The sequence below is a fragment of the Dendrobates tinctorius genome, unplaced genomic scaffold (genome assembly GCF_039654945.1).
Source record: "Dendrobates tinctorius isolate UK_male_01 unplaced genomic scaffold, ASM3965494v1 ptg000043l, whole genome shotgun sequence".
Taxonomy (NCBI): domain Eukaryota; kingdom Metazoa; phylum Chordata; class Amphibia; order Anura; family Dendrobatidae; genus Dendrobates; species Dendrobates tinctorius.
The window spans coordinates 8,586,324-8,658,412 of record NW_027361711.1 but is presented as its reverse complement, the minus strand read 5'-3'; the positions used below and the strand labels follow the sequence as shown (position 1 = coordinate 8,658,412).

Below are 72,089 nucleotides of genomic sequence, written 5' to 3'. Positions count from 1 at the left end.
TGCTACTCTTGGGAAAATAAAAAAATTGGGGACTAATTGATCATGTTTGTGGAAAAAAAATACAATTTTTTTATTTTCATGCCCGGGCATTATAAACTTCTGTGAAGCACTGGGGGGTTCAAAGTGCTCACCACACATCTAGATAAGTTCCTTGGGGAGTCTAGTTTACAAAATGGTGTCATTTGTGGGGGGTTTCCACTGTTTTGGTACATCAGGGGTTTTCCAATCGCGACATGGTGTCCGATCTCAATTCCAGCCAAAAGCGTCAAATGGCGCTGCTTCCCTTCCAAGCTCTGCCATGTGCCCAAATAGTAGTTTACCCCCACATGTGGGGCATCAGCATACTCAGGACAAATTGCACAATAACTTTTAGGGTCCTGTTACCCTTGGGAAAATAAAAATTGGGGTGAAAAGATCATTTTTGTGGAAAAAATATGATTTTTTAATTGTACCGCTGTACGTTATAAACTTCTGTGAAGCCCTTGTGGGTTCAAAGTTCTCACCACATATCTAGATAAGTTCCTGGGGGGGTCTAGTTTCCAAAATGGGGTCACTTGTAGGGGGTTTCCACTGTTTAGGCACATCAGGGACTCTCCAAACTTGACATGGCGTCCGATCTGAATTCCAGCCAATTTTGCATTGAAAAAGTCAAACGGCGCTCCTTCCATTCTGAGCTCTGCCATGCGCCCAAACAGTGGTTCCCCCTCACATACCAGGTATCAGCGTACTCAGGACAAACTGCACAATAACTTTTGCAGTTGAATTTCTCCTGTTACCCTTGGTAAAATAAAAAAAATGAACCTGAAGTATTTTTTTTGTGAAAAAAGTTAGATGTTCATTTTTTTTTTTTAAATATTCAAAAAAATTCCTGTGACGCACCTAAAGGGTTAATAAACTTCTTGAATGTGGTTTTGAGCACCTTGAGGGGTGCAGTTTCTAGAATGGTGTCACTTTTGGATATTTTCTATCATATAGACCCCTCAAAGTGGCTTCAAATGTGATGTGGTCCCTAAAAATAAAATGGTGTTGCAAAAATGAGAAATCGCTGGTCAGTTTTTAACCCTTATAGCTTCCTAACAAAAAAAAATTTTGGTTCCAAAATTGTGCTGATGTAAAGTAAACATGTGGGAAATGTTAGTTATCAAGTTTTTTGTGTGCCGTATCTCTGTGATTTAAGGGCATAAAAATTCAAAGTTGGAAAATTGCAAAATTTTCAAAATTTTAGCCAAATTTCCATTTTTTTCACAAATAAACACAAGTTATTTGAGTTAAATTTTACCGCTATCATGAAGTACAATATGTCACGAGAAAACAATGTCAGAATCACCGGGATCCATGGAAGCGTTCCAGAGTTATGACCTCATAAAGGGACAGTGGTCAGAATTGTAAAAATTGGCCCGGTCATGAACGTGCAAACCACCCTTGGGGGTGAAGGGGTTAATATAAGATGGTAAGTCACATACCAGAGTTTGTAATTCTGAATCAATATATTTATTTATATTCTCCAAATAGTTATTACACCCAGATATTATAGGCCTCCTTGGTGGAGTTACTTGATTCTTATGTATTTTTGGTAAAAAGTACAAAGTTGGAATCGTCGGTTCATCTATTAGCAAGGCAGAAGAAAGTTCCTTGGAAATAACTCCATTATCCTGAGCTGTTTGTAAGATAGTTCAGAGTTCAAGCCTAAATTTACTGAGGGGGATGAAGGTCAATTTTTTGTAACTTTTGTCATCCTTCAAGTGACGGAAGGCTTCAGCTTCATACATCACTTTTGGCCATACTACTATAGTTCCACATTTATCAGATCGTTTAAATACCACGTACTGCAGGCTTTTTATATGTGCAAGAGCCACTCTTTCCTCCTTACTGATATTACTATGACATGGATATTTGGGAATTTTATTAAAATCTTCATCACCATTTTCACAAAGATGTCCACAGCTGGACATCCAGATAAAGGAGGAAATTTCCGTGATTTTGGACTAATACATGTCGGTATTTGGTCTCCTTGAGCATTATGTTCTCTTGCTAAGTCTTCCAAGACGGTTAGTGCCTCCCGCTCCGTCTTTGTAGGAAATAATTTAAGAGCATTTTCATCATGAAAAAACATTTGAAAAGGAGCTTTCTCACAAAAAGATGAAGATCATTAATTGCGTTGAATTTGTCAAAATTAGCTGTTGGACAAAATGTTAAACCTTTAATAAGTATAATTAAGTTCAACCGATGAAAAGGAATGTTTACTGAGGTTAATTACCTTCAAGGAATTTTTATTCTTGTCAGGTGAGTACATAAAATTTCACTTGTTAGGTTGAAATCGTAAGTTACATTTTTTCTTAGGAGTAGAGTTCACCATGCTAAAGACGGAGGAGGCGGCACCAGACACATCACTGGCCGGAGGGTTCGAGGTAATACAGGGAGTCCTATCCCTGGTAGATGTTATATTAGTATTCCTTTTCCATCTATAAATGTTACCAGATGTAAAATCCCTTTGATCTCTACTTAATTTATTAGATTGATTTTCTTGAATGTCTTTAACCCAAGAATCCATCTTCCGATTTAATTGAGACTCTATTTCTTTAATCTGTTCATTTGATAGATATTTTTTGGCATTGTTATATGCTTCTTCTATCTTATCAATTTCTTGCATAGATTTCAAATTAAGTTCCATTAGTTTTTTTGATGCATCATTACATACACTCTCCCAATTAGCAATGAATTTTTCATCTTCTACCACAAAGGATGGTGTGACCTTCACTCTCAAACCCCTTGGAATCAATTGTTTTTGTATATAATTCTCAAGAAACGCTTTGCTTCACCACATTCTTGTTCTCTTATTGAAAAAGCATTTTAATGTTTTTAATAGTTGTGTCAAATTGTAAACTAGTCACTGCTGGTGTTACAGAGGTATACTACCAAAGACTTCATTCACACCATCCCTGCCAGGAAATCTCCCTGGCTTTGAGATCCATCCCCAGATTACACAAAGGCCTGTGCAGGACACAGTAAATTATTAGTGAGACACAGCAGATAATAAGAATAATAGGTAAAATAACAAATATTATAAAGTTATAAAAAATATTAATACTCCTTATCAAAATTATATATCCGCATAAAATTTGAATGGCAGACCATTCAGTAGTAGCGCAAAACAGTGTAAAGAATCCGTAATGATGGAAAATCTCTTTAAATTTCATATATAAAATACATATAAAATTGGGACTTAGACATAGTTTAAATAAAAACCTTTATTATAGATAGGTAGTACATAGCACCGTCCAAGTTAAAACCACCATCGTATTAAATAAAAAAGACATAATTGAATAGAAAAATCAAAATTAGGCCCAGAAACAAGTGATTTGTTCTCTGCACTTAATTATGGCACAATAGTGTGAATAGCTTGGGTGTGTTTTTTAAACCTAAGATTGAATCACAATAGTGGACATTGTACCCTTGTGAAGCAGCTGCTGCCTATTTACAGCACTGTTTTTTTGCACTTTTGAACTTAGTCACTTTATTGTAGTGAGCAAGTTGTCTCTTGTTCATTATTCTAGTGCACATTTGCACTTTTTGCAATTTTGACACGTATGTTTATTAGTTTTTCACATTGTGATTTTTTTTATGATTATTTTTGGGCATAATTTTATTTTTTATTTTTGTATTTAGGCTGCTCCTTGGTATACAATACAAAACGCTATTTATTTTATATATATTTTTTATATATTATTTTTATGAGCTTTTTCACCTCATAAACTATTGAGATATACATTTCTTGTGAATAATTTGTACCCATTGGGACATATTTATGTGATATGACTTGTTTCTGGGTCTAATTTTGACTTTTATATTCAATTATGTATTTTTTATTTAATGCGATGGTGGTTTTAACTTGTACGGTGCTATGTGCTACCTATCTATTATAAAGGTTTTTATTTAAACTGTGTCTAAGTCCCAATTTTATATGTATTTTATATATAAAGTTTAAAGAGATTTTCCATCATTACGGATTCTTTACACTGTTTTGTGGCCTGTGGGTTGGTAGCTGCATATTTATGCTTGCGTTTTAAGGACTGGGTTAAAGACAAATGAACATTTCACTGGACAAGGACGTGTACATTGTTGCTGATGGTGGTTGCAAGTGTGCAACGACAGGTGCTTGGTGGGAGGCATCTTCACCTATATCACGGACAGGGGACTGGCGTACATGTAGAACAGCGAAAGAGGCAATGGTACCATCTGCAGACACTGTTTCTGGAACCTGGCATTTAACCCAAATAGTCAGGTGCTTTGCTGTCATATTCCTGAGCATGCTGGTGGTTGTCAGGCTGGTGGCTGTACTGCCTCTGCTATTGCTGGCATGGCAGATGTTGCAAATTGCCTTTTTTGGGTTAACTGGACTGTCTATATAAAGCGTCAGATTCAGAAACACCTAACCCTTGACTTGGCAGCTTCACCGTGTTCGTGCTTTGGGAAACAGTTGCCCGCCTTGTGTCTCTGGCAACCCCTCTGGCTCTTCTTGCTTGTTGTGGTGCTGCAAATCCCTCCCCATGTGAGCTGCTGTCCTCGTTCTGCATATCATCTTCCCAAGTTGGATCAGTGACATCATTGTCCACCACCTCGTCTTCCACTTCCACTCTCTTGTCCTCTTCCTCACTTGATGATGTAGCAACACCTTTTGTTAGCAATTGTGTCTCATCATCCTTCAACTCGTGACAGTACTTAAATTTCCCATCATCGTCTTCTTGTGAGCATGGCTTATGAAATATTTGGGCATCGCTACATGCAATATTCTTGTGGCGCCCCTGAGGCTCAGTTGCCACAGAGGTACTGCACCTCCTCCTGAGGTGTGGTACCCCACCATCCAGGTAAGGTGGAGACTCCTGACCACACTCCAACACCCGCACCCCACACCACAAAGTAGTGTAGCAAAGCACCTTCGGCGGCTCCCTGCTTGGAGTGTAGCAAAGCACCCATTGGTGGCTCACTGCTTGGAACACAGAACGTGCTGGGAGGTGGGTGGAGTTAGATTACATTACAAGGAGCGGGAAGAGTTTAGGATTAGAGGTCAGTTGGTTTGGGAGTTGGAAAGAAGAGGATCCCTGGAGAGAGGGATAGATGGATGGAAGTGCTGCAGCAGATCCCAGTGACCTGGGTCTGCTGGCACGGGAAAGGAAGAGAGAGAGAGCAACATAGACTAAAAGCCTGATTCTTCATAGAAAGAAAGATTAGTACGGAACGTGAGGAGTAAAAGGGAACAGAGGACGTGGGTTAGAAGAGAACCCTTCCTAGAAGTCCCAAGCGCAAGGCCGGGGCCCGGTCCCCGAGGTTGTATGGATACTAATGGTCCTGCAGCAGACACCGGAGGAAAAGAAGTAGTGACCGCTTTATTCCCACACAAGACTTGGGGGCACAACAGCAACTGGATAGTGAGCCGGGACTTAGTAGCAAGAAGTCTCCGAAGCAGGCTACAGCTGTCTGCCGTACAAGTAGAGTTCATAAGAACATCGGACAGGAGGAACGCCAGTGTAACTCAGTACTAGGAGTACTCCATTCAAAGGTGCTATATAAGAGGAGACGTTCAGAAAGGCACATGTTGGCGGAGTGTTGGAAAGGAGTATTCCATCTGGCCTTGAGCTTGACTGCGTCCCTGACCAGAGGTCACAGTTCGGATGTGGGCACCTGTTTGTACAGCAGACTGTGAGTAAAGCTTTGGAACTACATGTCCTGGTGTCCTCCACTTATTCCCTGTGCCATCCCGCCTAGCACAGCCACCACCTCTGCGCCTGACACTACACCATCTACGTGTCACTTCTCCTACACTGTCCTTGGACTACAGCCCTGCCTGTGAAGGGCTATAAGATCACTGCTGCACCACACCATCTGTCCCAGAGGATCTGTCTGCAGCATCGGCTTACATCTTCATTGCCGAACACCACAGGTGATGTCACAAATCACTTATTAACTTTCATCACCATAAGCACACTGAAACAACCCCCATGTAATGGAGCCCCAGGGCCACGGACCGGGTCACTGCAGCCGTGACGACCCCCATTGAGAAGATCAACTGGCCCGGTACTGAGTACCCCACGGCCCTGGTGAGTGAGGGCGCTCCATTCTTATGTCCTGCTTGAAACAAAAACTGTGAACAGCTCTATGGAGTGTCCAAGTGTGAGATCACTTGCCTCTGGGCACTCAGCATGGTAGGAGGAAGATCAGGGTGAGAATTATGTGGTCCAGAATCATGGTTCCTGAGACTGAACCATGTAGAAGACAGGGTGGTGCTGGCAAAGTGACTGGAAGCATTATCTGCTCTCCATCCAACAACCTTTCCACACTCGTCTGGTTTCAAGAGTGGTGTTCTGTGCCCCCCTTCAAAGTGGGATACAAAGCTAGATTGACATGATGTGTGTTTGTTGTGATCCCATATTTCCCCTTGCCCACGGCCTTGACCTCTGTACACACCATCAGCTCCACTTCTTCATCAACATCACATCCTTACCACTCACCTTACAGATTTTAAATTATGTAGTATTTATCCCTGTTGAGAAAACATTGCAGTATTACAAAGGCAGGAAAATTGGCCGACTCAGATGGACTTACTAGACTGCAGTATCAATGTATTAATAGAGCAGGGGTCCCTAACCTGTAGCTCGGGAGACACATGTGTCCCAAGAATTGTAGCTCACGACTGTCTGCCAGCTTGGTGCATTAGCTCCAGGTCTAGCAAACAGGTATGAGGAGTGTATCTCAAATTGGTGAATTTTGTGAGTAGCCCAGCACAGAAGTGCAGATCTGGATGCACATATACAGGTCTTAGGAATTTAGAGAGGTCTTAGGTATGGTACCCTGGAGGATGGTACTACCTGTTCTTGAAGCTGGATGTGACAGTGTGCTGGGTGTCCTTGATGGGAGAATACTGAATGGGGGGACTTGTGGGAACCCCTGGATCTCAGTGTACTGCTTTGGAGTGATTTCTGTGGAAAAGCTTTGGTTATCATTATACCCGTAATGGGGGCTTTGGTTGACACTACTTTGAAGGATGTGGCTCGCGACCCTCTCTCAGTGCTGAATGTGGCTCGCGACCCTCTCTCTAAGCTGAATGTGGCTCTCAAGGTCAGAAATGTTGGGGACCACTGCAATAGAGCGATGCTATTTCTAACCAAGCAAGTTTTTTTTTGTGTTCTGAGATACAACTGTTAGTCGCCGGGATTCTCCTGCGGCACGTGGTAGATCCCAAGCCTTGTATGCTTCTGTTGTCTCCCATTTTGCTTCGGCCACAGTGGGTGTTGCTGAGCAAAGATGTCAGTCCCAGTGTCTTGCTCAGGCTTGTGCTGTTTGCTTGGTAACTGTTAACATTCCAGCGAAGTCTATGGTAACCAGCAATATGCAGGGCAAATAGACGCTCTGGAGGCTAAGTCCAGAAATCACCCTACTGAGCATGCTCGTGATGCGGTGACAACTCATTGGTGGTCAGTCATCAGCTGCTCTGGTGATGTGGCAGCTTTGAATTGGTCCACAAGCAAGGTCCTGTCCAACTGGACATGACCTGAACATATAAAAGGTTATTTGAGGCTCACGCTGGCATGCTAGTGTAATTTGTGGTCGTGTGTGTCGGTGGAGACTCTGCCGCTCTGTCAGCGTGTATGAATGTCTAGCTTTCCTTAGAAAGGCAGGTTTTTCTTTTGGCTTGGCCTAGCGCCTGTCTTGGCACAGCCTTTTGTTTTCAACTGGGTATAGCACACACCTCATTTGGTACCGCTCGGCGGTTAGCTGAGCTTGGTACTCTTATTTTTGCACCACTCAGTGGAGCTAAATTAGTTAAATTTTCTTTGCCACTCGGCGTTAGCTGAGCTGGTATTCCTCGGCCAGTTGTTCAGTTCACACTGTGTCGAGTTGGCACAGCGTGCTTCTTAGTGAATGCTCGCTGCCAGGCTCCACCATTGTTTCCTAGCAGCAGGATAATATCTCTGAATGGTGGACCCCGGGTTGCAATTGCACTAAATAAAATTAATAAGGTGCGATCCACCAAAGCTAACAACTGTAGCATGAAAAATGCTGTATAAAATTTCAGTGCTGATAAAAATTGCAGTATTTTAATGGCATGAAAATTGAACTATTTCAGATGGACTTATTAGACTGCAGTATCAATAGAGCAATGCTATTTCTAACCAAACAAGTTTTTTTTGTGTTATGAGGTACAACTGCAGCATGAAAAATGCTATAAAGTTACATTGCGAAAATAAATTGCAGTATTACAATGGCATGAAAAATTGGTCTACTTCAGATGGACTTATTAGACTTTAGTATCAATACAGCAATGCTATTTATAACCAAACAAATTTTTTTCTTGTGTTTTGAGGCACAACTGCCACATGATAAATGCCCAATAAAATTAGATTGCTGAAAAAGATGGCAGCATTACTATTGAAGGAAAATTTTTACACCTCAGATGAACTGGTTACACACAAGGAGCAATATAGAGATACTATGGAGATTCAACCAAGTCTGGGTGTATGCTTTTGATGCCCAACTGTTGCAGTAAAAATAGTGTATAATATTTCCCTGCTCAGAACAATTTGCAGGATTAAGAGAAAAAATACTTATAATTATTAGCCCTAAGAAGAGGTTGTTATGTTACTGGAGGAACTGCCACTGTTTTTACGCACCCAATAAATTGTGGATTTTATCTTTCACATACCTGCTACTTCACTGTAATTCCTTTCTCTCTGTGAAGGGGTTTTGATATGAGTTGCAGGCTGCAGCATAAAGGATGTGCAAATCACCCTAACCTGTCCTACAACATCCCTTCAGCACAGTCTGTCCCTAAGTGCTGCTAACAGCAGTATGAATATTCATTAGAATTAGCCCTGATAAGGCCTGTTGTTGTATTTGGAATAAATGTACCGTATATACACCTTGTATTAGTGCAGATGCATTTAGACCTGTCTGGTTTGTATCTGAATTTTTTGGAGGATTTTTTCCTCTTTATGAGGTTTTCATGTTAGAGTAGGACTGGCAAGTGTAAGGAACTTTGACGCAGTTTGCCAGCTTCCGTATTAAGGCCTTAATATCAACCAATACCTTACATATATTGATATGCTTTTTGTGCACTTTTTATATTTCTTTCAGGGTGCAGTTGGGCCCAAATGGTTCTGCAAACTTGTGGCCTCTGTTCACACGGGATGCATTCTAGTTGGCACTGGGCAGCCCCCCTATATGGTGTTACTAAGAGGTTGTGAACCGGAAGCCCTGCATTCCCTGTTTGAACACTGCCACATGCGGATTATTGCCTCTGCACTGGTGTACCACACGGCTAATCCCTGATTGTAGGCTGGCTGTTTCATTTGGTATTTATGCACCTGTGCAGCTGCCATTTTACTTTGGTCCGCTGCACCTTGTATTAGTGCAGATGCATTTAGGCCTGTCTGGTTTATTCTCGAGTATAAGTAGACCCGAGTATAAGCCGACCTCCTTAATTTTGCCACAAAAAGCTGGGGAAACTTATTGACTCGAGTATAAGTCTAGGGTGGAAAATGCAGCAGCTACTAGTAAATTTAAAAAATAAAAATAGATACCAATAAAAGTAAAATTAATTGAGACATCAGTAGGATAAATGTTTTTGAATAGCCATATTGAATCAGGAGCCCCATATAAAGCTCCATACAGTTCAGGATGGCCTCATAAGATGCTACATACAAAATATGCTCCATATAATGCTGCACAAAGGTTAATAATGGCCCCATAGGATGATCCCTAGAATAATATGCCCCATATGCTGCTCCATAAAGGCTATTGCCCCATAAGATGCTCCATAGATTATACCCCATATGCTGGTCCCATATGCTGCTCCATGGATTATGCCCCATATGCTGCTCCATATACTATGCCCCCATATGCTTCCCCCATAAGATGCTCCATACATTATACCCCCATATGCTACTCCATTGATTATGCCCCCATATGCTGCTCCATATATTATGCCCCCATATGCTGCCCCATAAGATGCTCCATATATCATGCCCCCATATGCTGCTCGATATATCATGCCCCCATATGCTGCTCCATATATTATGTCCCCATATGCTGCCCCCATATGCTGTCCCCATATGCTGCTCCATATATCATTCCCCCATATGCTGCCCCATATGCTGCTCCATATATTATGCCCCCATATGCTGCTCCATATATTATGCCCCCATATGCTGCTCCATATATTATGCCCCCATATGCTGTCCCCATATATCATGCCCCCATAAGATGCTCCATATATCATGCCCCGATATGCTGCCCCCATATGCTGCTCCATATATTATACCCCATATGCTGCTCCATATATTATGCCCCCATATGCTGCTCCATATATTATGCCCCCATATGCTGCCCCCATATGCTGCTCCATATACTATGCTCCCATATGCTGCCTCCATAAGATGCTCCATACCTTATGCCCCATATGCTGCCGCTGCTGCAAATAAAAATAAAAAATGACATACTCACCTCTCCGTTGCTGGGTGCTAGGTGCCGGTGTCGCTGCAGGCTCAGGACCCGGCACCTGAGGCATTCATACCTGTCCTGCGTCCATCGCTGCTCACCGCTATCTGCCACGTCATCGGTCAGTGGCATTCAGGCAGCAGAGTGCACGGCGTGCACTAAGCACATCATCGAGCCCTCTGCTGTCTGAATGTCACTGACAGAGGACACAGCAGACAGCGGCGATGGACCGGGGACAGGTGAACATAGCCTATACTTACCCCATCCTGGTGCGATCTCTGCAGCCCCATTCTCCCACAGTCTCCCTTCCTGCCTTCAGCGGTCACGTGGTACCGCTCATTAAACTCATAAATACGCGCATATTCATGAGTTTAGTGAGCGGTACCATGTGACCGCTGAGGAAAGGGAGACCGTGGCAAAGCAGGGGGCTGCAGAGACCGAGCCAGGAGGGGGTGACTATGATCTGACACCCCTGCCCCCCTCCCCCACCAACCCCCTGGCATATATGACTCGAATATAAGCCGAGAGGGGGACTTTCAGCCCCAAAAAATGGGCTGAAAATCTCTGCTTATATTCGAGTATATACGGTAAGTGTGGTTGAATCCCTGGCTAATATGCAGCTAGAATACAGTCCCTCTTTCATGAGCACCTCTCCCTGCTCTGCTTGTTTCCAGGGTACAGTGAGACCATCATTGCGTCACGTGTCTTATATAGACTTGATGACGCTATGAGGCCAGCCAATCACAGTAATGCCACAAGCAAGATCGCTACGGCACTACTATGACTGTAAGGTAATCCCCACATGTTTATTGGCTTTCTAAAAAGCACCAAACATGTTGAGTGGTTACTCAAGATACCACTCGAGCATTCAAAAAGCTCGCTCATCACTAGTCCTGTGGGAATATAATATCCAGTTCACAGGCAGGGAGGCCACAGCCACACCTTTACCTGCACTAAATTCAGAAACCTAAAATTAATCCAAAGAAATGAACTGGAGTACAAGTCGGTATGCATGCAAAATAGGAGCATGTTCACATTTTCTATTAAACAGACAAAACCCAAGACAGAAACAAAATGAACAAATACCCTGCTGTAATTAAGTAAAAGCGATAGGGTACTTAGTAAGCACCATTTTTAATTAAAAAAAAGCGTAAAAGCCATCCTACCAACGTCAAGGTGTACCCAAATTCGGGATGGTCCTAACATCTAGAATTAAAACCTTACCATGCATCATAACGACGTCCTGTGTGAATAAGGGATGAGCACGACTGAGTCCGCTTTTTCTTTCTATCATAAACAGTATTTACCAAGTAGCCAATGTTATTCATATGCATTATTGCTTTTACTTATTTACTTAGAGCAGGGTATTGGGTTTCTGTCTTGGGTTTTATATGCTCCGGAGGAATGTTGCCTGGAGCTCCTTTTTGTCTTTTCTGTAGCTGAGTATAGGTAGGGATCACCCTATGAGCCCACCGCATACACCTACTTCTGACCTGCACCATACATTTACGGCAGATATTGTGAAGAGGTTAAATCCTTCATAAAAACCTTTGAGGTTAAAAATTGGATTAACCGATAATTCCTGTTTTGATGGTTTTGTATAATATAAATTTAATAATAATATATTTAATAACATACAAATAAATGTTGCAGAATTTACTGGCCAATCTGATGCAGTGTGATGACGCAGTACGCATACAAGCTTTATGGCAATTACAGAGGGATAGTAGTTACGCTGTGTATAAATACAACAAAACATATGAAACTCAGTATCATGCCACCTGTAATCAAACAATAAAAATTTATTGGCATAGGTAATACCTTGTAGAAAAACACACGTGAAAGTTCACCTTTTGTTTTTACTTTTTATTTGACAGGTTGTTTTGGAAAATTACAGAGAACGCTATATATGTTTTCACTAAAGTATTAATTTCCCATCCAGGATATATATATATATATATATATATATACACTCACTGGCCACTTTATTAGGTACACCTGTCCAACTGTGTGTTAAGACTTAATTTCTAATCAGCCAATCACATGGCGGCAACTCAGTGCATTTAGGCATGTAGACATGGTCAAGACAATCTCCTGCAGTTCAAACCGAGCATCAGTATGGGGAAGAAAGGTGATTTGAATGCCTTTGAACGTGGCATGATTGTTGGTGCCAGAAGGGCTGGTCTGAGAATTTCAGAAACTGCTGATCTACTGGGATTTTCACGCACAACCATCTCTAGGGTTTACAGAGAATGGTCCGAAAAAGAAAAAAAATCCAGTGAGCGGCAGTTCTGTGGCCGGAAATGCCATGTTGATGCCAGAGGTCAGAGGAGAATGGGCAGACTGGTTCGAGCTGATAGAAAGGCAACAGTGACTCAAATTGCCACCCGTTACAACCAAGGTAGGCAGAAGAGCATCTCTGAATGCACAGTGCGTCGAACTTTGAGGCAGATGGGCTACAGCAGCAGAAGACCACACTGGGTACCACTCCTCTCAGCTAAGAACAGGAAACTGAGGCTACAATTTGCACAAGCTCATCGAAATTGGACAGTAGAAGATTGGAAAAACGTTGCCTGGTCTGATGAGTCTCGATTTCTGCTGCGACATTCGGATGGTAGGGTCAGAATTTGGCGTAAACAACATGAAAGCATGGATCCATCCTGCCTTGTATCAACGGTTCAGGCTGGTGGTGGTGGTGTCATGGTGTGGGGAATTTTTTCTGGGCACTCTTTGGGCCCCTTGGTACCAATTGAGCATCGTTGCAACGCCACAGCCTACCTGAGTATTGTTGCTGACCATGTCCATCCCTTTATGACCACAATGTACCCAACATCTGATGGCTACTTTCAGCAGGATAATGCGCCATGTCATAAAGCTCGAATCATCTCAGATTGGTTTCTTGAACATGACAATGAGTTTACTGTACTCAAATGGCCTCCTCAGTCACCAGATCTCAATCCAATAGAGCATCTTTGGGATGTGGTGGAACGGGAGATTCGCATCAGGGATGTGCAGCCGACAAATCTGCGCCAACTGTGTGATGCCATCATGTCAATATGGTCCAAAATCTCTGAGGAATGCTTCCAGCACCTTGTTGAATCTCTGCCACGAAGAATTGAGGCAGTTCTGAAGGCAAAAGGGGGTCCAACCCCTTACTAGCATGGTGTACCTAATAAAGTGGCCAGTGAGTGTATATATATATATATATATATCTCTGTAAAGTTATATCAATGAGACTGATGACTGTGTAAGGAGATCAGCCTGGAACAGCCAAATTTCAGCAAGTTGACCAACGATGGCTCAGGTTTGACATTTTGTTGGCACGTAATTAGACTTTTCTGAAAAATAATGTTTTTCTTTCTGTTGATATTTTTATAATACTACAAGCACACCATTTGTATTAATAGTTTTATGTTGAGATTTATTTATGACCTCAAATGCAAAAACATTTCATTTTATTTCATTTCATTGAGAACATGGTTTGGTGGCATATCTGATTATATAGCTTATGAGAAATAACACATCAATTAATTAATTTACCTATCTCAAATGTCTGTTCTGCATACACCAACAGTGGCATGCTTGTTCTAGGTAATGAATATTATCCATTTTTTAATAATAGTACAATTTATGGACATGAAAATATTGTTTATGATTAGCTTAAGAAGCAGTACTCAATGTCAAGCAGCAACTGCAAAAGCAGCAACAATTTTGTGGGTATAAATGAGAGATAAAAATGACTCAGGATACAAATTTAATAATACTCAACTACTTATCACTTGAAAGACCACATTGAAAATATGAGATTTACTTTTAGACTTTACGTGGAAAAAGGATATAGAAGAGTTAAAGATGGTTTTATCAGTTAAGGATCAAGTCAATTTTAGCCTTCATAACCAGCTTCCATTTCTCAATTCTGAACTGTGTCACTTTATGTGGTAATGTTAAAATGCATCAACATTACTAAGTAATTTGGATGTTTTTTGTGACAAGTTGTACCTTATCTTAGTGCTAAATTTAGGTCAATATCACTTGTGTTCATTTTTACGAAAACAGCTGAAAATTTAAAAATAACTAGAAAAAAATATCAACTCACAAACTTTGAATGCTTGTGATTTGAATCCATATGGTATACCATTAAAAAAAAATCTAATAAACTACATTTATATTTCTTTACGCCAACATCATATTTCAAATATCATTTAATTTAGTTAAGATAGTAGAAGGGGAACATATTTGGTAGCAATTTAACATTTTTTCAAGAAAATTTACAAAATCCATATTTTTTACAGACCTATTCAGAATTGAAGTGACTTTGAGGGGTTTAGTTATGGTGAAAACCATAAAAGTGATACCTTTATAAAAACTGGAGACCTTAAATTATTGAAAACGGCTGTCAACAAGTTGGTGAACCTTTCAAGCGCTTCACATCAATTGATGCAAAGTCTAATGAAAAAATAAAAAAATTGAAAAATGTTATATCATTAGGCTTAGGAAAATAAAAAGTTAAATTAACATCACTAGAATGTTATATCATCTGAAAATGTTAGAATTTAAAAAAAGGGTAATAGGTGAAAATGGACCCAGCAAATTCTTGCACAATTTATTACACAAGGATACCCAATATGTGATCAGAAACTACTCTTTGATCACACAAGGAGGTATAGAAGAAAGGAATGCCACTTGACTTTTAGAATGCAGGTTTTGCTGTAATAGTTTATTTGCATAGCCCCAGTGTGGTAGAACATTAGAAAAAACTCAACTAGAACCCATTTTGCAAATTAGACAACTTTGTGAATTTAACTACAAGTACAGTGACTATTTTGCTCTCACGCGTGTTTTCCAGAGAAAAACATGGAGTATATACAGTAATGCAGTGTGAAAATTGAAAAGATGCCAGTTTAGTGCCCAATACATTGTGTCCAGCTTATGCTTTTGGAGAAATGCACCTCGTAAAATTCTTATCTGGGTTCCTACTACACCTTTGCCATACACATAGGCGCTAACTAAAGTTTGTTATGACACATTATTTCCGAATGATGGGATTCGATTGGATTTAGGAATACAGATTTTGCTGGATTAGTTTTTGGGGTAAGCCATGTCACTTTTTCAAAGCCTTTGAGCTACCAGAACCCCCTTATATTGATATTTACCAGCTCTTGCTTTTAGTGGGATGAGTTGAAGTTTGTATTGGTACCATTTTGCGGTACATAACACTTAGGGTGTGTGCACACGCTGCGGATTCTCCTGCAGATCAATCTGCTGCGGTGTACAGTACCATTATAATCAATGAAAAATGAAAACAGCAGTGCAGACAGTGCGGATTTTTCCGCGCAGATTTGCTGCGGTTTCAAAACTGCAGCATGTCAATTCTTTGAGCGGATTCCGCTGCGGTTTGGCACCTGCTCCATGGCAGGTGTCAAGCCGCAGGGGTAAACCACACGGAAAAATCTGCAGGACAATCCGCAGCGTGTGCACACACCCTTATTGGTCGCTTTTTATTCAGATTTTCCAGATGATGACTAAACAAAAGCCAGCAAATCAGGAATTGCTTTTATTTTTCACACAGTCCACCATGCAGTACAAGTGATAAGATAGCTTAGTTGTTTGGGTCAATATGAATGACATGATATATATATATATATATTTCAATAAAGTCAATGCAAGAAAGCGGACGGCACCGCTGTTACCGTGCTAAGGTCCGTGGCTGGCAGCAGGCGGAGAGCTCACGTCCAGGACTCCCGGGTGCTTGACCTCGTAGCAAGACGATAGTAGTTTCCAAGAGAAAAAGGTCGCACTCTGCGGGATAATGATGAATGTTTATTGACCCTGAATTACATGTCACGTCGGAGATGTGAAGGAGAGTGTGTCAAATGGCTGACTACGGCCGTTTCATCATTATCCCGCAGAGTGCGACCTTTTTCTCTTGGAAACTAATATATATTTCAATGTGAAGCGAAAAAAGGAGAAATATGCAGCACTCACCGATATAGCTGAAAAACTGTGCGTCTTTATTTCACATAAATTCCATCAATAGATATGTGGACATGCAGGACGTTAGAGGAATGCTAGGGGAGGGAGGTGCCGGACAACGGCCGTTTCGCGATTACTCACTTCTACGGGTCCATCCTGGACACCTCCCTCCCCTAGCATTCCTCTAACGTCCTGCATGTCCGCATATCTATTGATGGAATTTATGTGAAATAAAGATGCACAGTTTTTCAGCTATATCGGTAAGTGCTGCATATTTCTCCTTTTTTCGCTTCACATCGAAATATTCATGTTTTTTCATGCAAGCACCTCCGTTTTTTGACTGAAATATATACCGCAATACTTCAGATAAATAGCTCCGTCTGTTAATGTGGTGATTTGTGTGCCCTAGTATGTCGTTCATCTGTTTGCTCTTGCTGGGATATATATACAGTATATATATATATATATATATATATACACATACATACGTCAATGGCAAAAATTAAGAGACCACTACAAAATTTTCAGTTTGTCTGATTTTTCTCTTTATAGGTATATTTTTGAGTAAAATGTGTAAATTGCTCTTTTATTCTATAAACTACCGACAAGTCTTCGAATTTCCAAGTGCTAAATTTTGTATTTATTTTCAGAAAATGAGAAAGGGTCAAAAATAACAAAAAAATGCAGTGCTTGCAGACTTCAAATAATGCTAAGAAAACAAGTTCATAATAATTTAGAAACAACAATACTAATGTTTTAACCCAGGAAGAGTTCAGAAATCAATATTTTGTGGAATAACCATGATTTTTAATCACAGCTTTCATGAGTCTTGGCATGCTTTCCACCAGTCTTTCACACTGCTTTTGGGTGACTTTATGCCACTCTTGGTACAAAAATTTAACGAGTTCTTCTTTGTTTGATGGCTTGTGACTATCCATCTTCCTCTTGATTACATTCCAGAGGTATTCAATATGGTGCAGGTCTGGAGATTGGGCTGGCCATGACAGGAATTTGTTTTGGTGGTCCTTCATCCACACATTGATCGACCTAGCTGTGTGGCATGGCGCATTCATCCTACTGGAAAAAACAGTCCTCAGAGTTGGGGAACAATGCCTGAGCATAAGGAATCAACTATTTTTCCAGGATAATCTTGTATGCAGCTTGATTCATACGTCCTTCACAAAGATTAACATGCCCAATTCCAGCCTTGCTAAAGCATCCCCAGATCAATACCGATCCACCACCAAATTTCACAGTGGGTGCAAGACACTGTGGCTTGTACGCCTCTCCATGTCTCCATCTAACCATTAGACGACCAGGTGTTGGGCAAAGCTGAAAATTAGACTCATCAGAGAAGATTACCTTACTCCAGTCCTCTATGGTCCAATCCTTATGGTCTTTGGCAAACTTCAGCCTGGCTCTCCTTTGCTTCTCATTGATTAAAGGCTTTTTTCTAGCTTTACATGACTTGAGCCCTGCCTCTAGGAGCCTGTTATGAACTGTTCTTGCACTTCACCCCAGCTGCCATTTTCCATTCCATTTGTTGGTCACTTGATGTTATCCTGCGGTTGCTGAGTGACATTCAAATAAGATGACAGTCATCCTGGTAAGTGGAGAGTCGTTTTTTCCCTCTGCCAGTCTGTAGCTTTGTTGTCCCCAATGTCTGCTGCTTGGCCTTGATTTAATGGATTGCCATCTTAGAAATTATAAGGATGGAGGCAACATGACGCTCACTGTATCCCTCTGTTAGTAAAGCCAGAATTGAGCTCTTCTTTTCCCTCACTCAAGACTTTTCATTTCAACTCCTTTGGCATGGTTAAATGTTATTTTTTTGGGATACTACTAGCATTTGGTTTGCCATCCAGCTTGTCCTATTGCAAGAGGATTGTGAACACCACGGCAGGTTTTTTATACTTTCCTTTGTTAAATAAGATTTGGTTCAGGTGATCACCTAATCTGAAGCACATTAAGTAGAATGAGGCGTACTCTAGTTGGAATTCAACTGACACTGGAATGGAATAGCTGTCAGACCTGTAGAGAAGGTGATTTTTATAAAACTGTGCAGTGGTCTCTTAATTTTTGCCAGAGCTGTATATATAGCTCTTATTTATGTTTTACAAGTTGAAACACTTTTTACAAAAAATATTTTGCTTTAATGTTGCCATATACTGACACCTCTAACTATTTTTATATTTCTGTCAACAGAGCCATGTGATGGCTTGTTTTTTCATGGAAGGGTTTAGTTTACATTGATACCATTAAATTTTACATACAACTTTTTGATCCATTTTTATTCTTTTTTTTCTGTTTCAGTATTATTTTTATATTTGTTTATTTTTTGCAAAGTTAACTATGCCAGATAAATGAAGTGACAGTTTTATACAGTGATGGAAATAATTATTTGATCCCTTGCTGATTTTGTAAGTTTGCCCACTCGCAAAGACGTAAACAGTCTATAATGTTAAGGTTAATTTTAACACTGAGAGATAGAATATCAAAAATAAAATCCATAAAATCACATTGTATAAATAATATACATGTATTTGAATTTTGCAGTGAGAAATAAGTATTTGATCCTCTATGAACCATTAAGAGTTCTGGCTCCTACAGATGAGTTAGACACTCCTAATCAACTCATTACCTGCATTAAAGACAGCTGTCTTACATATTCACCTTTATAAAAGACTAATGTCAACAGACTCAATTAATCAGTCAGACTCTAACCTCTACAATCATGGGCAAGACCAAGGAGCTTTCTAAGGATGTCAGGGACAAGATCATAGACCAGCACAAAGCTGGAGTGGGCTATAAAACCATACGTAAGGCGCTGGGTGAGAAGGAGACAACTGTTGGTGCAATAGTTAAAAAATGTAGGACATACAAAATGACTGTCAATCGACATCGATCTAGGGCACCATGCAAAATCTCACCTTATGGGCTTTCCTTGATCATAGGGAAGGTGAGACATCTGCCTAAAACTACATGGGGCGAACATGTTAATGATCTCAAGGCAGCTGGGACCACAGTCACCAATAAAACCATTGGTAACACATTACGCCGTTAAGGTTTAAAATCCTTCAGTGCCTGCAAGGTTCCCCTGCTCAAGAAGGCAAGTATGCAGGCCTGTCTGAAGTGTGCCAATGAACACCTGGATGATTCTGTGAGTGACTGGAAGAAGGTGCTGTGGTCAGATGAGACAAAAATTGACCTCTTTCGCATTAACTCAACTCACCATGTTTGGAGGAAGAGATATGCTGCCGATGAACCAAAGAACAACGTCCCCACTGTCATGCATGGAGGTGGAAACATTATGTTTTGGGGATGTTTCTCTGCTAATTGCACAGAACTACTTCTCCGCATCACTGGGAGAATGGATGGAGCCATGTACTGTAAAATCCTGAGTGACAACCTCCTTCCCTCCACCAGGATATTAAAAATGGGTTGTGCCTGGGTCTTCCAGCGAGACAATGATCCAAAACATACAGCCAAGGCAACAAAGGAGTGGCTCAAAAAGAAGCACATTAAGGTCATGTAATGGCCTAGCCAGTCTCCAGACCTTAATACCATAGAAAACTTATGGAGGAAATTGAAGCTTCGAGTTGCCAAGCGACAACCTCAAAATCTTAATGATTTAGAGATGATCTACAAAGAGGAGTGGACCAAAATTCCTCCTGACATGTGCGCAAACCTCATCATCAACTATAAAAACCATCTGAATACTGTGCTTGTCAGCAAGGGTTTTGCTACCAAGTATTAAGTCTTGTTTGCCAGAGGGTTCAAATACAAATGCAAGTAAATTTGTATAATTTATACAATGTGATTTTCTGGATTTTATTTTTGATATTCTATCTCTCAGTGTTAAAATTAACCTACCCATTAATTTATAGACTGTTCATGTCTTTGTCAGTGGGCAAACTTAAAAAATCAGCAATAGATCAAATAGTTAATTCCTTCACTGTAGTTTCCAGATGAGACTTATATTTACTTTTTTTAATTCATTTCTATTTTTACAAAAAAAACCTGTTTTTAGTGGCGAAAAATGTTTCCACCATTCTATTTTACATGTTTTGCCATGTTGTTTTTTACATTGCTACAAATTTTATTGAAATCTTTATTTTTTTTCTGATTAGTTCCACTATTGGATTTGAATATGTTATGCTTTTGTTTTTCTGCTTCACGCCAATACATATATATGCTGTTACACTGACACTTGATCTACCAGACCACCATAACTGACAAACCGCAAGGGCATTACTTGGCCTCAGGTTTTCATGGCAACCTAAAGTGCCTTTTGTTGACTTACACGGTTAAAGGCAAGTCTCTTCCCTTTGTTAGCCATGTAGATGTTGCTGTCTCTATTGATGCAGGAGGGTGTCAGGGTGTTCAGATAGAGGACTTTGACATAACTAAAAGAATTGAGAGGATTGGAGCTAGGAAAGTTGGACTCTTTCATGGTGATTGATCACTCTGTACAGCAGCATATCTCTGGTTTCCAGGACAATAGTTTTCATTTAATTTTCACTTTGACATTTTAAGTGACTCACATACATGTACAACAGAATGCACAAAGGTACCACATCCACCATTCCTGTGAACTAGATTCATAAATAAATCATGGGGCCTTAAACTTGATATACATATATGCTTAACTCATTTAACTTAAGTTTATTTAACCATAAAAGGATGTCAAATTTCTTATTATTTTAAAATGTTTTATGAAAGGGATTCTCTAATGTGTAACTGAGCTGTTTCAGGATATGGGCCGGACACTGATCTCTGTATAAGAATCTGCCTCCAGAGCCAATTACAAATGAAAGGGACCAGTGTTATGCGTTCTCTGCTCTCATGATCTCAAGGCAGAGCTGTATGTGATTATACCAGGACAGATCTGCAGGATCCTCTCAGCTTCAGCTTACATCTCATGGTCAGCCAGTGTTGCAATACAGCAGAGCTGTGAGAGCTGCAGCTAATGTGTTTGAAAGAGATAAAATTCAATTCTACCGTTTTGTGTTAGTTGAATGACTCACATTGGTAATGCATCCTTTTATTAAAAACAATATCTGGAGGCAGATTCTCATACAGGTCAGTGCTCAGTCCATAGCCTGGAACAGCTCATTTACATTTAAGAAAAACATGAATTACTACTAAATGTATATCTCCGGTTCTAAACATGCAAACATGTTATGGAGCTGTGACCTAGACCTGTCAATTTTGCACATGTCTACTAAGATTTTCAACTGTTTCATTTAAAATGTGTTAAAAAGTTGCATGGCTCTTAAATATTTTGGTGCTTTGTGTAAAACAGTCAGAAAATAATTCTCAAGGAATTGGTGACTTACTGTCAATTTGAATGCATCATTATTATTACTATAGGCAGTCATAACACTGTTTCAATATAATCTTTTTTTTCATTATTCTAGTGTACGGATTCTGATTATCCTATCAAGAATGAGTTCCCTGACCAGATGTCACTTACTTATAAATCAGTGGAACTTGAAGAGCAAATCAAGCCAGCATTCGATCCCAAAGTAGTCATTTGGGAGAAAACCAAACAATGCTGTAGAAATAGTCCAGGAAAATTGGGAAAATTTCTCTTTGAGCTATTCCCTGTGTTTACCTGGCTTCCTTGCTACAAAGTTAAGGAATATTTGCCAGGTGACATTGTGTCTGGCATCATAGTTGGCATTGTGACCATTCCTCAGGCCATAGCGTATTCATTATTGGCAAGCCAAGATCCAATTTATGGCCTATACACTAATTTTTTTTGCTGTATCATCTATTTTTTTGTGGCTACATCACGCCATAATTGTGTTGGTACGTTTGGGGTACTGTGTCTGATGGTAGGCCAGTCTGTGAACAAGCAGCTCCGTGATGCAGGCTTTCCAGAGGAGGGGGACATCATTTTAAATTCAACGATTGCCGATAATGGAAATAATGCAACAGTTTGTGGTCGAGGCTGTTATGCAATTACAGTGGCCACAGCCCTAACTTTCATGGCTGGAGTTTACCAGGTAAGTTGGAGATTCCCAATATGCCATACTTTCTTATCTTCAAATTTTAGCCTAGTAGACTACAATATATTGATTGCAGCATGGTAAGAAGTTAACTATATGGGCAGAAAAGGCGTGTACTATCATTTTGTGAGCTGTTCTTACATGGTATGAAATGTGCTTGTTTTTTTTGCAGCAAATAATTATACTGTCATAATACATGTGCCTAATAATGACTGCTCATTTTCAGGTAATGATATCCCCTTTGTGGTTTCAAACTGTAAACAGAGTTGAGCGAAACGGGTCGGTCAAATTCAAAAATAGCCGACTTTAACTAAAGTCGGGTTTCGCCAATTGAAACCGACCATAGCGTGAGGTCGGCCATGAGGTCGCCGATCTGAGCGCCAAAGTCACGTTTCAAATAATGCTTCCTGTGCCTTTTCTCAGCCAATGATGGAGGACGCACACTGGGGCAACGCGATGACATGGGCAGCGGCCACCACCATCTTAGAGAAGGGCATTGAAGTGATTGGCTGGCTTTGTGTGGCATCACAGTGGGTATAAAAGGCCATGACCGCCGACCGCCATCTTACTTCTGCTGATCTTAGAATAGGGAGAGGTGCTGCTGCTGATTCTGAATAGGGAGAGCGTTAGGCAGGGAAGAAGAAAAACAAAATTGCTTCTGCTGATAGCGCTTTTCACTGTACAATTAGTGCGCAGTGAAAGGGGAGGATTTTTTTTGTGTGCAGCAGTGCTGGTGGTGATTAGGCTGCCTTTTAAGGCTACCTGCTAACTGCATTGCTGTGTGCACACTGCTGTTCAAACTGCTTTTTTCAAAGCACTCCAACTTTTATTATTTTGTTCTGGTGAGTTACTGAGCGTTCATTTTTTCACACACCATATAGCGGTGTACGCTCCTCACACACTACCATGTACCGGCTGGTATCACAGACAAATACAAGCTATCAGTGTGTGACTCTGGAAAGACAAGCCGAGGAGATTTTCTATTTTTCCAGACCTACACCTTAGAGAGCTGTCCGCTTTTCAAACAGTTTTGTATATCTGCTGTTCGATGACGGTCAAAACTAGACAGAGACAGCGTGTGTCAGTCCGTATAAAAATAGACGGAGATTGACAATTTTCCATACACACACCGTATAGAGCTGTCTGATTCTCAAACAGTATTGTATATCTGCCGTTCGCATTACAGTCACATCTATACAGAGTCAGCGTGTGTTTGTGTGACACTCCATAAATACATATATGGATATTGTTAGTTACACAAAAAACATATACGAGCTGTACACTTCTGATGCAGTTCCGTATATCTGCTTGTTGGATTACGGTCAAATACATACTGTGAGAGTGTCTGTGACTAGCAAAATGTATACGTAGATTTAATTTTTTTAATACACCTTACACAAGTGGACGCTCCTCATACAGTACCATCTCTCTGCTGGTATTTTTGGTACATTTTCCCAAACATGAAGAAGTATGGTGGAAGAGGACACGGACGTGGGCAGGGGGGCGCAGCTGGTGGTGGTGCATTGGCTGGTTCTGGCAAAAGCACAATAGCAGCCAAGGCAGGAGGTGTTGAGCCTGCGTCATCGGCTGGCCCAAGAAGACCTGTAAGGTTACCTTTTCTTGGAGTAGGAAAACCGCTTTTAAAGGGAATCTGTCACCCTTTTTTTGGCCTTTCACCTGCTGGCATAGACATCGGGGGCTTATCTACAGCATTCTGTAATGCTGTAGATAAGCCTCCGATGTAACCTGAAAGAGAAGAAAAACAAGTTATATTATACTTACTAGGGTGGGCGGTCCGGTCCGATGGGTGTCGCCGTCCCGTCCGGCGCCTCCCTTCTTCATGCGATGACGTCCTCTTCTCCCGTCCTGTAATGGCTCCGGCGCAGGCGCACTGCTCTGCTCTGTTGAGGGCAGAGCAGAGTCCTGCAGTGCGCAGGCGTCGGGAGAGGTCTGGTGCCTGCGCACTGCAGAATTCAGAGGAAGAGGAGGAGGATGAGGGGGATGATTATTTTGGGCAGGAGGATGCTTCTCAGGGGGCAAGAGAAAATGTTGGCGTTCCAAGGTCAGGTACAGTGTTTGTGCATGACTGTAGGAATGTGGATTTGCCAGAAAGTGCTCCTCATTGGCTAACAAACAAGCAACTCTGGTAAACCGTTTGTTTGAGGCTTTCCCAGCACACAGCAGCAGTGCTTTTTCTCCCACGAGCCATAGTGGACACAATGGAAGAGGTGTTCGTGGTGCACACAGCCGAAGTGGCGTTGGAGACACGGGTTTAATGACCATGTTGTGGAATGATTTCTCAAGTACCGCTCACATGACTGCTAATACTGCATCGATTAAAAGTGACAGGAGACAGCAGTTGTCAACTATGGTAACAAACAATTTCTCCTCCCATATCGATGTTCTCCCTCACAGGTCATTCCCCTTTGACAATTGGGCCTCTAAACTGGATACCTGGCCTGAATTGGCACAATATGCCTTACAGGAGCTTGCTTGCCCTGCTGCTAGTGTGTTATCTGAAAGAGTCTTCAGTGCTGCTGGATCAATCCTGACAGAAAAAAGGACTCATCTGTCGACCCAAAATGTTGATGATCTAACCTTCATTAAAGTGAACCATGCATAGATTTCAAAGGATTTTGTCCCACCTTCCCCAATTCCACCCTTTGCAGCAGCTGAATGTCCAGCCAACATATCAACATATGCCATTTTTTAAACCTCCCTAAGTGGGCTGCCCACCCCCCCAATGGCTCTGGTCAACACCTGGTGCACCCAGGCAAGTGACGTTGCTCTGAACAGGTGGATGGGCTCACTGATGGCTGACGGCACTGGCACAGGGCCCCTCATAATACAATATAGTGTCTCTGATGGTGGGAGGGCCCACTCGCCGTCAGACACACCAGCGTACTATGAGGGGCCCTGTGCCAGTACTGTCGACCACGAGTGTGCTCCCCCTGCTTAGTCTTGGCCACAGCACTTGTAAGTTGCAATACTTACCTCTCCCTGCTCCACCGCTGTGTAGTCTGGGCAGTTAAATCCTTCACAGGGACGGCCACTTGAAATTTGGTGCATTGATCGATGATGGTTAAGATGTAGCTATGGCCTGTCCTGCTGGCCTCTACCTTCAGATGATCAATGGCTACCATTTGTAATGGACGTCAACTTACAAGCGGATGCAGTGGTGCTTTATGATCACCTTTCACAGTTGTGATAGTCACAGATGTGTGACATTCCTGCCACCATTTTTCAATGTCTCCTCTCATGCCAATCCAGTAGAATCGCCTACGGCCCGTGGCTTCTGTCCTTTGCACTCCAAAATGACCAGACACATCATGATAGGCAGTGAGGAGCATCTCTACATCTCTCCCTGTGATCACAATTTGATGGAGACGAGTAACGGTGATGTGATCCACGCTACTGCGATAAAGCAATCCTTTCTTCACAAAGAACCATTTTCACTGTCTCCATAGACACAGTAATTGAGGGTCTGCATCGCCTCTGCAACTTCTACTGGGAGGTTTTCCGCTATGAATAATTCCCAAATTTCTGCTAACACTCGACTTTCCGTCTGTTCTTGTATCCATGTAGTTTCAAGTAGCGGAGAGTCTGGGCTGGCTTGCTGAGATTGAAATATATACGAAGATTTAAAAGTACCACAACACTGTATACTGTTGTATGCTTCGACTACCTTTCCCTTTTTCTACTTTTTAAATTCTGGTGTAATACATAGTGAGCCTGTGAGTGTCTGTGTCTGACTCCGGAAGTATAAATGGAAATTTACAATTATCCCTAGACTGGATACACCTGGTATGTGCTGATACAGCACCTTTGTTCAAAATTTTGTGCTACGGTATCATCCATAGTGAGTGAGCGTGTGTGGTTTATGCCTTCTATATATACGGTGAATCAATTTTTACCCTATACTTGATACAGCTTGTATCTTGTTATACAGTACCTTTGTTCGACATTTAGTATTACGGTCAAATCCATACTGAGTAATCATCTGAGAGTGACTACGGGACTATGTATATGGAGATTTCAATTGTACCCTATAATATATATACTTGCTATCTTGTTATCCAGAACCTTTTTTACAACATTTTCTATTATGGTCAAACCCAGACTGAGTGAGCGTCTGAGGGTGACTCCGGAAATATACACCGAGATTTCAAATTTGACCAACACTGTATACAGCTGTACGCTTCTGATACAGTAACCATTTTAGCTATTTAGATTCTGGTGTAATCCATAATGAGCCTGTGAACGTCTGTCTGTTACTCTGGCAATATATTAGGAGCTTTAAGATTACCCCAACACTGTATATGAGCTGTACGCTTGTGTTACATTACCCATTTACAGCTTTTCATATTATTATGTAATCCATACTGGGCCTGAGAGCGCTTGTGTCTGCCTCCTGAAATGTATACGGAGATTCAGAATGTTTACACTATACTTTATATACCTTGTATCTGGTGATAATGTACCCTTTTTCAACTTTTTATTTTATTGGGTAATCCATACTGAGCCTGTGAGCGTCTGTGTATGATTCATGAAATATATACAGTACAGACCATAAGTTTGGACACACCTTCTCATTCAAAAAGTTTACTTTATTTTCATGACTATGAAAATTGTAGATTCACTCTGAAGGCATCAAAACTATGAATTAACACATGTGGAATTATATAATTAGCAAAAAAGTGTGAAACAACTGAAAATATGTCTTATATTCTAGGTTCTTCAAAGTAGCCACCTTTTGCTTTGATTACTGCTTTGCACACTCTTGGCATTCTCTTGATGAGCTTCAAGAGGTAGTCACCAGAAATGGTTTTCACTTCACAGGTGTGTCCTGTCAAGTTTAATAAGTGGGATTTCTTGCCTTATAAATGGGGTTGGGACCATCAGTTGTGTTGTGCAGAAGTGGATGCACAGCTGATAGTCCTACTGAATAGACTGTTAGAATTTGTATTATGGCAAGAAAAAAGCAGCTAAGTAAAGAAAAACAAGTGGCCATTATTACTTTAAGAAATGAAGGTCAATCAGTCCAATAAATTGGGGAAACTTTGAAAGTGTCCCCAAGTGCAGTGGCAAAAACCATCAAGCGCTACAAAGAAACTGGCTCACATGAGGACCGCCCCAAGAAAGGAAGACCAAGAGTCACCTCTGCTGCGGAGGATAAGTTCATCCGAGTCACCAGCCTCACAAATCGCAGGTTAACAGCAGCTCAGATTAGAGACCAAGTCAATACCACACAGAGTTCTAGCAGCAGACACATCTCTACAACAACTGTTAAGAGGAGATTTTGTGCAGCAGTCCTTCATGGTAAAATAGCTGCTAGGAAACCACTGCTAAGGACAGGCAACAAGCAGAAGAGACTTGTTTGGGCTAAAGAACACAAGGAATGGACATTAGACCAGTGGAAATCTATGCTTTGGTCTGTTGTGTCCAAATTTGAGATCTTTGGTTCCAACCACCATGTCTTTGTGCAACGCAGAAAAGGTGAACGGATGAACATGTCTGGATCCCACCGTGAATCATGGAGGAGGAGGTGTGATGGTGCAGGGGTGCTTTGCTGGTGACACTGTTGGGGATTTATTCAAAATTGAAGGCATACTGAACCAGCATGGCTACCACAGCATCTTGCAGCGGCATACTATTCCATCCAGTTTGCGTTTAGTTGGACCATCATTTATTTTTTCAATGACCCAAAACACACCTCCAGGCTGTGTAAGGGCTATTTGACCAAAAAGGAGAGTGATGGGGTGGTACGCCAGATGACCTGGCCTCTACAGTCACCTGACCTGAACCCAATCGAGATGGTTTGGGGTGAGCTGGACCGCAGAGTGAAGGCAAAAGGGCCAACAAGTGCTAAGCATCTCTGGGAAATCCTTCAAGACTGTTGGAAGACCATTACCGGTGACTACCTCTTGAAGCTCATCAAGAGAATGCCATGAGTGTGCAAAGCAGTAATCAAGGCAAAAGGTGGCTACTTTGAAGAACCTAGAATATAAGACATATTTTCAGTTGTTTTACACTTTTTTGTTAATTATATAATTCCACATGTATTAGTTCATAGTTTTGATGCCTTCAGAGTGAATCTACAATTTTCATAGTCATGAAAATAAAGAAAACTCTTTGAATGAGAAGGTGTGTCCAAACTTTTGGTCTGTACTGTACGTAGATTTACTGTTATTCCTAGACTATGTAGAGCTGTACGCTTCTGATACAGTACCATATATTTGCTGGTATTTTGGGTCGATTTTCCAAAACATGAGGAAGTATGGTGGAAGAGGACGCGGACGTGGGCATGGGGGGGCCACCTGGTACTGATGGTGGTGGTGGTGCATCTGCTGATAGTGCCAAAAACACAATAGCAGCTAAGGCAGGAGGTGTTGAGCCTGCGTCATGGTGTAGCTCTGTAAGGCCTGTAAGGCTCTGTTTTCTAGGAGTAGGTAGACTGCTTTTAAAGCCGGAGCATCAGGAACTGTTTTTGCCTTACATTGCCGAAACAGCCTCCAGCTCTATCGCCTCCTCTTCTGAAGTTTAAAAAAATGCAAGCACTGAGTCGTAAGTGCAGGCTTCTGGTCAGGAGCAACCCCTTTCCTTGTGTCCTTTGCCCACCCCAAAAGTGAAGGAATGCAGCAGCACACACTTCAGATTACTCCATGGAGCTCTTTTCACATACCATGCCTGGGTTAATTAAAAATGGGGCCCATCATATACTGGAGCATTCCAAATGGGGACATCAGACACTGGAGCAGCATTTACAGGGCCCATTATACACTGGAGCATTAGAAATGGGGCTCATTGTATATGGAGCATTATTAGGGCCCATCATACACTGGAGCATCATCCATGAGGCTCATCATATACTGGAGCATTCTAAATGGGGCAGATCAGACACTGGAGGAGCATCCATGGGGCACATTATACAGTGGAGCATTAGAAATGGAGCCCATTATATATGGAGCATTATTAGGGCCCATCATACACTGGAGCATCATCCATGAGGCCTATCATAAACTGGAGCATTCCAGATTGGGAACATCAGACACTGGAGCAGCATTTATGGGGCCCATTAAACACTGGAGCTTTAGAAATGGGGCCCATTACATTTGGAGCATTATTAGGGCCCATATTACACTGGAGCATCATCCATGAGGTCCATTGTTATGAATGGGTCACCGAGGAGGAAAAAACCTAAACATGCTAAGCCCAGAAAAACCAGAGGTTGGTAACTATGCAGATTGCAGATCCCTGATCCTACCACACAACTAGCAGCAGCCGTGGAGCGTGCCTACAATGAACCTAGACGCCTCGTCACGGCCGGAGGACTAAATAAGCCTAAAGCAAGAAAAGGGAAAACTAACTGCCCCAGAGCAGACCCCAAAGGAATAGATAGCCCCCACACATGTATTGACGGTGAAACAAGATGAAAACACAAACACAGGTAGGAAAATAGGCTGAGCAAATGATGGGGCCCAAAATAACTAGAAAGGAGAGGAAAGGAAAGACACTGTCTGCAATCTGCGCAAAACCCTACAAAATAATGTCCAATACTTCTGATAACAAAATTAACCCTGAAGTCACTAGACTTCTCCCACTATATCAGCACTCTGAAATATTCTGAGACAGAGTAAAAAGAGGCCAATCTAATAACGGACAAAAAGCAAATTGGCAAATACAGATAAATATAACCACCGATCGACCAAACCGCTGCACGACCAGCTCTACCCTCGCCTACTGTATTATCACCCATCCCTTGAAGATTGTGAGCCCTCGCGGGCAGGGTCCTCTCTCCTCCTGTACCAGTTATGACTTGTATTGTTTAAGATTATTGTACTTGTTTTTATGTATACTCCTCCTTACATGTAAAGCGCCATGGAATAAATGGCGCTATAACAATAAATAATAATAATAAGTAATAATAATAATAATAATAATAATAATAATAATAATATGAGTGGAAATTCAGCACAGCCCAAGCCGGGGCTGGCTGGCCACACAAAAAACTGAATAGAACAACAAAATCAAGTGTGAACATTAGCAGAGAAACTTAGCTTGAGCTGACTGGAACAGAGCTGAGAACCAAGACCTGACAAACAGAAGGAATCACCAGCACCAGAGTAGGGCGTCGGCTGTCTTAAATCCAATCTGAGATTCCTGAGGTCCAATCGTCATCCTCATTATCAGGTGGCAGATCTCTTCTGATTAAATCAGCCTCACTACCTCCTGTTACCATCAGAGGGAGCCTGACTGGTAGACCAGAAAATGAACTCACAATAGTCCATCATATACTGGAGCATTATAAATGGGGCAGATCAGACACTGGAGCAGCATCTATGGGGCACGTGATACACTGGAGCATTAGAAGTGGGGCCCATTATATATGGAGCATTATTAGGGACCATCATACACTGGAGCATCATCCATGAGGCCCATCATATACTGGAGCATTCCAGATTGGGGACATCAGACACTGGAGCAGCATTTACGGGGCACATTATACAGTGGAACATTAGAAATGGAGCCCATTATATATGGAGCATTATTAGGGCCCATCATACACTAGAGCATCATCTATGAGGCCCATCATATACTTGAGCATTATGTGGAGCTCATCATATGCTGTATGGAACATTATATGTGAGTGACCAATTATTCTGTATGGAGAAATATATGGGGCTCATTATTCTGTATGGCGCACAATGTGGTGGCCATAATACTGTATGGAGTAATATACTGTCTTTTTTTAAGCTATTGTACAATTTAAAATAGATCAGTCATGTCATGTAAGCAGTGAAGTATTTGTCATTGTACTATACCTATATTTATGTGCCGTATCGGAGCATCATGAGTTGTGGTATGTGTTAAAGGGGCGCACTGACACTCTTTGGCTCAGGGCACACGAAAACCTGGAGCCAGCCCTACCCCCCCACAAATTTAGCCAAATAACTAGTGTTGAGCGATACCACCCGATACTGAAAAATATCGTATCGGAATGGATCGGCCGATCTAAAAAAAGTATCGGGTATCGCCGATTCCGATCCCGGAAGTCCCATTCAAGTCAATGGAACAGAAATATCGGAATTAAAAAAAACCCTTTCTTTCCCTGTCAGTTAATTCTACATGAAGAAAAACAACTAATAATAATGTAGAATGTATTGTGGGAGGTGGAGGAGACATTAAAGCCATAGAGGTTTAGCCCAATCAAATGGAATAGCAGAAATTTTTTTTTTTTTTTTAAAGACGTTTGTAGTTACAAATATATTGACAATGTTAAAGTCTTTAATTCTTCTTCTTCTTCTTCTTCTTCTTCTTCTTCTTCTTCTTCTTCTTCTTCTTCTTCTTCTTCTTCATTACACCTTCCGTTCAGCCTGTCACAAAAGATTTACAACAGGATTTGTCCGCGTTCAGTTTGGCCTGCAGCAGCAGGTCTTTTCCAGGGGCACCACGAGGAGGAACGGACTCACCCCCATACACTGCTTAGTCGTCTTCTGCTTATAAATTAGATAATATCATTTGCTCAGATTTTTAGTCTTATGCTTAATGTTCCTCTGCTTTTGGTTTTTATGCTTCTTGGTCTTCTGTCTCTTGTTGTTCTGCATCTTGGTGGTTGTCTTCCTGTTCTTTGTCCTCTTGGTCATCTTCTTCAGGGTCATCTTTTAGGTATTCTTCTGTGTGGTCTTCAGGGTCGTCGTCTTCAGGGTCATTGTCAGGGAGATCCAGAGTGAGAATCAAAAACCATTTCCACAAGCTTGAACTTTGAAAAGTAGCAGAAGTTACAAGAAGGCTGAGGAACTGGCGAGAACCAGCTGATGGTACTGGAACCCGGAGTGGCAGCAGAATGAACAAGAGCCAATGGCACAACCGTGGACCAGCTGACGGTGCTGGAACACGATTACTAAGCAGGAGGTACCTGTGCTCCAAAGCACTACCAAGGACCAGCAGATGTTGCTGGAACTCGGATACCAAGAAGGAGGCACCTAGGCCAAAGGCTCTGCCGAGAACCAGCTGATGGTGCTGGAACCCGGATGGGTAGCAGAAGCTGCAAGAGCAAATGAAACTAGCGAGGACCAGCTGACGGTGCTGGAATCCGGAGGGGCAGCAGAAGGAACAAGAGCCAATGGGACAACCGTGGAACAGCTGACGGTGCTGGAACACGGTTACTAAGCAGGAGGTACCTGTGCTCCAAAGCACTACCAAGGACCAGCAGACGTTGGTGGAACTGGGATACCGACAAGGAGGCACCTAGGCCAAAGGCTTTGCCGGGAACCAGCTGACGTTGCTGGAACCCGGATGGGTAGCACAAGGTACCCATGAAAAAGACAAACTTGCAAGGCCGTGAGCTGGCCGCAGTTACCGAAACCCACAGTCCTACAGGGGGTGCTTGTCCTATTGGCACTATGGAACCAGCCTTTATTACCAGAACCCGCAGCCCACATAGGAAGCACCAAAACTGCAGGCACCATAGACTCGGCTAACCCGACCACAACATGACAACGTATTGGTGGCAAAGTGACGTTGACACTACCCGGAAACAGCAGGCGTGCTGGAACCAGGCTGGGCAGGAGGGAGTACCCGTGCAAAAGACACTGCCGAGAACCAGCTGACAGTGCTGGAACCCGGAGGGGCAGCAGAATGAACAAGAGCCAATGGCACAACCGTGGACCAGCTGACGGTGCTGGAACACGGTTACTAAGCAGGAGGTACCTGTGCTCCAAAGCACTACCAAGGACCAGCAGAGGTTGGTGGAACTCGGATACCGACAAGGAGGCACCTAGGCCAAAGGCTCTGCCAGGAACCAGCTGACGTTGCTGGAACCCGGATGGGTAGCACAAGGTACCCATGATTAACAAAGTGTCGCGTCCGTGAGCAGGCCGCAGTTACCGAAACCCACAGTCCTACAGGGGGTGCTTTTCCTATTGGCACTACGGAACCAGCCTTTGTTACCAGAACCCGCAGTCCACATAGGAAGCACTGAAACTGCAGGCACCATAGAGTCGGCTAACCCGACTGCAACACGACAGGACAACGTATTGGTGGCAAAGTGACATTGACACTACCCGGAAACAGCAGGCGTGCTGGAACCAAGCTGGGAAGGAGGGAGTACCCGTGCCAAAGACACTGCCGAGAACCAGCTGACGGTGCTGGAACCCGGAGGGGCAGCAAAAGGAACAAGAGCCAATGGCACAACCGTGGACCAGCTGACGGTGCTGGAACACGGTTTCAAAGCAGGAGTTACCTGTGCTAAAAAGCACTACCAAGGACGAGCAGACGTTGCTGGAACTCGGATACCAAGAAGGAGGCACCTAGGCCAAAGGCTCTACCGAGAACCAGCTGACGGTGCTGGAACCCGGCTGGGCAGGAAGGAGTACCCGTGGCAAACACACTTCTGAGCAGCAACATGTGATGTTGAAGCCCAGGGGTCAATCATGCAGCAGGCTGAGGCCAACTTGGAGCGAGTTTTAGGCTGTGTGCCCACGTAGCGATTTTTAAGCATTTTTGCCGCGATTTTCGACACGAAAACGCTGCGAAAACATTTAAAAATCGTGTACAGAACGCCCCCCATGCATTCCTATAGCATTCTGCACATGCTGTGCTAATGCTGCGCTTTTTTCCGCGGCGGAATCGCATCGCGGAAAAAATCGCAGCATGCTCATTCTTTTGGGCGTAATCGCAAAGAATTGCCGCGATTCCGCACCTATAGGAATGCATGAGAATCGCTTACTTCCCGCATGTGGCTATGCCCACCATGCGGGAAGTTAAGCGTCTCATGTGTGGTTGGTACCCACGGTGTGGAGGAGAGGAGACTGTCCTCCAAGCCCTGGGTACCATACCCCTGTAAAAAAAAGAATAAAAAATAAAAAATCGGGGTATATTTACCTTCCGGCGTCACGCGCTGCATTCCCGGCCTAAGCGTTCCCAGTAGTGCCTTGCAGCAAGGCCCTGTAATGAGGTAGTCTCGCATGACTCTAGCGGTCTCGCGAGATCGCTATAGCAATGCGAGACTACGTCATCACAGGTCTCGCAAGGCATTACTGGGAACGCTGAGGCCGGGAATGCAGCGCGGGACGCCGGAAGGTAAATATACCCCGATTTTTTTATTTTTTTTAGCATTTTAACATTCTATCTTTTACTATTGATGCCGCATAGGCAGCCTCAATAGTAAAAACCTGGTCACACTTGTCAAACACTATGTTTGACGAGTGTGACCAACCTGTCAATCACTTTCCAAGCGATTCTTCAAATCGCTTGGAAAGTGCTTGAATATCGCACGCGAAAATCGCGGAAAAATCGCGATCATAATCGCGGTAAAATCGCGGTGAAATCGCGCGGAAAAAAAGCGCGATTTATGGGAAGGAGTCCGGTTTTTAGTGAGCGTTTTAAAACGCTACGTGGGCACATAGCCTTATATTGGTTGTATACAACTACTGATTGTAACCGTGCTCCACTTTGGCCTCTGGCTCTATTGTCTTTAGTATTTCCCCTGGCCTCCAAACATGCCAGTTGCTGCTCTGCAGTGTTGTCTGCACAATCCACACTTGTTCCTGAGTTACTGGGGCTCAGTCACGTCAGTTGATCCCCTGATGTGTGTCCAGCAAGGTGTCCTGCTCTGTCCACATTCCCACAACTATTAATGGGAATGGGGACAGAGCAGGAGACATTGCCGGACACACATCAGGGGATCAACTGACGTGACTGAGCCCCAGTAACACAGGAACAAGTGTGCATTGTGCAGATGGTACATCAGAGCAGCGACTGGCGGGGTTGGAGGCCAGGGGAAATACTAGAGACAGTACAGCTAGAGGCCTAAGTGGACCACGGTTAAAAGTCAGTAGTAGTGTGATGTTGGAGGCAGCAGTAGACTTAGCCATCCGCACAGGAGGGGAACAGCTGGCGTTACTGAACCCCACAGACACAGGAGGGAGTGTTTATATCTGTGCGGATGGCACTTCCAGGCTACAACTGGCTGTGTTGTAGCCCAGGATCAATGCTCCGAGCAGGCTGAGGCCTACTTGGAGCGAGGAGAAATAGTGTTGTAGTGTGAGTTTGGAGGCAGCAGGAGACTTTGCCATCCACACAGCAGGGGAACAGCTGGAGTTACTGAACCCCACAGACACAGGAGCGAGTGTTTATATCTGTGCGGATGGCACTTCCAGGCTACAACTGGCTGTGTTGTAGCCCAGGATCAATGCTCCGAGCAGGCTGAGACCTACTTGGAGCGAGGAGAAATAGCGTTGTAGTGTGAGTTTGGAGGCAGCAGGAGACTTTGCCATCCACACAGCAGGGGAACAGCTGGTGTTACTGAACACCACAGACACAGGAGTGAGTGTTTATATCTGTGCGGACGGCACTTCCAGGCTACAACTGGCTGTGTTGCAGCCCAGGATCAATGCTCTGAGCAGGCTGAGGCCTACTTGGAGCGAGGAGAAATAGCATTGTAGTGTGAGTTTGGAGGCAGCAGGAGACTTTGCCATCCACACAGCAGGGGAACAGCTGGCGTTACTGAATCCCACAGACACAGGAGCGAGTGTTTATATCTGTGCGGATGGCACTTCCAGGCTACAACTGGCTGTGTTGTAGCCCAGGATCAATGCTCCGAGCAGGTTGAGGCCTACTTGGAGCGAGGAGAAATAGCGTTGTAGTGTGAGTTTGGAGGCAGCAGGAGACTTTGCCATCCACACAGCAGGGGAACAGCTGGCGATACTGAACCCCACAGACAGAGGAGCGAGTGTTTATATCTGTGCGGACGGCATTTCCAGGCTACAACTGGCTGTGTTGTAGCCCAGGATCAATGCTCCGAGCAGGCTGAGGCCTACTTGGAGCAAGGAGAAATAGCGTTGTAGTGTGAGTTTGGAGGCAGCAGGAGACTTTGCCATCCACACAGCAGGGGAACAGCTGGCGTTACTGAACCCCACAGACACAGGAGCGAGTGTTTATATCTGTGCGGATGGCACTTCCAGGCTACAACTGGCTGTGTTGTAGCCCAGGATCAATGCTCCGAGCAGGCAGAGGCCTACTTGGAGCAAGGAGAAAAAGCGTTGTATTGTGAGTTTGGAGGCAGCAGGAGACTTTGACATCCACACAGCAGGGGAACAGCTGGCGTTACTGAACCCCACAGACACAGGAGCGAGTGTTTATATCTGTGCGGACGGCACTTCCAGGCTACAACTGGCTGTGTTGTAGCCCAGGATCAATGCTCCGAGCAGGCTGAGGCCTACTTGGAGCTAGGAGAAATAGCGTTGTAGTGTGAGTTTGGAGGCAGCAGGAGACTTTGCCATCCACACAGCAGGGGAACAGCTGGCGTTACTGAACCCCACAGACACAGGAGCGAGTGTTTATATCTGTGCGGACGGCACTTCCAGGCTACAACTGGCTGTGTTGTAGCCCAGGATCAATGCTCCGAGCAGGCTGAGGCCTACTTGGAGTGAGGAGAAATAGCGTTGTAGTGTGAGTTTGGAGGCAGCAGGAGACTTTGCCATCCACACAGCAGGGGAACAGCTGGCGTTACTGAACCCCACAGACACAGGAGCGAGTGTTTATATCTGTGCGGACGGCACTTCCAGGCTACAACTGGCTGTGTTGTAGCCCAGGATTAAGCATGCAGCAGGCGGAGGACAACTTGCAGCTGGTTTTATAGAGGTTGTAGACTACTACTGATTGTCACCGTGCTCCACTATGGCCTCCGGCTCCACTGTCTCTAGTATTTCCCCTGGCCAACAACCCCGCCAGTTACAGCTCTGAAGTGGCGTCTACACAATCCACACTTGTTCCTGTGTAACTGTGGCTCAGTCCCGTCTGTTGATCCCACGATGTGTGTCTGGCAAGCTCTCCTGTTCAGTCCTCATTCACACTACTAGTAATGTGAATGTGGACAGAGCAGAAGACCTTGCCGGACACACATCGGGGTATCAACTGACGGGACTGAGCCACAGTAACTCAGGAACAAGTGTGGATTGTGCAGACGCCACTTCAGAGCTGTAACTGGCAGGGTTGTTGGCAAGGGGAAATACTAGAGACAGTGGAGCCAGAGGCCTAAGTTGAGCACAGTTACAAATCTGTAGTAGTTTGCATGTGGATGGAGCAGGAGACTTTGCCGTCTACACAGCAGGGGAACAGCTGGCATTACTGAACCCCACTAACACAGGAGCTAGTGTGTGTTTCTCTGCGAAGACGGCACTTCTGAACACCAACTGGCGTTGTTGGAGCCCAGGAAGAGGCATGGAGCAGGCTGAGGCCTGATAGGGTTGGCATGTGGAGGCAACAGGAGACTTTGCCATCTACACAGCAGAGGAACAGCTGGCATTACTGAACCCCACAGACACAGGAGCTAGTGTGTGTGTTTCTCTGCAAAGACGGCACTTCTGAACACCAACTGGCGTTGTTGGAGCCCAGGTAGAGGCATGGAGCAGGCTGAGGCCTGATAGGGTTGGCATGTGGAGGCAGCAGGAGACTTTGCCATCTACACAGCAGGGGAACAGCTGGCATTACTGAACCCCACTAACACAGGAGCTAGTGTGTGTTTCTCTGCAAAGACGGCACTTCTGAACACCAACTGGCGTTGTTGGAGCCCAGGAAGAGGCATGGAGCAGGCTGAGGCCTGATAGGGTTGGCATGTGGAGGCAGCAGGAGACTTTGCCATCTACACAGCAGGGGAACAGCTGGCATTACTGAACCCCACTAACACAGGAGCTAGTGTGTGTTTCTCTGCGAAGACTGCACTTCTGAACATTGTTGGAGCCCAGGAAGAGGCATGGAGCAGGTTGAGGCCTGATAGGGTTGGCATGTGGAGGCAGCAGGAGACTTTGCTGTCTACACAGCAGGGGAACAGCTGGCATTACTGAACCCCACAGACACAGTAGCGAGTGTGTTTTTCTCTGTGAAGACGGCACTTCTGAACACCAACTGGCGTTGTTGGAGCCCAGGAAGAGGCATGCAGCAGGCTGAGGCCTGATGGTGTTGGCATGTGGAGGCAGCAGGAGACTTTGCCGTCTACACAGCAGGGGAACAGCTGGCATTACTGAACCCCACTAACACAGGAGCTAGTGTGTGTTTCTCTGCGAAGACGGCACTTCTGAACACCAACTGGCGTTGTTGGAGCCCAGGAAGAGGCATGGAGCAGGCTGAGACTTTATAGGGTTGGCATGTGGATGGAGCAGGAGACTTTGCCATCTACACAGCAGGGGAACAGCTGGCATTACTGAACCCCACAGACACAGGAACTAGTGTGTGTTTCTCTGTGAAGACGGCACTTCTGAACACCAACTGGCGTTGTTGGAGCCCAGGATGAGGCATGGAGCAGGCTGAGGCCTGATAGGGTTGGCATGTGGATGGAGCAGGAGACATTGCCATCTACACAGCAGGGGAACAGCTGGCATTATTGAACCCCACTAACACAGGAGCTAGTGTGTATTTCTCTGTGAAGACGACACTTCTGAACACCAATTGGCGTTGTTGGAGAGGCATGGAGCAGGCTGAGGCCAACTTGCAGCACGTTTTATAGAGGTAGTAGACTACTACTGATTGTAACCGTGCTCCACTATGGCCTCCGGCTCCACTGTCTCTAGTATTTCCCCTGGCCTCCAACCCCGCCAGTGACAGCTCTGAAGTGGCATCTACACAATCCACACTTGTTCCTGTGTAACTGTGGCTCAGTCCCGTCTGTTGATCCCCTGATGTGTGTCTGGCAAGCTCTCCTGCTCAGTCCTCTTTCACACTACTAGTAATGTGAATGTGGACAGAGCAGGAGATCTTGCCGGACACGCATCGGGGGATCAACTGACGGGACTGAGCCACAGTAACTCAGGAACAAGTGTGGATTGTGCAGACTAGTGATAGTGGAGCCAGAGGCCTAAGTTGAGCACAGTTACAAATCTGTAGTAGTTTGCATGTAGATGGAGCAGAAGACATTGCCGTCTTCACAGCAGGGGAACAGCTGGCATTACTGAACCCCACAGACACAGTAGCGAGTGTGTTTTTCTCTGTGAAGACGGCACTTCTGAACACCAACTGGCATTGTTGGAGCCCAGGATGAGGCATGGAGCAGGCTGAGGCCTGATGGTGTTGGCATGTGGAGGCAGCAGGAGACTTTGCCGTCTACACAGCAGGGGAACAGCTGGCATTACTGAACCCCACAGGCACAGTAGCGAGTGTGTTTTTTTCTATGAAGACGGCACTTCTGAACACCAACTGGCGTTGTTGGAGCCCAGGATGAGGCATGGAGCAGGCTGAGGCCAACTTGCAGCACCTTTTATAGAGGTAGTAGACTACTACTGATTGTAACCGTGCTCCACTATGGCCTCCGGCTCCTCTGTCTCTAGTATTTCCCCTGGCCTCCAACCCCGCCAGTGACAGCTCTGAAGTGGCGTCAGCACAATCCACACTTGTTCCTGTGTTACTTGGCCTCAGTCCCGTCAGTTGATCCCCGATGTGTGTCCGGCAAGGTCTCCTGCTCTGTCCTCATTCACACTACTAATAATGGCAATGTGGACAGAGCAGGAGACCTTGCCGGACGCACATCAGGGGATCAACTGACGTGACTGAGGCCAAGTAACACTGGAACAAGTGTGGATTATGCAGACGCCACTTAAGAGCTGTCACTGGCGGGATTGGAGGCCAGGGGAAACACTAGATACAGTGGAGCCAGAGGCCTAAGTGGAGCAGCATTAAAAATCAGTAGTAGTTTGAATGTGGATGGAGCAGGAGACTTTGCAGTCCACACAGCAGGGGAGCAGCTGGCGTTACTGAACCCCACTGACACAGGAGCTAGTGTTTTTCTCTGTGCAGACGACACATCTGAGCGACAACTGGCTGTGTTGAAGCCCAGGGATTATTGTTCAGGTGGTAGAAACATGAACACAACAGGAGACCTGGATACAGTTGCCAACCAATTATTTAGTTGGGAAGAGGACTGGCAAATTCTGGGGAGATCCAGGCCTTGTTCATTTTCAGAAAAGTAAGCCGGTCGACGTTATCGGAAGAAAGTCGTGTGCAACGGTCTGTTAATACATCACCTGCGGCACTAAAGACGCGTTCCGATAATACACTGGCAGCAGGGCAAGCCAACACCTCCAATGCATACTGGCTAAGCTCTGGCCATGTATCCAGCTTAGAGACCCAAAACTTGAAGGGGGAAGAGCCATCTGGGAGTACACTCACAGGGCAAGACATGTAGTCTGTCACCATCTGACGGAAACGTTGCCTCCTGCTGACTGGAGCCGTCAGTGATGGTGTAGACAATTGTGGCGGACACACAAAACTTTGCCACATTTGGGCCATAGTGGTCTTGCCTTATGCTGAGGCGCTGCCTCTGCTCCCTCTTTGTGCCGAGTTTCCTCCACTGGCTGGACGCACAGAGGTGCTTTGTAAAGCACTAGCACCACTGCTGTCGGGTGGAATGGAAAACATGATGGACTGCACCAGTGTGTCTTGGTACTCCCGCAGTTTACACTCCTAGTTCAACGTTGGTATGAGGGTTTGCAAGTTGTCCCGGTAGCGAGGATCTAGGAGGGTTTACACCCAATAATCAGCCGTGTAGAGAATGTGGGCGATGCGGCGGTCGTTTCTCAGGCACTGCAGCATGAAGTCAACCATGTGCTGCAGACTCCCAACTGCCAAAGAACCGCTGTCCCCTGCTTGAGGCATGATCTCTGCCTGCTCTGCATCACCCCACCCTCGCTGTACATACTGACTAGAGCTTTGTGTACCTCCCTCCTGTGGAGAGATGTCTTCCTCCTCCATCGACTCCTCCTCATCCTCCTCACAAAATGTCCCCTGCCTAGGCCTTTGTGAGGAAGCACGTAGCGCAGACTGTCCAGAAGCAGATGGCATTTGGGACTTCTCATCCTCCACCTCTTCCAAAACCAAATCCCTTAGTGCTTGCAGTGTTTTTTGAAGCATGCAGATAAGGGGGACAGTCATGCTGACTAGTGCATCATCTGCACTCGCCATCCGCGTGGAATCATCGAAGGCACGCAAAATGAGGCAGATGTCCTTCATAGAGGCTCACTCAGTGGTGCTGAAGTGTGACCGGCGCATATTGCGACTTGTTTGCGCCTGATGCAGCTGGTACTCCATGACTGCTGCCTGCTGCTCACACAACCGCTCCAACATATGTAACGTTGAATTCCACCTGGTGGGTAGGTCAGAGCAGCAAGGCGCGATCTTGCCGTGCTGGAACGACGCAAGTGAGCACACTCTATGCGGACCTTGTGCAGCAGTGCATCAAGATCCGGATACTCCCTCAGAAAGCTCTGCACGACCAAGTTGTGCACATGTGCCAGACATGGGATGTGAGTGAGGTTGCCAAGGCCAAGAGCTGCCACCAGATTTCGGCCATTGTCACACACTACCAAGCCCGGCTGGAGATTTGCTGGCAGAAACCACACGTCGCTCTCCTGCTTGATGGCATTCCAAAGCTTCTGCGCTGTGTGGCTTCGATTCCCCAAAGAAATTAATTTGAGTACGGCCTGTTGACGTTTGGCCACGGCTGTGCTCATATCGGTCATAACAGGCTCCTGCAGCGCTGTTTCAGAGGAACTTGAGTAGGAGGAGGAGTTAATGTGTACAGACTGGATTCCTGCAATCCGTGGAGTTGGCAGAACACGTAGAGCGCCACTCTCCAGATCTGTACCCGGCTCCACAACATTGACCCAATGGGCAGTGAGGGAAAGGTATCGTCCCTGTCCGTGGTTACTGGTCCACGCATCGGTGGTCATGTGGACCTTGCTACTGACGGCGTTTAGTAGCGCATGTTTTATGTTTGCCTCCGCATGTTTCTGCAGGGCAGGGACGGCTCGCCTGCTGAAATAAAAGCGGCTGGGCACGGTGTATTGTGGGACTGCCAATGCCATGAAGTTCCGGAAGGTGTCAGTCTCCACCAGCCTGAATGACAGCATTTCAAGTGCCAGTAGTTTGGCAATGCCAGCATTCAGAGCCTGTGCTCGGGGATGGTTTGCCGAGTATGGCCGCCTTTTCTCCCATGCCTGTGCTCCCGATGGCTGTCGAGTGGCCTCGGAGTGTGAGGATGACTTGGAACGTGGTGCTGTGGCTGGAATGTCACAGGGTCTCCGGACAACAGTGCCAGAGGTTCTTCCTTGACGATCCTGTGAGGAAGCCGAACCTGCTGTGTGTGAGCTGGAGGAAGAGGCCCCAACACGAGCTGAAGTGGAGGTAGGTGGTGCTGTACATTGGCCTACGTCTTCAGTGTGTCTGTGTAACTCCACCTCGTGCTTGGTCCGCACATGTTTCCACATATTAGTGGTATTGAGGTTGCTGACATTTTTCCCTCTTTTGACTCTCTGATGACACAGCTTGCATTTGACAAAGCAAATGTCATCTTCAACTGTGTCAAAAAAGGACCACGCACTGCAAGTCTTTGGAGCGCCCGTTTTGCCTTTTGAAAGTGGAAAGCTCCTAACGGGTGCCGAAGTGGAGGCTACAGGCAACCAAGTCTGCCCCCTCCCTCTCCCTCCGGTTTTGGCTGTTCGGGGAATCTCTTCCTCAGAGCTGCTCCCACCACCTTCCTGTTCCTCACGCCATGATGGGTCAAGGACCTCATCATCTACACTCCCCTCTTCAAACACCTGCTTCTCCTGGGTTGTCTCACCAGCACCGTACGCACCAAAAAGTGGTAACTGAGTCTCGTCATCATCTGATGTGTATTGAGGTGTGCTGACCATAGGCACTGGCCCACCCGCCTCTTCAGATTCAGAGGGACAAAGAAGTTGCGCATCACTGCATACTCCCTCTTCTTCACATTCTGGAATGCTGCTTGGCTGGCCCCCTCTTTCCAAACCAACAGATTCCGAGAACAGAAGTAGAGACTGTGATGGCTCCTGTCCAGGGCTCTCTGACTGCCTGGGCACTTTGGCAGGTGATGAAGAGACAGATGGTTGCTCTTCGGTGCTCTGGCCCTGAGAGGATGTGGAAGTAATTGAAGTCGATGCATTAGCTGCCATCCATCCGACAACGGCTTCAATTTGTTCCTCCTGCAGCAGTGGGGTACGGTGAGGTCCTACAAAGCTGCGCTTAAAGGACTGTTGCTTGCTAAAACTGGGGGATGCTGACTCACTGGTGCCAACAGCAGGCATAGAATCCCCACATCCTCTCCCTGCAGAATCCCCACGTCCTCTCCCTGCAGAATCCCCACATCCTCTCCCTGCTGAAACTCCACGCCCATGGCCACATGCCTTACTCCCTGCCTTCTTCATCTTGCTAGACTGAGAAAGATAGGCAGAAAAGTACAAAGGGGGGCCTTAGTGTGCTTATTCCTGAACAGCTGGTTACAGGTATAAGAAACACTAATTTTATGAAGTGTGTGTGTCAACTACACTTTAATGAGAGCTAATGTGGCCTACACAACTTTCAAATGTAGTGTTTGGTGAACTTTGTTGTTTTTTTTGGGGGAAAAAAACCTAAAAGGATATGACCAATGATTTGAAAGTCAGAGTATCCCCAACTTTCTGGAGCTATTACAATGCAGGCAGGTAACCTACAATGCAAAAGATGAGGCTCCCAAAAAATTGGGTAATACTAATCTAGCTGCAGCTGAAGGGCACAAGCCAGAAAAAAGGCTCCTCTATCTACTCCTATATAGTGTTTGCAACCAACCAATGTAGATGGATAGGGATGGATGCACACTAATAGGAGAAGAAAAATGAGCTGCAATTAAGGAAAAATATGTGTGAGGCAGTGACACACGCTGAGCAGCCTACAACCAGATGTAGCTGCAGGACACACTACTCAGTGTGAGCTGCACTCACACACAGTCAGAGACCTCTCAGACAGCTGTGAACAGTGCAACTAAGTGGGCACTAGCACTGACAGGCTGCAGAAAGGCTCCGCTGTGTACTCCTAGAGTGTTTGCAACCATCGTATATGGATATGGATGGATGCACACTAATAGGAGAAAAAATGAGCTGCAATAAAAGAAAAATGTGTGAGGCAGAGACACGCTGAGCGGCCTACAACCAGACGTAGCTGCAGGACACACTACTCAGCATGAGCTACACTCACACAGTCAGAGACCTCTCAGACAGCCATGAACAGTGCAGCTAAGTGGGCACTAGCACTGAAAGGCTGCAGAAAGGCTCCGCTGTCTACTACTAGTGTTTGCAACCAACGTATATGGATATGGATGGAAGCACACTAGAGAGAATTTTTTAAAAATAAGCAGCTCAAAAAGAAAAATATGTATGAGGCAGCAGTGACGCACGCTGGGCGTCCTACTACCAGACGTGGCTGAAGGACCCACTCCACAGCGTGAGCTGCACTCACACAGCCCTTGCAGACAGCTGTGAACACTGCTGCTAGGGAAAAGAAAGCTACAGTGGTGGTTTATGTAGCCTAGGTAAAGCACAATATTGTTTTGAGAATCGCTATTTCTAACTGTCCCTCACAGTCTTCAACAGCAGCCTGTCCCTAACTGAATTCACAGCAGAGTGACCAGAAATGGCGGCGGCGGTGGCTTTTACAGTGCATCATGACATCATTTCAGCAGCCAATCACAGCCATGCCAATAGTTAACATGCCTACATGCCTAACAGGATGTGCTCACACTTCTGAGGATTCCCATTGGCTGAATCAAAGCGAGCGGGCTGATAGCATTATGGGAACTTCCGATTCCGGTATCCGATATGAAAAAAGTATCGGAAATCAGTATCGGAATTCCGATACAGCTAATATTGGCCAATACCCGATACTTGCGGTATCGGAAAGCTCAACACTACAAATAACCCCCAGTTTTCAATGCGTAACTATTATTATGAAGTAAATTAAGGTTGACAAGCTTCAGTAATAAGAATTGATGTTTTTGGCATTGAAATAGGCACTGTAGGTGTGTTTATTGTCCTCCACTCCCTGCCGACTTTGTTTCCCCATTGACTTGCATTGGGTTTCGTGTATCAGTTGGCCTCCGACTTTTCCCTATAGTCATCCGATTTCGGTCGACTCGACTTTTGCGAAAGTCGGGTTTCATGAAACCCGTCTCAAACCGAAAAAAGGAAAAGTCGCTCATCTCTAACTGTAAAACTAATTGGAAACTTTGTTCAGATGAGCCCCAGTGAGACAAAAAGATAATTTCAAATAACATCTCCAATCCCTGATAAAGGCATACACAACAAAATTACCTCATCAAATGTCTATGGGGTCTCTTTCATCATTTTCTTTGGCTAAAACTGTCAGGAAAATATAATATACATCATTCTAATTGATAACACAGGACTCAAATTACCATATGAAATAACATAATTAGCAGCAAAATGTCCTAAGTAATGCTAGAGATATCAGAAGGCATCTTGTAACATATAGAACTACCTCTATAGGTATAATACAAACTTTTTATATTTGTAGTGCATAAAGATGCCACACTTAACCTTTGCTTTTTATGGACCTCAATATTTTGTGTCTTAAACCCATCCTATCAGAGTAATTTGTCATTTTTTCCTCCTTACAAGAACCATATCTTTTTCACTTTTATGCCAACATAGCTATTTGAGTCCTTGTTTTTGCAAGATGAGCTGTTGTTTAAAAAAAAAAAAAAAACAATTTTTCTCTTACCATATTACAGACTGAGAAATGGGGAAAAAATTAAAAGTAGGAGAAATAGTGAAAAAAATTCTGATTTTTTTTTATTGTGCCTTTATGATGCTCATTATGATGTAAAAATGATCTGGCAACATGATTCATGTAGGTACAGTACCAAACTGATTACTTATTTAAATGGTTACTAACAGGGCCACCATCAGGCCATTACTACCCTGACTAGTGTATGGGGCCCGGTCAGCAGAGGGGGCCCGCATCGTGTCCCGTCTCTTCTGCTGATCGGGCCCCAGCGGCAGGCTTATGCTGTTGCAGTAACTCAACCTTGCGTCCGAGACGCAGGTTCAGTTACTCTATTACCGTGTGGGCCCACAAGGCAATAGTTAAAGTTGCCAGCCAATCAGAAGCTGGCAGTGACATCAGCGCGCACGTTGCCGGCATATGACGTCATTGTCATTTGCTGGCAGGTGCGCACTTGAAACGCTGGGAGTGATCATCGCCGCAGGAGCGCGACAAGGTAAGGAGAAAGGTTTTTTTAATTTATTATTATTGAAAGCGACAAGCCGCACTTTGTTTCACCAGCAGGATGGAGACACAAGGACCATGTGTCTCTGTGTCGCCCCTGAGGCTCAGTCGCCACAGAGGTACTGCACCTTCTCCTAAGGTGTAGTGCCCCACCATCCGGGTAAGGAGGGAACTCCTTTCCACACTCCAACACTCGCACCCCCACACAACAGGGTAGTTCTGCACAACCACATTGCGGCTCCTTGCTCAGAGGGTAGTAGAGCACCTTTGGTGGTTCCTTGCTTGGAACACTGGACGTGCTGGGAGGTAGGTGGAGTTAAGATACATAAAAGAGTGGGACAGTGTTGGATGACAAGGTCAGTCTGACAAAAGATGAGTCGGGTAGGAAGTCACTCAGACAGGAGTGAGTATCCCTGGAAGAAGGGATGGAGGAAGGAGTGCTGCAGCTGCCTCAGTGATCTGAGCCAGCTGGCACGGGAAAGGAAAAGAAGGAGAAAGACGTAGAACTGAAACCTAAGATTCCATAAGAAAGAAAGACAAGTACGGAGTGAAGGAGTAGAGAGAACAGAGAGGACGTGGGTTAGAAGAGGAACCCTGCCTATAGGTTCTCAGCGCAAGGCCGGGGCCCAGTCCCCGAGGTTGTATGGACACTTATGGTTCTGCAGCAGACACCGGTGGAGTAGTTGGCTGTAAATGCACTACTCCCATCTATGACTTGGGGCACAACAGCAATTGGATAGAGAGCTGGGACTCAAGAGAAGAGAGTCCCTGAAGCAAGCTACAGCTGTCTGCTGTACAAGTAGAGTTCTTGGGAACATCAGTCAGGAGGAACTCCAGTGTAACTCAGTACTAGGAGATCTTCACACTTTAAGGAGCTATAGAGGAGTCGTTCAGAAAGGTACATGTTGGCGGAGGGTTGGAGGGGAGAATCCTAACTTGCCCAGAGGTTGATTGAGTCTCTGACCCGGAGGACACGGCCCGGAGGCAGGCACCTGTGTGTGTGTACAATGAACTGTCAGTAAAGCTTTGGAATTACAAGCCCCGGTGTCCTCCATTCATTTGTGCGCTAACACATTCAGCACCTCTACAGCTGGGTACCATTCTCCACACCGCCTGCACCTCTCCTCTTCCATTGCATCCATGCTGCCCTAGGGCTACAGCTTCACCTGTGAGGAGCTACACCATCTAGGCTGCAACACACCACCAGCCCCAGAGGATCTGCATGCAGCGTCAGCCTAACATCCTACTTGCCGAACCACAGGTGGCGTCACGAACTATTCCGCTAACTACATTCCACCATTTACATTCCCCCGTTATTTGGGCGCCCAGGGCCACGGACCGGGTCACCACTGTTGTGACACATCCCGCTGACCCCGGCCTAGTACCGAGTACCCCACAGCCCTGGGAGTGTGACCCATCTCCATCCTGCCTGGGGCAGAAAGGAGACATAAGAGCATGATTGGAGAAATGGGGGCAGAATGGAGAAAAGGGGCAGGATGGAGACAAGGAGCAGATTTGGAGGCAAGGGCCATAATGGAGACACGGGGGCAGAATGGAGACAAGGGGCAGGAGGCAGACAAGGAGGCAGGTTTGGAGACACGGGGCAGGATTGGAGATACGGGGGCAGAATGGAGACAAGGGGCAGGATTGAGACAAGGGACAGGATTGAGACAAGGGGCAGGAATACAGACACAGGGCAGGATGGAGACAAGGGGTATAATTGGAGATACGGGTGCAGAATGGAGACAAGGAGCAGGATTGGAAACACCGGGCAGAATGGAGACAAGGGGCAGAACGGAGACACGGGGCAGGATTGGAGACACAGGGTAGAATGGAGACAAGAGAGCAGAATGGAGACAAGGGGAAGAATGGACACAAGGGGGCAGAATGGAGACAGGGGGGGGCAGAATGGAGACAGGAGGCAGTGTTATGATTGGGTCACCGAGGAGGAAAGCAAGACCAAGCTAAGCCACAGAAAACAAGAGAGGTTGGTAACTAAGCGGTTGCAGACCCCTGATCCTATCCACACAACTAGCAGTAGCCGTGGAGCGTACCTACGATGATTCTAGATGCCTCGACACAGCCGGAGAACTAAATAAGCCTAAAGCAAGAAAGGGGAAATCTAAACTGCCCCAGAGCAGACCCCAAAGGAATAGATAGCCCCCAAACATATATTGTCGGTGAGACAAAATGAAAACACAAACGCAGGTAGGAAAATAGGCTGAGCAAACGATGGTGCTCAAACTAACTAAACAGGACAGGAAAGGAAAGACACTGTCTGCAATCATGCAAAAAACCCTGCAAAAAAATGCCCAACATGTCTGATAGAAAAAATACTGAAGTCACTAAACTTCGCCCACTATATCAGCATTCTGGTATATTCTGAAAACAGAGCAAAGAGAGGCCAATCTAATTGGGACAAAAACAAACTGGCACAAGCAGTAACATAAGGATGGAAATTCAGCACAGCCCCAGCCGGGGCTGGCTGACCACACAAAACTGAAATAGACAAAACCAAATCAAATGTGAACAATAGCAAAAGAACACTTAGCTTGAGAAAGCAGGGACTGAGCTGGAAGCTAAAACCTCAGGAGGCAGGAAAAATCACCAGCAGGGATAGAGGGAGTCGGCTGTCTTAAATCTAGTCAGAAACTCCCAATGTCCAATCGTCCTCCTCATTATCAGGTGGCAGGCCTCTGTTAATTAGATCAGCTCCATTACCTCCTGTAACCACCAGAGGGAGCCCAGAAAGAGATCTTGCGATCCCTCTTTCAATACAACCATCTGCACTACCTTCACCAGCAACCAGAGGTAGGCCAGAAAGTGAATTCACAACAGTACCCCCCTTGAGGAGGGGTCACCGAACCCTCATCCACGCCACCAGGCCGATCAGGATGGGCCCGGTGAAAAGCACGAACCAATCTATCGGCATGAATGTCGGAAGCAGAGACCAAAGAATTATCCTCCTGGCCATTACCCTTCCATTTGACCAAGTACTGGAGTCTCCATCTAGCCAAACGAGAATCCAATATTTTCTCTACCTCATACTCCAAATTGCCTTTAACCAATACAGGGTCAGGAGGCGCCGCCATAGGAACTACTGGCTCCACAAACCTCTTCAACAAAGATTTATGAAACACGTTATGGATCTTAAAAGTAACTGGAAGAGCCAATCGAAAAGAAACAGGATTAAGAATCTCCAAAATCTTATAAGGTCCAATGAATCTTGGCTTGAACTTTGGAGACGCAACCTTCATGGGAATATTCTTTGACGACAACCAAACCATATCACCCAGTTTAAACAGGGGACCAATGGTCCTATGCCGGTTGGAAAACCGTTGGGCTTTTTCCTGAGAGAGGGACAACTTATCCACCACTTGGTCCCAAATCTGCTGCATTCTCTCTACCACAGTGTCCACACTTGGGCAGGTCAAAGATTCCACTTGCCCTGAAGAAAATTGAGGATGAAACCCAAAGTTACTGAAAAAGGGCGACATCAAAGTGGCAGAACTAGCTGTATTGTTTAGCGCGAATTCGGCCATGGGCAAAAATGAGACCCAGTCATCCTGATCAGCAGATATAAAACATCTCAAATAGGCCTCCAAAGTCTGGTTTGTTCTCTCAGTCTGTCCATTGGTCTGAGGATGAAACGCAGAGGAGAAAGATAACTGAATTCTCAGATTGGAACAAAAAGTTCTCCAAACTTGGAAACAAACTGGACTCCTGTGTCCAACACAATGTTCTCAGGAATCCCATGCAACCGAACCACCTGTTGTAAAAACAAGGACACCAACTCTGAAGAAGATGGCAACTTTGGGAGCGGTACAAGATGAATCATCTTAGAAAATCTATCACAAATCACCCAGATAACAGTCATTCTCTGAGAGACAGGAAGGTCAGAAATAAAATCCATTGCGATATGGGTCCATGGCCTCTTGGGCACCCGCAGGGGCATCAACAACCCACTAGAACGAGAACAAAGTTTAGACCAAGAACAAGTCCCACAGGACTGCACAAAATTCCTGACATCATGAGATAAGGCAGGCCACCAAAAAGACCGACTCACCAAATCTCTGGTACCAAAAATACCTGGATGACCAGCCAACACGGAGCAATGAATTTCAGACATTACTCTCTTCCTCCACTGTCAGGAACATACAATTTTCCCATAGGGCAACGCTCAGGTTTGTCCTCCTGAAATTCCTCCAGGGCACTTCTCAAATCGGGCGAGATGGCAGAAAGAACAACCCCCTCACCTAGAATGGCAGTAGGCTCGGTCACAATAAGAGAATCGGCAAAGAAACTACTAGAAAGGACGTCTGCCTTAACATTCTTAGTGCCCGGAAGAAAAGATACCACAAAATAAAAACGCGTGAAAAACAAGGCCCACCAAGCCTGTCTAGGATTTAAGAGTTTGGCTGATTCAAGATAAATCAAATTCTTGTGGTCGGTGAGGACCACAACTTGATGTATAGCTCCCTCCAACCCAATGTCTCCACTCTTCAAATGCCCATTTCATGGCCAACAATTCCCGATTCCCCACGTCATAATTACGTTCAGATGGGGAGAATTTTCGAGAAAACAAGGCACAGGGATTCATTTTAGAAGTCACCGGATCTTTTTGGGGCAAAGCAGCTCCTGCACCAATCTCAGAAACATCTACTGCCACCTGAAATGGAAGTGAGACATCAGGTTGCCGTAGAACAGGAGCAGAAGTAAATCTCCGCTTAAGCTCCTGAAATGCCGAGACTGCCTCTGGAGACCAATTCACCACATCAGCGCCCTTTTTGGTCAGATCAGTCAGTGATTTAACAATACCAGAAAAATGACCTATAAATTTACGATAGAAATTAGCAAAACCCAAAAACTTCTGGAGAGCCTTCAAAGAAGTGGGCTGAACCAAATCATAAATGGCCTGTACCTTGACCGGGTCCATTTCAATAATCGATGGAGACAAGATAAATCCCAAAAAGGAAATCCTCTGTACACCAAAGAGACATTTCGATCCCTTAACATACAAGGAATTTTCCCTCAAAATCCGGAACACAGTCCGGACATGTTCCACATGAGAATCCCAATCACTGGAAAAGATCAAAATATCATCCAGATAAATGATCAAAAACTTATCCACAAAGTCCTGGAAAATATTGTTCATAAAAGATTGGAAGACAGAAGGGGCATTAGTGAGCCCAAAAGGCATCACCAGGTACTCAAAATGTCCCTCCAGAGAAATAAACCCCGTCTTCCATTCATCCCCATGCTTGATGCGAATAAGATTATACGCCCCCAAGCTTGGTAAACCAGCAGGCACTTTTAACTCTGGAAAGAAATCAGAAATCAAGGGTAACTGGTACTGATATTTAACAGTGATTTTGGTAAGGGAACGATAGTCAATACAAGGCCTTAATGAACCATCTTTCTTGGTCACAAAAAAAACAGCACCTAAGGGTGAAGAGGATGGTCTAATATGACCCTTCTCCAACGACTCCTTGATATAAGATTGCATAGCATTATGATCGGGTACTGATAAGTTGAAAAGCCGACCCTTGGGAAATTTACATCCGGGCATCAACTCAATTGCACAGTCATAACTCCTATGAGGAGGCAAAGATGCAGACTTACTCTCACTGAATACATCAGAAAAATCAGCCAAATAATCAGGAATATCATGAGACTGGGGAGAGGTGGAGAAAACAGGAGTGTCACTAAGAACACATGGGTCGTCCTCGCAGGGCTGTGGGGTACTCAGTACCGGGCCGGTGTCAGCGGGATGTGTCACAGCAGCGGTGACCAGGTCCGTGGCCCTGGGCGCCCAAGTATTAGGGGAGATTGAATGGTGGAATGTAGTTAATGGAATAGTTCGTGACGCCACCTGTGGTGCTCAGCAAGTGAGATGTTAAGCTGATGCTGCATGCAGATCCACTGGGACTGATGGTATGGTGCAGCAAAGATGTAAAAGCTCCCCACAGGTGAAGCTATAGTCCCAGGGCAGTTGGCACGGGGATGTAGCAGTGCCGGAAGGGTAGGAAGCAGACAAAGACACAGCGGGGTGCAATTTCTGTACCTTTACTTGATAAATGCAGTCCAGGGTCCTGATTACAGATAGTACCGGAGCAGGCTAGCCTGGAAGCAGCTCAAGATTCTCTCTCAGCAGGCGGGCTGTGCAGTCTCCTTCCCTAGCACTTATTTGAGTGAAGTACTCCTAGTACTGAGTTACACTGAAGTTCCTCCTAATCCTCTTCTACTAGCACTTCTCGTATGGCAGACAGCTGTAGCCGCTATTCCTCTCTTTGCTCACTCTGTGCTGTTGTGCCTCCGAGTCTTAGATGGGGGTAGGGCATTTACAGCCTTCTACTCCTCAGGTGTCTGTTGCAGGACCGTTAGTATCCGTACAACCGTGGAGACCAGACTCCAGTTCATGCGCTCTCGCTGTGAGGGAGCTCTCTTTCCTCAGCTCAACCTCCAGCTTCTCTCCACACGTTTGCACACGTGGACCACCTCACACTAACTGACCACTCCTTCCTCTTGGCCCTCAGAGAGCACTCTTCCCTTCAATTCCGGTTCAGAGTCCCCCCTGCTGGCCTGGAGTGGAACTGTGTTGCATGTATAGGTTAACTGCGAGCGAGACCCTTCACTGCTTCCAAGCCTGGCATTACCCTCCCTGGAGGAAGGCAAAGCCACTGTGGCGGCCATACTCAAGGGGGCGCCACACACACTGACAACTCCAACTCATCACAGACACAGATTTCCAATCCAAAACAGGATTATGAGTTTGCAACCAGGGAAAACCCAGAACAATAGTATCATACAAATTTACAATTTTCTTGGTGGTCCGGGGCGACCCGCATTATCACCTGGGTCCAAAACTGGGGGTTATTCTCCGCCAAAGTAGTAGCATCAATACCCCTCAAAGGGATAGGGGTCCGCAGGGGTATCATGGGAAAACCACAATGTTTAGCAAAGTCCAAATCCATCAGATTCAAAGCTGCTCCTGAATCCACAAAAGCCTGTAGATAAGGAGCAGATCAGAGAAATTGCCAAAAGGAACTTAGGTTGTACACTGCCCACAGCAAATGTGTGCGCAAAACGTTTCTCTCATTTAGGGCAGACAGAAATAGTATGAGAGGCGTCTCCACAGAAAAAACTCAGCTTATTACGCTTTCTAAACTGATGTTTCGCCCTAGACAAAACCTTATCACATTGCATGGGTTCAGACGTTTGTTCAAAAGGCAGCAATGCCTTTCGTGTAGTTTTACGTTCACGTAGATGTCGATCAACTTGAATGGCTAATGACATAGAATCATCAAGACCAGAGGGAACAGGAAATCCCAGCATAACATCTAATACGGTTTCTGATAAACCCTTCCGAAAGAGAGCTGCTAAGGCACCATCATTCCATGTAGTAAGAACCGCCCACTTTTGGGATTTTTGACAGTATAACTCTGCAGAATCCTGACCCTGGTTCAATGCCAATAGGGTTTTCTCAGCTTGATCAATAAGATTAGGTTCATCATACAACAACCCCAAGACTTGAAAAATGCATCCACATTAGTCAGAATAGGATTTCCAGGTGTCAGAGAAAAAGCCCAATCCTGGGGATCACCGCGCAGCAAGGAGATGACAATTTTACCCTGCTGCAGAGAGCTCCCCGATGAGTTAGGCTTCAAGGCAAGAAATAGTTTACAATTATTCTTAAAATTCAAAAATTTAGACCGATCCCCAGAAAACACATCAGTAGTAGGGATTTTTGGTTCAACAGCAGGTGATTGAGCGAGATAGGCGGAAATTCCCCACACTTCAGCAGCGAGCTGCTCGACACGATCAGACAATTGTTTAATCTCCATTAAAGAAAAAATCCTCCTATGGCCTCAGAGAAAAAGAGGAAAATATATATATAAAATAAAAAATCTGACACTTTTTTTTTTTTTTTTTCAATTCTCTCCTGCTTTTGAGTACCCTAGAATCTGCAGTTTAGGCTGGTTATTCTGTTATGATTGGGTCACCGAGGAGGAAAGCAAGACCAAGCTAAGCCACAGAAAACCAGAGAGGTTGGTAACTAAGCAGATTGCAGACCCCTGATCCTATCCACACAACTAGCAGTAGCCGTGGAGCGTACCTACGATGATTCTAGATGCCTCGACACAGCCAGAGAACTAAATAAGCCTAAAGCAAGAAAGGGGAAATATAATCTGCCCCAGAGCAGACCCCAAAGGAATAGATAGCCCCCAAATATATATTGTCGGTGAGACAAGATGAAAACACAAATGCAGGTAGGAAAATAGGCTGAGCAAGCGATGGTGCCCAAATTAACTAAACAGGACAGGAAAAGAAAGACAGGAAAGTCTGCAATCACGCAAAAAACCCTGCAAAAAAATGCCCAACACATCTGATAGAAAAAATACTGAAGTCACTAAACTTCGCCCACTATATCAGCACTCTGGTATATTCTGAAAACAGAGCAAAGAGAGGCCAATCTAATAAGGGACAAAAACAAACTGGCACAAGCAATAACATAAGGATAGAAATTCAGCACAGCCCCAACCGGGGCTGGCTGACCACACAAAACTGAAATACACAAAACCAAATCAAATGTGAACAATAGCAAAAGAACACTTAGCTTGAGCAAGCAGGGACTGAGCTGGAAACTAAGACCTCAGGAGGCAGGAAAAATCACCAGCAGGTATAGAAGGAGTCGGCTGTCTTAAATCCAGTCAGAAACTCCCAATGTCCAATTGTCCTCCTCATTATCAGGTGGCAGGCCTCTGTTAATTAGATCAGCTCCATTACCTCCTGTAACCACCAGAGGGAGTCCAGAAAGAGAACTCGCGACCCCTCTTTCAATACAACCATCTCCACTACCTTCACCAGCAACCAGAGGTAGGCCAGAAAGTGAATTCACAACAGGGCAGGATGGAAACTCGGGGGCAGGATGGAGACACGGGGACAGAATGTAGACAGGGGGGCAGAATGTAGATGGGACAGAATGTAGACAGGGGGTAGGAATGAAAGATACGGGGGCAGGATGGGAGACACGGGGCAGGATGGGAGACATGGTGCAGGATGGAGATATGGTACAGGATGGAGACAGATGGGGCAGGATCATGAGGCAGGATGGAGACAGATGGGGCAGGATAGAGACAGATGGAGTAGGATCATAGGGCAGGATGGAGACAGATGGGGCAGGATCATGGGTCAGGATGGAGATAGATCAGGTAGGATCATGGGGCAGGATGGAGACAAATGAGTCAGGATCATGAGGCATCATGAGGCAGATGGGGCAGGATCATGGTGCAGATGGAGCAGGATCATAGGGCAGGATGGAGACAGATGGGGCAGGATCATGGGTCAGGATGGAGACAGATGGGTCAGGCTCAAGGTGCAGGATGGAGACAGAAGGTGTAGGTTCATCGGGCAGATGGGGCAGGATCATGGGACAGATGGGGCAGGATCATGGGGCAGGATGGAGACAGATGGTGTATGATCATGGGGCAGGATGGATATGATGGAGACAGATGGGGCAGGATCATGGAGTAGATGGGACAGGATCATGGGGCAGGATGGAGACAGATGGTGTATGATCATGGGGCAGGATGGATATGATGGAGACAGATGGGGTAGCATCATGGGGCAGATGGGACAGGATCATGGGCCGGATCATGGGACAGATGGGGCAGGATCATGGGCCGGACCATGGGACAGATGGGGCAGGATCATGGGACAAATGGGGCAGGATGGGAAGATCATACGGGACAGAATGGATACTCATGGGGGCAGTATAGGCAAATATATGGCTGGAGCCTGGAATGAGACACACGGGTGCCAGGATGGGGGATATTATTACCGTAGGGGCTAATTAAGGGATATTATTACTGCAGTGATATAATTACTTTATTTTTTGAGGATACTGTTTTAAATGGGGGGCAGTCCTGTTACTGTGCAGAGCAACACTGTCACCTTTTATTCTTCATCTGGTATAGTTTAGAATTTGAGAAAAAAAAAAAGTAATGTGTTCTGCAAGCGGTGCCCTAGGTAACTGTGTCATTTCCTGCAGAGACAAGGCCTGGCTGGAAGACGGTGGTCTGTGCTGGATGAAGATTAAATGTGAACATGAAGGACTTCACCTAGAGACGTCACTGGTGAGTCAGTATGTTACCTGTACACTGTCACTATACACTGTATACTATATACAGCGGTCCTGTGTACAATGTCACCAGTGATCACTGTATTACCTTTACATTATACACTATATGCAGAGCTCCTCCTATGTATAATGTCACCATGATCACTGTATTACCTGTACACCGACACTGCATACTAAGTACAGATCTCCTGTGTATAATGGCACTTTTGGTGACATTAGTATTGTGGTTTTTTCTATTACTGAACAGTATAGTAGCATTCAATCACTATGTGGTGGTAATATGTTGTCTGGCCATGGTGTGGCGGTATTTGTTCCTTGTATGTGCTATTATTTGGTCACTATGTGGTGGTAATATGTGGTCTGGACATGGTGCAGTGGTATTTGTTCCTTGTATGTGGTATTATTTGGTCACTGTGATGGTAATATGTGGTCTGGACATGGTGTGACGATATTTCTTGCTTGTATGTGCTATTAGTTGGTCACTATGTGGTGGTAATATGTGGTCTGGACATGGTGCAGTGGTATTTGTTCCTTGAATGTGGTATTATTCGGTCACTGTGGTGGTAATATGTGGTCTGGACATGGTGTGACGGTATTTGATCCTTGTATGTGGTCACTATGTGGTGGTAATGTGGTGTCTGGCCATGGTGCGGTGGTATTTGTCCCCTGTATGTGATATTATTGGTCAATTTAAAAATTGAAATATAAATAAAAATTTACCTAAATTGTATTGGATATTTTAACAAATATTTAATAGGTTAGAGTAGAGTAGGGCCCGGCCAAAAGAGTCTACCTTGTTGTGGTGGCGGCTTAAAAAAATCTTCTGACTGTGGATAGTTCAAAGAATGGAGGCGCAGCTGGGGTGGAGCCTGGGTGGAGTCTCAAGGGGCCCTCGAAAATTTTGCCAGTATAGGGCCCCGAAATTCCTAGTGGCAGCCCTGCAGTGAGCTATATCAAGGACACTATATTAGCAAACTGCAGGTCTTCTTTTCGTTACTCCATTTTATGCTTCAGATGCATGATTGCTAGCTGAAATGCTAGGTCTCCGGTGGTAACTATTTGTAGCATAATAAACAGACACTCTCTTAATTGGAAGAGATTAGTGAATTATTCCTACTCTATAGGTAAGATCTATAACCCAAACGCTAAATTTGGGTTGTTAGCAGAAACACCACAAATTGTTGTTTCTGCTACTTATGGAGAGATTATTATTATTACAGCGCCATTTATTCCATGGTGCTTTACATGTGAGGAGGGGTATACATAATACATACAATTACAGTAATCTTAAACAATACAAGTCAAGACTGGTACAGGATGAGAGAGGACCCTGCCCGTGAGGGCACACAATCTACAAGGGATGGGGGAGGATACAGTAGGCAAGGGTAGAGCTGGTCGTACAGCGGTTTGGTGGATCGGTGGTTACTGCAGGTTGTAAGCTTGTCGGAAGAGGTAGGTCTTCAGGTTCTTTTTGAAGGTTTCCATGGTAGGCGAGAGTCTGATATGCTGTGGTAGAGAGTTCCAGAGTAGGGGGGATGCAAGGGAGAAGTCTTGTATGCGATTGTGGGAAGAGGAGATAAGAGGGGAGTACAGAAGGAGATCTTGTGAGGATCGGAGGTTTCGTGCAGGTAAGTACCGGAACACGAGGTCACAGATGTATGGAGGACTCAGGTTGTGGATCGCTTTGTATGTCATGGTTAGGGTTTTGAACTGGAGTCTTTGGGTAATGGGGAGCAAGTGCAGGGATTGACAGAGGGAAGAGGCCAGGGAATAGCTGGGGGACAGGTGGATTAGTCGGGCAGCAGAGTTTAGAATAGATTAGAGGGGTGCGATAGTGTTAGTGGGGAGGCCACAGAGCAGGAGGTTGCAGTAGTCAAGGCGGGAGATGATGAGGGCATGAATTAGGGTTTTTACAGATTCTTGGTTGAGGAATGTACGGATCCGTGAAATATTTTTGAGTTGAAGTCGGCAGGAAGTGGAAAGGGCTTGGATATGTGGTTTGAAAGAGAGATCAGTGTCAAGGATAACCCGGAGGCAGCGAGTTTGTGGGACTTGTGAGAGTGGGCAGCCGTTTACTTTAATGGATAGGTCCATTGGGGGGGTCACGTGAGATGGGGGAAAGATGATTAATTCTGTTTTGCCCATATTAAGTTTTAGAAATCTAGCGGAGAAGAAGGATGAAATAGCAGACAGACATTGAAGGATTCTGTTTAGGTGATATCTGGTCCAGAGGTGTAGATCTGTGTGTCATCAGCTTAGGGGTGATACTGAAAGCCATGTGATTCTATGAGCTGTCCGAGGCCGAAGGTGTAAATGGAGAAGAGCAGTGGCCCTAGGACTGAACCTTGCGGGACTCCGATGGATAGGGGCGCTGTGAGGAGGTGGTGTGCGAGAGGGAGATGCTGAATGTCCAGTCTGTTAGGTTTGATGCAAACCAAGATAGGGCCAAGTCTGTGATACCAAGAGATGAGAGGGTCTGTAGTAATAGGGAATGGTCCACTGTGTCAAAGGCAGAGGACAGGTCGAGAGAGGAGGAGGACAGAGTAGTGTCACTTGGCCTTGGCGGCTAGTAGGTCATTGGTGACCTTAGTTAGGGCAGTTTCGGTGGAGTGGTGTGGCCGGAAGCCAGATTGTAATCGGTGAAGCAGGGAGCAAGAAGAGAGGTGGGAGGACAGTTCAAGATGGACGTGTTGTTCCAGTAGTTTTGAGGCATAGGGGAGAAGTGATATAGGGCGATAGCTAGATACAGAGGATGGGTCAAGAGAGGGCTTTTTGAGGGTAGGTGTGATTGAGGCTTGTTTAAAGCTTGAGGGGAAAACACCAGTTGTTAGTGATAGGTTGGAGAGGTGGGTTAGAGTTGGGATGAAGACTGTGGTGAGGTTTGGGATGAAGTGGGATGGGATCGGGTCAAGTGCACAGGTAGTGAGATGTGATCTTGAGAGTTGAGTGGAGAGTTGATCTTCTGTAATGGTGGAGAAGTTGGTTTTGGAGGAGGAGGGCAGGACAGTTAGGAGGAAGGGCACTGGGGATTGTTGACCAAGACTGTCTCTGATGTTATCAATCTTCTCCTTGAAAAATGAGGCAAAGTCTTCAGCTGAGATGAGTGGGGAAGGAGGAGGTGCTGGGGGATGGAGAAGAGAATTGAAGGTGTTGAATAACTGTTTAGGGTTGTGAGACAGGGAGGATATGAGAGATGAGAAGTAGGTTTGTTTTGCTGCAGCAAGCGTGTCCTTGAAAGTAGTGAGAGACTGTTTGAATGCGATGATAGTGGGGATATCAATGGAAAGGAAATGAAGCAGCCAGGTGGTGAAGTGGTCAAAGAAGGTGATTGGCCCTGGACGGCGGTATATGACAGCTAGTTGGAGGTTGGAGGGGGAGTAGATGCGCACAGAGTGCACCTCAAAGGAAGGGAGGGTAACAGAGGATGGCAGTGGGATTGGGGTGAAGGGGCAGTTATCTGACAGGAGAAAACCAACTCCTCCACCATGCTTGCTGCTGGGTCGGGGGGTGTGGGAAAGGTGGAATCCACTATACAAGAGTGCAGCAGGAGAGACTGTGTCAGAGGGGGTGAGCCAGGTTTCGGTGATGGCGAGGAAGGATAGTTTGTTCGTAATAAAAAGATCATGGATAAAGGAAAGTTTGTTGTAGACAGACCGAGCATTCCACAGAGCTCCTGTTAGTGGGACTGGGGATACTGGAGATATTGATTATAAATAACTGTATGTAAATTGGAATTACCATTATTTTTTAAGGGATTATTGGAGCATTACTTTGCACATGAAATTCCTATTGATATATTTACCATTGCAAACCTTTTTCTTTCCCTTCCCCCCATGTCTGTCCACTAGCTGTTTAGTGCAACAGTATCCAGAGATTTTATTTAAAAAACAATGCAACACAAAGCCTAATAAATGACACATCCCTGGAATCAGGGTTTGCCCCCACATCATAATGCTCTCAGGGTAGCAAAAACCTAGTGACAAATTCCCTGTAGCGGTAAGGGCTCTTTGTCGCTACAACACCTGCTTAATAAGGTCCAGTAAGATAGAAAGCAATAAAAAATTATATAAAATTCAGATTGGATTAGGTATTCACTGACAGCCCTATATATTATCAAATATCTGAGGAAGCCCTATACACAATGAAATAGAGTTGCAGTTTTGCATATGCTATCAGAAAAAGAACTGTTTTTACATGTTAGGGCAACAGTATTAGTGTTTTACATTTACAATTAGGGGGTTTTCATGGTGGCTCAGTGGTTAGCACTGCTGCTTTGCAACACAGGGAGAACAACACAGGGAGTACAACATTTGCAATGAATTTGTTCTCCCTGTATTTGTGTGTTTTTCCTCTTGGTCCTCAGGTTTCCTCCCACACTCCAAGGATATACAGTATTGATAAGGAATTTATGTGGTGAGCCACAGTGGGTCATTGATGATGACTAGGGATGAGCGAGTACTGTAGTATTCAGACTCGCTGTACTCGTTATGAGTACCTCCTAATACTCGGGTACTAGTAATGAGTACCGAGTACAATGTAAGTCTATGGGAAATGCGATTAATAGGCGGGCACTGTGATGGACTGGGCGGGGATTGTGCTGAGACTGTGCCTGGCTATGTGGGACTGTGCTGGCCTGTGCGGGGACTGTGCCAGGCTATGCCGGACTCTGCTGGCCTGTGCAGGGACTGTAACAGGCTGTGTGGGACTGTACTGGCCTGTGCGGGACTGTGCAGGGCTTTGCAGATACTGTGCGGGACTGTGTGGGACTGTGGTGGGCTGTGCAGGGCTGTGCGGCGACTGTGCGGGGACTGTGCGGGGACTGTGCAGGACTTTGCAGGTACTCTGCGGGACTGTGCTGGGCTGTGTGGGACTGTGGTGGGCCGTGCTGGGCTGTGTGGGGACTGTTAGGGGACTGTTCCGTGCTGTGCGGGACTGTGCAGGGCTGTGTGGGGACTGTGCGAGGACTGTGCGGGCTGTTGCAAATATTGCAAGGCGAGTAGTGAAATACTCACAAGGATTCGAGTACCGCAAGTACCGCATTACTCGCCGAGTACCGAATCCTCATGAGTATGCTCGCTCATCCCTAATGATGACTGTAAAAATTAACAGCACTTAAAAAATGTTTGTATAATAAAGTTTATTACTTTTTAGAGAAAACTAACATGTACTAATGCTGTTTTTCTGAAGTCTTGATTTCTTTTTTTTGCAGATACTTATGGGACTCTTCCATCTAGGTTTTATCGCCATGTATTTATCTGAGCCTTTACTGAGCGGCTTTGTTACTGGGTCGTCCCTTACCATCGTAACCTCCCAGATGAAATATCTTTTAGGCTTGAAGATTCCTCGTCGTGACGGTGCAGGGTCGCTTATTATGACTTGGATTGATGTTTTCTCAAACTTACCAGCCACTAACATTTGTGACTTGTTAACAAGTATTGTTGCGATAGCTGTTATGCTACCAATCAAATTCATCAATGACAAATTTAAGACTAAGTTAAAAGTTCCTCTTCCAGTAGAGTTATTTGTTATTATTGTGGCCACTTTGGTTTCCTATTATTTCAATTTCAATGGCAAGTATAAATCTTCAATTTGTGGAACAATTCCTACTGGATTCATGGCCCCAAGAGCACCACATTGGGAATTAATTCCAAGAATTGCAACTGATGCCATTCCAATTGCTATAATTGGGTTTGCAATGACAGTATCCCTGGCTGAAATTTTTGCTAAAAAACATGGGTATACTATCAGTTCTAACCAGGAGATGATAGCTATTGGCATGTGCAATGTGATCCCATCTTTTTTTCATTCTTTTGCAAGCTGTGCTGCTCTAGCCAAATCTCTACTTAAGGAGTCTACTGGTGCCAACACACAACTCAATGGTATTGTGACGTCAATAGTATTGTTACTCGTACTTTTAGCTATTGCTCCGCTCTTCTATTCACTGCAAAACTGTATTTTAGCAGTTATCACAATTATTAGCCTTAAGGGTGCAATTATGAAATTTGGAGACACACCAAAAATGTGGAGGATTAGTAGAATAGACACCTTGGTCTGGTGGGTCAGCATGTTGGCTTCTTCATTGATAACAACTGAAATTGGACTGTTGGTTGGTGTCTGCTTCTCCATGCTCTGTGTGATTTTCCGTACGCAGAGGCCAAGGGCTACTCTTTTGGGCCAAGTCAGTGGGACAGAGATTTATGAAGATCAGTTTAAATACAAAGAACTGGATAATGTGCCAAATATTAAAATATATCGTTTTGATGGTTCTCTGTACTATGCTAACAAGGATTATTTTAAATCAACTTTGTATAGAAAAACTGATGTTAACCCATCGATAGTGTTGGCCTTACAAAGAAAGTACAAAAAAGAAGAGAGTGATGCCAATGCGCAAACAAAACGCATATTTTTTTCAAAGCTAAATGCAATTAAAACAGTCTGTGAACATCTGAAATCTACTGATAAATCCAACCCCACCATCAGTATGCATTCTTTGATAATTGACTGTGGTGCCATGCAATTCGTAGATAGTGTAGGTCTCAGTGTACTCAAAGAGGTTCGCAATGACTATGAGGAGATAGGTGTGTGGGTGTTTCTTGCCAACTGTAATCCCTCAGTCCGCCAGTTACTGCACAGGGGTGACTTTTTTAATGGCACAAATAACAGGGCTGGTGTCCAGGCATTTCATAGTGTTCATGATGCAGTCACTTTCGCTGAGAGGAAATTCCAAAACAAAACAAGGATACATGAAATAGATAATGAAGATTTTTCCTCTACTTCTCTTGAAGAAGGCAACAAAGGCACCAAACTGTAAAATTGTTTTTGTAGCAGTGAATCATTTATTAAAAATGCTTATTTTATTGGAAACATTACAATATTTGCTAATTTGAAAATTTCAAATATGGGAGAACACTTTATATAAAGATAAATGGGTTATTTTCTGACATATTAGCATCATGAGATCACTCATATTTCTATTTTAACATGTTCATGCATGACAAGACTACTTCACTGACAAACCATTATGATATTTTATCAGAATTTACTGTTATTTAACCTAAAGTAAGGTGGCATACCCCGACAATCTGAATTTTTTTTCGAAGTCTGCTTGATAATAGTATGTACTAAATTGTTAAACACTAGGTAAGGGTTCTTTCAGATGTCAGTGTGACCTGTACATGTGGTGACAGTTTTCACACGTGCCAGATATACTTACACACATAGACCCATTAAAGTGAATGGGTCTGGGCACACATCATTGTATTTCCACGGATTTGTGTCCGTGGGTAAAATTTGCTGACATGTCCCTTTCTTAACAGCAGCACAGGCTGCAAAACATCCTGCAGACGTATGACACTTGGATGGCATCTGTGTGTCATCAGTTTGACACGTACCGGCACCTGGGAAGCAGCTGTGCTGTTAGCTCTGTTCCTTGGTGCCAGATGCTGAAGACTGCTCTCATGATTCTCCACTGCTCGTCCTGCAATCATGGCTAGCAAGAGAGACTACTACTACTATCATCAGCCTACATCTGCTGCTGCTGATAACAGTGAGAGCAGGTGGCGACTGATGGAACTATTCATCATCTGCCTCATGCACTATAAATAATTATATAAAAGAAAAAATGCATGGGTTCCTCTGTATTTTTGGTAACCAGCCAGGCAAAACTAACAGCTGCGAGCTGCAATGCTCAGCTGTCAGCTTTAGCAAGGTTGGTTTTAATGAACATCGAGCCCGTGGATTAGTAATCCCATAGTTGTATGGTAAAGAAACACACAGCAAGTCTAAAGTCTTATTTAAAATAAAAACTAAACACATTTTTCAACTTTCATTTAAAAATAACAAACACAGTTATACTCACCTTACACTCATTCCATTCAAGTCTTCGTCTCCCGTAATAAAACAAAAATATAAAACAACTATATCCCTCACCTGTCCAATGTTCCGTCCCACACTGTAATCCATGTCTGGGGATAAATAGTTTTCAACCTGGACAGTGCCAAGATGTGACCGTCCAGACTGAGAGCCACTGATGAATGAGCTGCTGCTAGTGCAGCATCAGTGAGCAGCAGTGATGTCATCAAGGTTACAGTGGGTCTCTGAGGCTGTGTTCCCAGCTGGGCTGAACTGTCGTGATTTCAGCACATGCACACACGGATTCTGATATCCCCAGTACTGGTACAGGAAATATCTGGATGTGGGAAAGAGCTCTAAAACTCACATTGAAAAAGACTTGGGTGTATAGATGGATGGCATTAAAGTAAGCATAGATGCTCGTCATGATGAAAACATAGTTTTTTTTTTAATTTTTTTACCTATTTTAAGTTTGTTATCACCTTAATTGAACTGATCTGGACAATAATGTTTCCAGGCAATTTTAACTGAAAAATGAATGCAGTAAGAATGACAAAAGACAAAAACCAACTCAGAATTGCATGGGTTTGTTTCGCAGTTAGAGTATTTTAATTTTCATTTTTATGCATTATATGGTAAGATAAATGATGTCGATGAAAACTGTAACTCATTCCACAAAAATAGCCCTCAAACAATTATGTTGAAGGAAAAATAAAAAAGTTATTTCTTTCAAAACATGGGTAGGAAAAATGAAAGCTAAAAACAAAAACTTTGCAGCTCGTTAAAGGGGTAATCGGTAGGAGAAGCTAAGAATGTGTTTTTTTTTCATAAAAAAATAGATACTACAAGGATTTTAAAAGCTGAAACCTGGGCCAAATATGGATCCAATATTAAAAGTAAAGCCATAGAAAGAGGAAACCAATGAATAGGCTAAGGCCGGGATCACACATGCGAGAAACTCGGACGAGTCTCGCATGTTAATACCCGGCACTGCCGCCGCCACTCGGATCGTAGCGTGTGGCCGCGTAGCACTACATGGAGCCGCACGCTCTGCTCCCGAATGCCGGGTATCAACATGCGAGACTCATCCGAGTTTCTCGCATGTGTGATCCTGGCCTAACAGTATTTACCTACTCAGGTCACAAAACTATTGCACTATCAGGATGCAGCAACTCCATGTAATAAAGACGGTGGCAACACAGGTGCAAAATAGTGATGAGACAAGCTCTCACAACCTACAAATTCATAAAGGGGGTGATTGTTTAGTTTTAACCCCTTTCCTACATTAGACGTACTATTCAGTCCATGTGACCTGGGATCTAAGTCCCAAGGATTGAATAGTACGTCTAGTGCGATCAGCTGCGCTCTCGGGGAGAGCGCAGCTGATCGCGGCCGGGTGTCAGCTGATTATCACAGCTGACACCCGGCACCATGTGTCAGGGGCGGTCATGGACCACCCCCGACAAATTAACCCCTGGCACACTGCAATCAAACATGATCGCAGTGTAGCGGCGGCATAGGAGAGAAGCGCACAGGGAGGGGGCTCCCTCCGTGCTTCCTTGAGACCCCCGGAGCAACGTGATGTGCAGTGCCGCTGTGGGGGCCTCCTTTCCTGCAGGTCCCCGGATCCAGTATGGTGGCGGAGATCTTCTGGGGCCTGCAGGGAGCCGGCTTCCTCATGCCTGCAAAGCGCCGGCATGAGGAAGCCTCCAGCACTGCCTATGACAGATCGCTGATCTGTCACAGCGATCTGTGATGTGACAGATCAGCGATCTGTCACATGACAGTGATGTCCCCCCTGGGACAATGTAATAAAGTTAAAAAAAAGTGTAAAAGTAATTTATAAAAAATCGCTAAATAAATTTAAAAAAAAATATTTCCTAATAAATTCATTTTTTGAAAAAAAAAAACAAAAAACAATAAAAGTACATGTATTTCGTATCGCTGCGTCCGTAACGAATAAAAAATAATGCTTTATCATCATACTGCCAAACAAAAAATGCAATAACGCACAGACATAAATAACCATGGTACCGCTGAAAACGTCATCTTGTCCCGCCAAAAACGAGCTGCCACACAGCATCATCAGCGAAAAAATAAAAAAGTTATAGCTAGCAGAATAGAGCGATGCAAAAATAATTATTTTTTATATAAAATTGTTTTCATTGCATAAAAGCGCCAAAACATAAAAAAAGACATAAATGAGGTATCGCTGTGACCGTACTGACCCGAAGAATAAAACTACTTTATCAATTTTACCGCACACAGAATGGTGTAAACGCACCCCCCAAAAGAAATTCATGAAACGCTGGTTTTTGCTCATTTTGCGTCCCAAAAATTGGAATAAAAAGTGATCAAAAAATGTCACATGCCGAAAATAGTACCAATAAAAACGTCAACTCGTCCCGCAAAAAATAAGACCTCACATGACTCGGTGGGTCAAAATATGGAAAAATTATAGCTCTCAAAATGTGGTGATGCAAAAACTATTTTTACAATAAAAAGCGTCTTTTAGTGTGCGACAGCTGCGAAATATAAAAACCACCATAAATAGTAAATCAAACCCTCCGTTATCACCCCCTTAGTTAAGGAAAAAAAAAAAAATTATTTATTTCCATATTCCCATTAGGGCTAGGGGTTTGTTGGGGTTAGGGTTGGAGTTAGAATTGGGGAGTTTCCACTGTTTTGGCCATCAGAGGCTTTCCAAACGAGACATGGCGTCTAATCTCAATTCCAGACAAAAAAGTAAAATGGCGCTGCTTCCCTTCCGAGCTCTGCCATGCGCCCAAATAGTGGATTACCCCCACATATGGGGTATCAGCGTACTCAGGACAAATTGCACAATAACTTTTGGGGCCCTGTTACTCTTGGGAAAATAAAAATTGGGGGTGAAAAGATCATTTGTGTGGAAAAAATATGATTTTTTAATTGTACGGCTGTACGTTATAAACTTCTGTGAAGCCCTTGGAGATTCAAAGTGCTCACCACATATCTAGATAAGTTCCTTTGGGGGTCTAGTTTCCAAAATGGGGTTACTTGTTGGGGGTTTCCACTGTTTAGGCACATCAGGAGCTCTCCAAACTTGACATGGCATCCGATCTGAATTCCAGCCAATTTTGCAGTGAAAAAGTCAAACGGCGCTCCTTCCCTTCCGAGCTCTGCCGTGCGCCCAAACAGTGGTTCCCCTCCCACATATCAGGTATCGGCATACTCAGGACAAATTGCACAATAACTTTTAAAGTCCAATTTCTCCTGTTACCCTTGGTAAACTAAAAAAAATGAACCTGAAGTAATATTTTTTGTGAAAAAAAGTTAAATGTTCATTTTTTTTAAACATTCAAAAAATTCCTGTGAAGCACCTGAAGGGTTAATAAACTTCTTGAATCTGGTTTTGAGCACCTTAAGGAGTGCAGTTTTTAGAATGGTGTCACAATTGGGTATCTTCTATCATATAGACCCCTCAAAGTGACTTCAAATGTGATGTGGTCCCTAAAAATAAAATGGTGCTGTAAAAATGAGAAATCGCTGGTCAACTTTTAACCCTGATAACTTCCTAACCGAAAAAAATTTTGGTTCCCAAATTGTGCTGATGTAAAGTAAACATATGGGACATGTTACTTATTAAGTTTTTTGAGTGCCATATCTTTGTGATTTAAGAGCATAAAAATTCAAATTTGGAAAATTGCAACATTTTCGCCAAATTTCCGTATTTTTCACAAATAAATGCAAGTTATGTGAATGAAATTTTACCACTAAAATTAAGTACAATATGTCAGGAGAAAACAATGTCAGAATCACCGGGATCCAAGGAAGCGTTCATAAAGGGACAGTGGTCAGAATTGTAAAAATTGGCCCGGGCATTAACCCTTCGGAGTAAAAGGGTTAAAATTGAACACAAAAAAAGCTTGTATAGGGCGTATAATATTTTACAGATACATTTATATATTGGACATTGTTTTATATTATATTAACATTTTACCCTTGGCACAAGTCAATTTTATTTACTCCATGTATGTAGTGCCTATCTGCATTTGTCTGTGTGTCCCCACACTTTTTTATCCTTGAATAATAAAATCTCATTTTTTAACCACTACTTGTCCTTCGGAATTGACATTGTTTTTGTCGTGGATGTTTGTTTATGTCACCTGTGTGTAAGATTGTTCATCATTGTACATCACAAAGTGTTTGTTATTCTGCTCCAGTGTCAAAATTTCTGCAGGAGTCAAATTGTTTTGTTTTTTTTGCCTGTATTGAGCTATTTGTGCTGATTATATACAGACAAATGTGTTCTGTGTCGTCATTGTAATGTCAGAATAACACTAGTTCAGAATTACGTGCCTTACTTCCAAACATTTGTCACTCTTTTCTTTAGTGCTCATGCAGACATCAATGTCAATCTGTACAAGCACATACCGCTAATGCACGGACAGGCCGCAGGTCTCCTGATCTCGGTGTGACAGCCTCGTATAAATATATCAAGCTGTGAAACTCAGTCTGGGAGAAACACAGCCGGTCCATGGCATAGGCCTCTTTCACACATCAGGTTTTCGGCGTCAGGCGCGATCCGGCGCTTTTGACTAAAACCGGATCCGGCGAAATGCAATGCCGGATCCGGTTTCCCCCCCATTGACTTGCATTAGAGCCGGATCGAGCCGGATGGCCATGTGTTTCATCCGATTTTCGCCGGATCCGGCAATGTGACGCGATCCGGCGTCTGGAAAAAACGGCTACTGTAACGTTTTTTGTCTCCGGCGAAAAAGCCGGACACGCCGGATCCGGCGTGTCCGGCTTTTTCATACAATGAAAGCCTATGAGCGCCGCAATGCGCCTGATCCGGCGACAGCCGGATCCGGCGGCCGGATCCGGTTTCTTTGGTCTGAGCATGCTCAGTAGCTCTGCCCACAAGACATATATAAAAGCAAGACAGTGGGACCCTCAGCCACACCCAACATGCCACCCAAGCCAAGAACCAGGAGCAGGAGAAGGCAGCAGACATCTGCAGCAGCAGCACCATCAGCACCACCCCAAATGGAGCAGCATGCTGAACAACGGGAGGGGAGTCCAGCAGCAGATGAGAGACGGTAATTATCAAATCCCCCATTCCTCCAAACTAGGGCTATGGAATATCAAGATATTCATTGGCCCTTTGTTTCTCTTTATTCAACAGCCGCCCAATAGATGCAGCAGCAGCAGCAGCAGCAGCAATGGCAGCAGCAGAAACACCACCCACAGCCATGGAGTCTGGCCATGAGGAAGACAGCACATCTTCTGGGAGCCCTCCCTCGCATCGTCAGCGTTTGACGGTAAGTTTTTATTTCCAAAATCCATCATCTCTGTAATATATGTGTATTCATTGCCTTTTATTTCAAAACAGGAATCACAAGATGAAGAGGAGCTCCCAGAAGAAGAAGGAAGGGGTGGACAGACACTTGGAGTGGGCTCACAATTGGTAAGTTTTTTGCATCAAACGCAGAAACACAACATCACACTACACACAACACATAGAAAACAATGTTCTGCAGACCACACACAGCAAACAAATGCCTACATCCAAAGACATAACATTTTTTGTTTTCTTCTCTAGTCTTCCCAATCTGGTGCTCGGCCAAGAGGTCCTCGCAGTGCCTCCCAGGGTCGTCGGCGACAGCAACGCGGCGGTCACCAGCGTGTAAGTATAAATATTTTTGCTTTGTTTTTTTTGCACTTTTTATTTAATTTCTTTTGTGGAGGCTAATTATGTTATTTTTGTCTTTTTCTTTAACAGCCTTCACAGCGTGCTCCCGACTCTGACGGTGAGGATGGAGGGATTGATGTGGACCGCCTCATCGATCTCGTCAGAGAAAGGGAGCCGCTCTGGAATATGGCTGACCGCCGCCACGCTGACCTGATCGTTACCTGACGACTCTGGGAGGAAATCTGTTCGCTCCTTGTGGACCGCTGGGAGGACCTCGAAGCTCGGGCCCAGATTAAAGAGCGTAAGTATATACAGTACCGGTTGCTTGATTTAAACCAGTGTTTCCCGAACTCCAGTCCTCGTGGTCCCCACGGATCATGTGTTCAGGATTTCTATTTACTTTGGAAATCCTGAAAACATGACCCCTGGGGACCATGAGGACTGGAGTTTGGGAAACACTGATGTTGTATACTAACCACTTTGTCCTTTCTCGTTTCAGGGGAGAGAATTGTGAAGCGGTGGCGGTCTGTGAGGGATCGTTTCAAGAAGGAGTTCAATAAAGAGATGCGGGCCCCGAGTGGATCTGGAGGACGCAGGAGCAAGTACAAGTACGCATGAGCCCTGTCGTTCCTCCGGGAGACAATGCTCACCAGAAGGTAAATATTACACACCACATGTGACAAAAAAATGTTTAGATGTAACTTTTTTTTTTCAGCCAGGGCCATACCATGTCACTATTTTAATTGTTTTTTTTTCTCTTTATTCCACAGCACGGTGAGCAGCACTCGGGAGCCTGCACGATTGGACCCTTCTGAGGCGATCCCTGAGGAGACCGGCACCGAGGGACACTTCGACCGCCCCGGTACATCTGCACCTTCCCAGCCTTCCCACACATTCGACCCATCTGTCCCATCCACCAGCACAGGAGCATCGTGGCCGCCTACATTACATGAAGCTGCTGGTGAGGAGATCGCTTTCCCTTTACCCCACCCTTCTGCCCCTGCCACCTCTAGTACACCTGCGGGTACTGGGCGGCAGCGGCAGAGGGGTCAGGAAAAGAGTTATGCGCCAGAGTTCTTGCATCTGAATGCATCTTTCCAGAACTGTCTAAAAGTCTTGTCAGAGCAAATCTCCGCAGGCTTTCAGCAGATCAACTCCAGCATTCTGGAGGTGAAGACACTTCTGCAAACCATGCATTCAGAAGCAAGTTCTTCGCCAAACCACACCTTTTTCAGGTCTGTTGTGGAGCGCATGGCAACACTATCTCCTACCCAGCAGATGCATGTAATGCATTCGTGCCACGGTGCTCTACAGCAGGTTACCTCCCAACCTCCACCTCCCACCACTGTAGTTCCTCCACCTGCACCCCCTCCAGCCACTTTCCATCCTCCCCCTCCTATTACATCTGCACCCCCTCCAGCCACTTTCCATCCTCCCCCTCCTATTACATCTGCACCCCCTCCAGCCACTTTCCATCCTCCCCCTCCTATTACATACCAGCAACCTCCCCAGTACCAGCAACCTCCCCAGTACCAGCAACCTCCCCAGTACCAGTCATCTCCCCACTTCCAGCAACCTGCCCCGTATCAAACTCCTTCCCCGTACCAAACTCCTTCCCCATACAACTTTCCATCAACATCATCTGCTCCTACAGTCCCTGCCCAACCCTCCACTCCACCGCCCACCACCTCTTCTGCCTCCCACATGTCCACCCATTCTGTAACTTTTTCCACACCATCACCTCTAACTGTTCCTTCCCCACCACGATCCCAATCCTCTCTCCACACTCCCAGTGTCGAAGTGTCCCGCAGCCCCTCCAGCAGTATTTCCACCCCACACTACACAGATTTATGATGTGTTTTGTAATAAAAATGCCCAT

General features: G+C 44.7%; 1 protein-coding gene across 1 annotated transcript; it reads left to right on the top strand.

The window, feature by feature from the left end:
* The first annotated feature begins 13,786 nt into the window (after positions 1-13,786).
* LOC141089006 (sulfate transporter-like) lies at positions 13,787-63,496 on the top strand. Its single transcript, XM_073575290.1, has 3 exons — positions 13,787-13,795; positions 21,885-22,475; positions 61,895-63,496. Exons 1-3 carry the CDS (start codon positions 13,787-13,789, stop codon positions 63,494-63,496), a joined length of 2,202 nt encoding a protein of 733 aa, XP_073431391.1.
* Positions 63,497-72,089: the final 8,593 nt, after the last annotated feature.

Excerpts from the sequence above, each read along its gene's own strand:
- LOC141089006 (XM_073575290.1), top strand. Across the intron at positions 22,476-61,894 it reads TCATGGCTGGAGTTTACCAG|ATACTTATGGGACTCTTCCA; the intron begins GTAAGTTGGAGA and ends TTTTTTTTGCAG.